Source organism: Temnothorax nylanderi, unplaced genomic scaffold (genome assembly GCF_030848795.1).
Source record: "Temnothorax nylanderi isolate EJ_2023f unplaced genomic scaffold, tnyl_v1.0 TNYL_tig0388_pilon, whole genome shotgun sequence".
Lineage (NCBI taxonomy): Eukaryota > Metazoa > Arthropoda > Insecta > Hymenoptera > Formicidae > Temnothorax > Temnothorax nylanderi.
Window position 1 is genome coordinate 76,850 of NW_027249450.1, and position 72,089 is coordinate 148,938.

Consider the following 72,089-nt stretch of genomic DNA (forward strand, 5'->3'; position numbering starts at 1 on the left):
AAAGTAAGAATACGTGTCGGATGTGTCAAAAATCTCATCACACATTGCTTTACGAGAATCCTAGCACGTCTCCCTCTGAGACAAGCACTCCAAAAAATTCTGAGCCAAAACCCGTGGAATCAACTCAAGTCACGTCTCATTTGCTTTCGAAATCAAAATCAGTCAAATCTGGCATTTTGTTGGCGACTGCGTGGATACGTGTGAGTTCATCGGACGGGCGTTACACTACGTTTCGCGCTATGCTCGACCAGGGTTCCGCCATCACGCTCGTTACGGAGCGTCTAGCCCAGCGTTTGCGATTGAGAAAACAAAGCGTTTCGGTTGCGATCTCTGGTATCGGTGTTGCGGCGATTACCGCTCAGCACGCCGTGCATGTCAACGTCGCGTCACACAATGGAAGGGGTTTCTCGTACTCCACGTCCGCGCTTGTAATGGCTTGTATTAAGGTCACTCACGACCTATGTGCCTCCAAGGACAACCGACATTCACACTCTTGAGTATTTACATGGATTGGAGCTTGCAGATCAGTCACCTTCTAGCTCTGATGAGATCGACATACTGATTGGTGCCGACTTGTATGGTTTGGTCCTGTTGGGCGGTATTCGACGTCGCTCTTCCAATGAGCCCGTCGCGCAAAGCACCATTTTCGGTTGGATTTTATCTGGAGTTATCTCTGATCATTCCCCCGTCTCTTCTCCGATCATTACGGTACATCATTGCTGTTCGTCTGCCGAGTTAGCCACGCAACTGCGGCAATTCTGGGAGATCAAGGAAGTTCCGACTTTCACTCACCTCACTGACGAGGAATGCCGCACAGTGGGGCCAAAGCGTCCAAAACTTGGCCAAAAGTAAGAAAATTGAAACCGTAAACAAAACATGTTATGTACATACAATTAATAGAAAACATATCCATATGTACGTTTCTGATACATATTTGTCATTTTTACTGTTGCTGTCATTGTTATTAATTATCAAAGCTTAACCTTTAAGCGAACCGTTTATACCTTTATGTAAGATACGTTGTCACTTCGTATTATAATATGTCTCAAAATTGGAAGTTTTCCAAGTCATTCCAGCATGAAAATGATATCTTCAGGTATTTTAATTATATATTTATATAAATAGTTAAGTTTTATTTGTTATTTTTATAACAAATAGTAAATTGTTTTAGTTTGATGTAAACTTCTTACTAGAATATTCTAGTAACTAGAATATCAGAGACTTTTTAATATTTATTATTGTTCCCGGCATCTCCTGGCTATAAATTTTTTTTTGTTATTTAATACATTTTTTTGCCTATAATATCGTGAAAGAAAATATCGCGTTTTCGTGTGCTTTTTAAAATTATTTAATATTTTATAAGAGTCCAACCGAAATCGAAACCGAAACTTTCATGGAAATCCTAGAAAAGCTATATGTACAGCTATATGTATAAAATAATAATTACACACATTATTACAATCATACTATTACAATAATACTAGGTGCGCAACTAAGTTTCCGGGTTTCACACATAGATGGCACCAATAATACATGTACTCGACTTACATGTCTGAAGTTGTCTGAAGTTATAGCTTGGACATCTGTTAACAATAACCAGTCGTTATATAAACACATATCGCAACGCAAAAATATTTTTTCTAACAACGGAGATGTCGAGTTTTGTGCCAAATAAACAGCATTTGCGGGAAGCTTTGCTTTTCTGCTTTAACTTGAAAAAAAATGCAGCTGAAGCACGTCGTTTGCTTGAGGAGGCCTACGGCGAACATGCACTATCGAAAACTACCTGTGAAGATTGGTTTAAACGCTTCAGAAGTGGCGATTTCGACACTGAGGACAAGGAGCGCTTTGGTGGGACCAGAAAGGAATCGTGTACTATGAGCTGCTGAAACCGGGCGAAACTGTCAATGGGCATCGCTCCCGACAACAACTGATCAATTTAAACCATACATTGCTCGAAAAACGGCCAGAATGGGACACGAGACACGAACGAGTGATATTGCAGCACGACAACGCTCCGTGCCATCGCAGTTCAATCGTCCAGGACACCATCAAAACGCTGAAATGGGATCTGCTACCGCACCCGCCGTATTCGCCAGACCTGGCGCCTTCCGATTATCACTTGTTCCGGTCGATGGCGCATGGCTTGGCTGGGCTACACTTGACCAATTTCGAAGAAGTGCAAAATTGGTTGGATGAATGGTTTCGGTCCAAAGACGCGTCGTTTTATTGTCGCGGTATTCATGTATTGCCAGAGAGATGGCGAAAATGTATAGCTAGCGAGGGACGATACTTTGAATAAACCATTTTTTGTATTTCTCTTGAAATTTTCCATTTTTTATTGATCAAAAAAACCCGGAAACTTAGTTGCGCACCTAATATAAAAAAGGTTATTTTATTTTTACCATCCATATATGTTGATATTAATTTTACTGTAGTAATATCTGAAATTATTAAAATTTATTCACAGCAGAACTACAAGGTTAAATATAAGTATAAACACAAGGTTATTATAACTAAGGTTATTATAACTTACTACTATTACAGTAGTAAGTATATAGTAATAATTATAAAAATAGAGTTCCTAATCATAATTATTTTTTCGACTTACGAGCGACTAAAAAATGGCCGCGTTCAGCAGACACAACTGTTGAGTTCGTCTTATCAACACTCTACGTTGATTGGTTGGTTCTAAAAGTAAGAGCCAATCACGTTCGACTGCTACTGAGCGGCTTGGTCTGCTGAACGCGCCCAATGAATCGAGAGAATCAAAGGTAGCGCGACAGTATATGCCGAAGAAAGATATCGCGCTCGGACAATTGAGGGAATATATACGCAAATGGGACGTCGAATAACGAATCTCTACGATTAAAATATTTAAGGCTCCTGTTCACTCACTGCAGCCATCTTGGATTGATGACGTCAGAAGCGAGAAAATCATGAAAATATATCATGAAAATTCTTGCGATTTACACTAAAATAAAAATGCTTTTTAATAAAATACCATCTGTAAACGATAAAATAGATTTGTAAAATACACCGAAAATTCCCCCAATTATATGAGTAATTTACATTTGTCGAAGTGAATGTTGCCTAATCAAGAACGAAAACAAGCCGTTTGACAGCTGCCGAATTGAAATAAGTATTTGCTTGCACATATTAAATCACAATAAAGTGGATATCTGCGGTATATTTTAACACTATCACAATAATTTTAAATGTAAAAACACTGCACTAAAATGAAGAATAACGCTGTAAATTGCAAGGATAATTTTGCTTCTTGACGTGTCATTTTTCACGTCTTATAGTTCACAGTTTTGCCAAGTCGCCAGGTCGCCACTGTCAACGCGGAGTTGGCTCGCAAGCCAGCAGGAGCCTTAAGAATAATAATTAAGAATAAGAACTATTTGAAGCAAAATACTAAAAGATAAAGATAATTTATATATATATATATATATATATATATATATATGTATATATATATATATATATATATATATATATATATATATATATATATATATAATATATATATATGCCGGATTGGTAATAACTTTAAATTAATATATATTATGTGGTAATAACACGAATGCAATGGATATAATCCTTCCGACATAATGGACATTTGTAATCAACAAACCGTTGCTCGCAATCACTGCAAATACATAGGTGTCCGCACGGCACAAATACATGAGTGGCAGTTGTACTCCAGCACGTACAACACGCACCCCGTTCGTTTGACGCGGACACCGGACCTGACGGAGCAGGATGAAAAGGTAAGTCATTTTGTTCATCGTCGTCGAAACCAAGAGCACCGTAATCATCTTCCGGTATATCAAAAATACATTTATCTGTCAACATAGAAAAAGTTTATTACTAACTAATAATAATATTAATGAAATATGAGTCAAAATGTACATACGCACATACCTTCGTTATTTATTACAATGTCATTTCTCTCACTTATATACAGAATAGAGTCTACTCTTGCGATCAGTTCGTTTGTTCTTGTGAGCATGTCCTCCGATCTTCTACTTTCTTCAATGTTTGCAGTTTCTGAAATAATGATAAATCACAATCAATACACACTAGGCTAGTTATCGTTTCTTGGTCCCATATTAGCGAGCCCCTTGCCAAGGGGTACCTTCGAATTCCCGGTGCAGTCGCCCGTCTCACATCCTTTAGATCACACTCGTAATCAAGTGAACACTGTCAATGATCTTCACAAACAATAAGTTAAGATCCGATGCAAGCCATCCAATATCCTCCAGAGGAACTGCAGAGATATTAATAGTAAAATCCCTTAAATCAGGGCTATAGCCCACAATTACGATATCATATGTTTGCAGGAAACGTTACTTGCGTCCGATAAGCCCTTAAATATTAAGGGCTTCAGTTTCATTGGTTCGGATGCGGATGCTGCCGGCTCTAGAGGGGTGTGCACCCTCATCCGTGACAATTACCCCTTTACCATTTGCGATCTCTCACATTTCATTCACGCGTCAGTAGAACTAGTTGCGATTGCGGTACCATTCCTGAATCAGGAGCTTTTTATATGTAATATATATCGCCACACTGGCCAGGATACCCCTGTTTCCTTTTATGAGGATCTTTTTAACTTTGCGAAACAATATAAACATATCTTACTCGTTGGCGACTTTAACGCTCACCACCCGGATTGGCACGATAAAAAGACAGATAATGCAGGAGATCTAATTGCCACCGCTGTTGCTGATTTCGACCTAGTTATTCTCAATGACGACGCCCCCACTTACTTCAACTTTTCTACCAATGTCAACTCCGTCATAGATTTAACAATAGCCTCATCTAATCTAGCAACTATATGTCTCTGTGAAAAAGATGGCGACTTAAAAGGAAGCGACCACCTTCCAATTACTACTCGTATCAACAGCCCGTTGACACCTAAACTGAAATTCTCCTACAAACTTAGATTCAGGGGGGACAAACTTCTCTCTTGAAAGAGGAGGAGACACTTTCGCAGCGCCACCTGGCTCTGTCCCTCCGGAAACAGAGAACTAAAATAGGTCACGTGACGAGAGTGGGGAGTAGATGCCATATTCAAATTGGGTGTGCGAGTTTCAGCAACGCAGCCGAGCGCTTCGGCTGGCTTCGGCCAGCTTCGAGCGTCAGCGGTAGAAGAGGATAGACAGATCTACTGTCTTCTTCTTCTCTCTCGAACTATGGCTATTAGCTATGCGATTTCGGATCTCGTGAATGCCGAGTTGACGAGGCGACCAGGCAACGCGTGACATGATATCGGCGCGCGACATTAATTATCCATGTATTTTCCTACATATTAATAAATCTAAAAAAATATTTAATAAAAAATTATTATATACATTTGTTTATGTTAATACAAAATTAAAATTTGAATTAAAATATAAAAATCCACTCTTGGCCAATATGTATGCTTTTTTATTTAACAAGAATCTATTTAACAATTTCTATTTAATTTTAGCGCAATAATATTGCACTAAAAAAATTATAATTTATACTATTCTTCTTTCTGTCATTGAATTTATTTGCCATTAAATGTATAACGTACATATTGTTTCTCAACGGAAACTGCAAAAAAGTGGTGGTCTCTTCCATCAGGAGGAAAATGTATATATATATATATATGCATGTATATACACACACAGCAAGTTCCTTTACACATTTATATTCTACAAGCGATCGAGATATGTCTATTATGAACAAAATTTGTTACGTTTTTAATTTTTAAGCGTGATATTCATTACGGATAATATTTATTGCACGCTTATGCTTTTTAAGCGTAATATCTACTACGGGAAAGATTTGCTGTTATAAAAATATATAAAAAAATCTTATTAATCTAATAATAAAGTATTATAATAGGATATATTTATAATTAAACAACTAGCAATATACATATAGATACATCTTTATTAATCAATCAGGTAATCTGTAATGTCACATATTCGGCGATTTTGGAAACATTCCTCGATCCATTTACATTTGACAATTTTTATACATATTTGCTCACGTGCATTCACGTTTCTCACAATAGTGATTGTCTCATCGCTTGTGTCTTCTACAAACGCATGCGTAACGGTATTATCTATTTGGTCTTTAACTGTACCTGACATGAAACGGAATTTGGGGCGGCAGTGTGGTCTAGTGGTAGAGCGCCAGACTCCGTAATCTGAGGAACCAGGTTCGAGTCCACTAGACCCATGGAATGTTTTTCCGAAAGCTGCGCCCCCTCCGTGCAAGATTGAGGCCCTTGTGCGGAGCAAACTGGGCTCCGTCTTTCGGAAGAGACGTTAAGCCGTTGGTCCAAAGTTTTTCATAGTTTTCTGCAATTTTGTGTCTGGTAATGTCTCGACTGCATAATAATTCTCACGGTAAAAAATTGTCTGACAAAGTCCAGTCGGATTAATTGGTGACACGTTTAAACCAGTCCAAAGTTACAACATCGTATTTTTTTACTGTTTCATTAATTGACTCTGATCTACAACTGATGCAAAATTTATTGCACAAAATAAACAATCAACTCTTGGGACACTGATTTATTAAATTATATATACAGAATTAGAACAATACTACCTAAATTCACTTAAAATTAGTTTACATGAATTCGAGATCATATTACTTCATTTTTATTTCTAACAACTTGTACATATATTCAAATATAATTAGTAGCTTACAAAATATATAACTTGTATACATATAAGAAATATAATTGCAACATATTTTCCCGTCCCACTTAACACAGACTGCGGACTGTCGGATATAAAAATGTCAAGTATCCGGTGTGGTTAAAAAATATGTTGCAAAGCACATACATGCTTCACCCAACTTGCAACATATATAACACACATCATTCACACATTACAATTAAATACAATGACCATTGCAATACATAATATAAACACAGAATAAAAAAAATATAAGTATAATAAAAAAATCGCACACATTCTATTAGGCATACAAAATTTTGCATACATACAATCACACTTTTACAATCACACTGCTTTTTCACATACAACTACACTTCTTCTTAGATGCAACATGTTCTGCTTTCGCTAGAATTTTGCATCTTTCCTTCGATCTCATCTCCGCCCCAAATCCACCACACTGCCTGAAGGCATACCTTCCTAACAGGAAAATATGACATCTTCAGGTAGATGATTGATCGAAGTAGAAGGACCTACCTAATTGATTTTTTAACTACTCATACATGCATTTACAATTTTAAAAAAATCGCACACATTGTAGGCATTTTAGGCACGCATTGTAGGCATTACAAAATTTTGAATACACACAATCACACTGCTTCTTCACATACAACTACACTTCTTCTCAGATGCAACATGTTCTGCTTTCGCTAAAATTTTGCATCTTTCCTTCGATCTCATCTCCGCCCCAAATCCACCACACATACATAAATATGACATCTTCAGGTAGTTGATTGATCGAAGTAGAAGAACCTACCTAACTGATTTTTTAACTACTCATACATGCATTTACAATTTAACATTCATAAAACAAAATTATTTACGTCTTTTTTTAATAGAATTTTTATAATCCTGTAAATTTTTTTTTCTTTTGTTTACATTATTTTTATACGATTCACGTATTCGTTTCATATCACACACGTCATTTATGACATCGCGCTCTAACATTTCTATATTATTATTATTAATATTAATAATTGCATTCTTATGATTACACCACGATACAATATTATTAATCGCAATTATACGCACTACAATTTTATACATATTGGCATGATGTTCTATGCATTCATGCCAATCCATATTAGCGTTCCAATTTTCTAAAAAATCTAACAGTACTTTTAAAACGTTACGACGATGAGCTCTAGTTTTTAACAATTTATTTGTAACGCTTGTAATTTGTCTTATGAAAAATAAAAATGAATTATTTCTTAAACTATTTTCGCAATTTGTACAAGAATTAACTTCTTTAAGAACTAACTTAACAATTTCACTTTGGGAATCTACAGAAGATGCTACAATTACTTCATCGGCAACATTTTTATCCGTAATTAATTCAGATGCTTCATCGTCATTACACATAATATTAGGCATGTCATTATGTTCTAAATAATTTTCAAACGTACATAACAAATTAAAATTATCATTTGTAACTTCACAATTACCGCGACGCATTGAAATACATTGCATATTATTTACAAGTAAAGTAAAAAACGATTCTTGAAATTGACGAGGTGTGAGATTAATCAAGAGACACGGTAGTGTCTCGCGCCAAGTACACGCGGAGCGAGACCGACCGTGACTCTTTTACGCGACGCGACGAGTTGCGAGTACTCGAGATGTTGAGATCTCGATAACGAGTGAACGGATCAAGTTCTAAGTAGGCTTAATCGATAGCTTGGGGTCGAATTAGGGGGGGGGTTTTCTTATAATATTTCCGCTACGTGCCCTACGAGCGGAGATATTGCGACGCAAAGTCCAAATGTGAAAATTTATTTTTAAGATACTTCTTCTACGTCGACCGTCTTTCATGCCATGGCATCATTTCATTGGCTGGAATCGCGTCCTTTTCACTTTTTCGACACTGGCGGTGCCACTTGTATCGCTAGTTTCTCGATGTATACGTGTGTGTAAACTGCGCGCAGTGCAGACCAGTGCAGACAGTGCGTTTAGCACGCTGTCACCTGTCACAGTTAGTTATAACCTATAACACGGTATAGTGTCCCACGTCAAGTACGCGCGGAGCAAGACCGACCGTGACTCTTTACGCGACGCGACGATTAATATTTTTTTTGATTCAAGGTAATTGTTTTATTTACATGTAATTATCCTATTATTATACGACGCGAAGCGAAACCGCACCGTGACTCTTTTACGCGACTAAGTGCATGTGACAGGAATTATAATAGTTTACAACTCTTGATAAGTCAAGGAATAATAGTTTACGTTTACGTGAGTATTACTTCTGTAGTAACTTATACGAACGATATCATCGTAGTTACTATAAAATCTCCCGTTTATGCGGAAGAATTATCGTATCGTTCGTAAGTTACTACAGAATTAAGTAACGTTCGCGTAAACGTAGTATAGGTTAGATTACCGATTTCTTACAAAATTTTACATAAAACGCGAGATTCACTTATGGGAGCTTTCCAGCAAGCGACACAAGTCGACACAGGTATCGTTTTGTCTTTGTTACTCATTGCCAAAAAAGAAAGATAGAACGACGTTTGTGTCGGCTTGTGTCACTTGCTGGAAAGCTCCCTATGTATGTATGCAAGTTTAACGCCTATTGAGTTAATATGAAATAATTTTCCTAAATGTAATAAAAATAACACGATGTTATATATGCGGTTTGCCGTGAATATATATATATATATATATATATATATATATATATGGGACGATCCACGTCACTTTTACCCCCCATCTGTCCAAAATTGGTATGGACGGATTTTAATGACCAAGGGCGGAAAATGTTTGTCTTGAAAAGAGCTTTCGAAAGGCGTGTGGCATATATGCGCAATTCAACATGGCGTCATAGTTATGGCTGTTTAAAGGGATAAATTCAAAATTTCAGATCCAACATGGGCAGATAAAACGGTGAAAAGTAACTAAATTCATGTGAAACTCAGTATTTGGGAAATTTTGGGGTCGCCGATTAGGAATCTGAACGTAAAATTGTGAAATTCAAAATGGCGGATCCAATATTGCGGATGCAAATATGAGAAACGGACGAAAATTCCAGTAAATGACCTGAAAACTCTTACTGGAAGGTTTTTTGGGTCGCTGAACACGAATTTGTAGCTAATTTGTTAAAAAACAACAGACAAACCGTGTTAATTGAAATTCTACTCTTACCCAAATTACTTTTAGTCCATCCAGCATTTCCTCAAGCTCTTTTTCATAACACTTCTTGTTATTAAGGCTCCTGGTCCCTAAGCCGAGAATTCTGCGTTGACGGTGGCGACGTACCGTCGCGGCAGAAATAAGGACTCTCTCCAATGGAGAATTCTGTCCTTTGTGACATGTTGACAACCTATTTTGCGTTGCGTTATATTTCTTTATTATTCGCTCTGTACTTGTGCTATAACGTTTAACGTATTCGTGAAACTCGTGAAATATAACGTATGGTAAGATTTGCAAGAAATACATATGCTGAAGGAACGTTCTCCACTCCTTTCGATAGTCACGAAAATAAAGCACCCCGAAGCGTGAGAGTCCAGGGGAACTCACGAAAATAAAGCACCCCGAAGCGTGAGAGACAAGAAGAACTCACTAAAATAAAGCACTCCAAAGGAGATGAATTTCTACCACGTCCACGCCGTCATCTCTGGGTAACGCTAAGAGTAGAATTTCAATTAACACGGTTTGTCTGTTGTTTTTTAACAAATTAGCTACAATTTCGTGATCAGCGACCCAAAAAACCTTCCAGTAAGAGTTTTCAAATCATTTACTGGAATTTTCGTCCGTTTCTCATATTTGCATCCGCAATATTGGATCCGCCATTTTGAATTTCACAATTTTACGTTCAGATTCGTAATCAGCGACCCCAAAATTTCCCAAATACTGAGTTTCACATGAATTTAGTTACTTTTCACCGTTTTATCTGCCCATGTTGGATCTGAAATTTTGAATTTATCCCTTTAAGCAGCCATAACTATGACGCCATGTTGAATTGCGCATATATGCCACACGCCTTTTGAAAGCTCTTTTCAAGACAAACATTTTCCGCCCTTGGTCATTAAAATCCGTCCATACCAATTTTGGACAGATGGGGAGTAAAAGTGACGTGGATCGTCCCATATATATAATATATATATATATATATACATGTGATTTCTGCCCAGTGCTCTGAATGTTATGTGATTTTTGCCCAGTGCTCTGAATGTCATCTAGTCATACATATCATGCTTTGATACAAGGAACGTGAAAAAGAGCAGGAAAAGAAAAGAACAAACAGAAGAGACAGATTCAAGCTTTGTCTTTTAATCTGGACGAAGAAAATGCCGAAAAATCCCCGCAGTCAGAAAATGAGCAATCTGATGGCCTCGCGATTAAGAAGATTAAGAAAAATCCAGATGTAGATACAATTTTCTTGCCAGATAGGGAAAGGGAGGAGGAGGAAAATAAACTTAAGGAAGAATTGAGGCAAGAATGGGCTGGAAAGCAGAACGCGTTGAAGGAAGAAGAAATTGAGATCACATTCAGTTATTGGGATGGATCTGGCTATCGTCGGAGTGTTATAATGAAGAAAGGTGAATGTCTCAGTGATTTAGAGAATTTTTAAGTTATTAAAATACTTCAGTGTCACTTTTGGAGTAACATTGGCGTGATATATAATGTTCTACTGCATAAATTAAATTTTCACATACAGGTAATTCTATCTATCAGCTTCTTCAGAGATGTTTAGAAGTTCTGAAGCGTGAATTCAACGAGCTTAAAACAGTAATGGTAGATCAGTTAATGTATGTCAAGGAGGATCTTTCTTATATTACCGCACCATTATACGTTTTACGATTTTATTGTAACTAAGGTAAAGATACTAAGTGATAAAACTTATGAAGCAATATCACAATGTTGGCATGTTATTTTAATGTATGTAATATTGCGATTAGGCACGAGGAAAAAGCGAACCTCTGTTCACATTTGACGTTCACGATGATATTTGTGTTATGCACGATGCTTCTGTCGAAACCGAGGAATCACATGCCGGAAAAATTTTACTTAGGTATTTATCATTAAAAGAATACTTTGTATAATTCTCTTTTATGTTATTTCTCATTAGATCATGGTACGAGAGGAACAAACACATTTTTCCAGCGAGTAGATGGGAACTTTTTGATCCAACGAAAAGTTATGACAAGTATACAGTGTCGGGTAAAAATAGGAAGAAAGATAAAATCTGATAAACTTAGATTCAACGAATTGTCCAATTTCGTTTAAAGGATTCAGATTCAAATTCATTCAGTTATGTGATAATATTTAATTCATTTACTCGATTATGTAACTCTACTAAATTACAGTCCTTTGAATCTGAATCCTTTAAACGAAATTGGACAATTCGTTGAATCTAAGTTTATCAGATTTTATCTTTCTTCCTATTTTTATCCGACACTGTATACTTGTCATAACTTTTCGTTGGATCAAAAGGTTCCCATCTACTCGAGGGAAAAATGTGTTTGTTCCTCTCGCACCATGATCTAATGAGAAATAACATAAAAGAGAATTATACAAAGTATTCTTTTAATGATAAATACCTAAGTAAAATTTTTCCGGCATGTTATTCCTCGGTTTCGACAGAAGCATCGTGCATAACACGAATATCATCGTGAACGTCAAATGTGAACAGAGGCCCGCTCTTTCCTCGTGCTTATAGATATCCATTAACAGGTGGTACTTATGGTCGGCAGTCCAGACTCCGGAAAATCGCATTTTGCAAAGAATTATCTGAAGGAATACGGATACGTCAACAAAGACACTTTAGGCAGCTGGCAGAAGTGCATTGCTGCAGTCCAACAATACTTGAATCAAGGAAAAAGTATAGTTATAGACAATACCAATCCTGATCCAGCTTCGAGAAAGAGAGATATTGAGATAGCCAAGAAGCGCAATGTCTCGGTCAGATGTTTCGTCATGACGACAAGTATAGAACACGCGAAACGTAATAATAAGGTAATCGGAAATTAACATTAACCGTCATCGTGTGAAAGAATCGTATGAAGTAATGTTTCCGAAAATTCTAATCGATTTATTATTATATTACAGTTTCGCGAGTTGACTGATCCAAGCCACATTTCAATCAACGAGATTATTATCAACTCCTACGTGTAAGTAGATTTTAGATATATACATTTCTACACTCAAAATTATTTATCTTTGGATATGTAATTATACTTTGATGTTACTCTTTTGCAGGTAAATGGTCGACAGAAGCTTACAATGTGGTACAAAATTGTTCCTCAAAGGGAGTTGCTGCCCAAACTCAAATTGAAGGTCGCATTCAAACTAATATTTATGCAAATATTTATTTTATGATACAAAATTATGAGGTAAGTAGTTATTATTATCCAATCTTCGAGAATCTCTTTGCAGATGCGCAAATTAATTGAAATTAATTGATTTTTAAAGCTAATTTCCCTTACTGAAGAACTGGTAATGAACGGACATGCTGAACAAGTAGGCATGGGACCAGATGAATGAAGCCAGAAACACTTGAATCCATCTGTACATAAGAGTTGTCAAGAAACTCTACAATTTTCACGCATAATCCGCGATTCTTAGTCAGTATGGACTAGAGTTTAATACAATCGCTATTGATGATCCCCTTTAATCGCGTCAAAATTGATTATTTCGCTTTTTGACTTCGTTCTTTACTCATGTTGTAAAATAGTTTTCCGATTGTGTAGAATATTTTTATTTAGAAAGAAATTTATAAAGATTGTTATATTGATCGTAGAGTAGAGGAAACAATAAAACTTAACATTTTACAAAGTAGTGTCACATTTAAACTAGAACATTGTATCGAATAACTCAGACGAATTAGGAAATTTGTTTCTACGTGACTCATGTCTATTTCTGATTGGGGACGATTCGAGAACTCATTGAAATAATTTAATTTCTTTTCACGTTTAAATTTAGGTCACCGTAGATTAAACTTGTTACCTTAGAAGTTATTGTTAAATGGCGCATTTTATTTAATATTCCGCACTTCACTGTTGTGGCATAAAATTATTTTATGTTTCAAAAGAGGGAGACTAAGCTTTCGGATTAATCCAGATGTACGCATATATACTGTATATATTTGATTCATTGTTTACTTAGATATCTATGATTCTTGCGCGATATGCTAATACATTTTTTTCTATGCAAGATTTCAATGCAGTAGAAACTAGTTAACTGGGAAAAAGAGTTTATAAATGACTCGTAACTCGTGCAATTGCACTCAACTGGAAACGTTTGGCAGTTATGAAATGTTAATATTTAATATTGTTGTTAAGCATAATATAGAAATATTTTTCTAGGAAATGTATACAAGTAAGGTTACAATCATTAAATCGCTCACAGTGCTCACGTACATAACTTTGTCGCGCGCTGCGATTAACTCAATTTATTATAATTTATTATAATTTTTTAACAAAGCGAAAATATAGCGCAATGAACATCGTTACGTAATAATCATTCGTAATTCATTTTCGTGTATATAATATGTAGCTGACCGCAATCTTTGACTCTATTCAAATTTTGTACAACACTTCATTTAGCATTGTATTAATCATTAAGTAGCTTTGAGTACATTTAGTAGCTTTTGTATATTTGTCATTTTAATCCTTGAAGTTATTAAGACTTGCATGAATTTTTACCGCAAGTTCTCTTACATCTTTTATACGCCTTCTGTAAAATATATAAAAATATATCATAACTGAATTAACTCGCATATCTTGGTCTGTCTTTTTTTTCTCCATTGCTTAACTTCTATTCGCCTCCCGACTTGACGTATGCGCTACTATACTCGTCCAAGACGTTATTCGCGACATTTACAAGCTCTCTGTCTTTCTCTTCAATCGCTCTAAAAAAAATGTGTCGTCTTGAAGTGATTGATCTCCCTAAAGGATTTAAAAGTTACGCTTTGCGAAGACATAAGATATACGTTAGCTGGAAAATCGATTCACAGCGGGATTAGAAAAAGACGGAATGTTATGCGGTTGGTTCTTCAACAGTATAACGGCTAGGTTTCGCGACTAGGTTAATCCACTTGCATATCGGTCATTGCAATCTCGCTCTTGTACATACTTGACTCATCGTCATGAGACTAGCTCCATTGTTCGCGAAGATATTTTTCTCTCTTCTGCTACCCTAAGGCGCGCGCGCGCGCGCGCGCGTGTGTGTGTGTGTGTGTGTGTGTGTGTGTGTGTGTGTGTGTGTGTGTGTGTGTGTGTGTGTGTGTGTGTGTGTGTGTGTGTGTGTGTGTGTGTGTCAAACGTTTTACCTATTATTAACAACTTCAGACACATTACATTTTTATTTTTAAGTAGTAATTTTTTTCTGTGGTATACATATGTATAGCATTAACAAGGTGTACAACTAAAAAGGTTACAGATTATTATTTAAAAAAAACTAAGCAAAATATTAAATTGTTGTTTTCTTTAGAAATAATAGTCCGTAACACCTTTAGCTTCACACCTTGTACATACTATTTATAAGATTATAAGATATATTGTTTATATAAGATTAAGATGCGTAACACTACAAAAAGGCGTGATATCCGTACAAAATTACCTTTTTTAAAAAAAAGGTAAAAAAGGCGCCAAGTACACGCATAGTAGTGTATATGTATTATGTTGGTACCTCGAAAAAAACAAAGTGGTAGTATAATACCTCCAAATAGCTTTACCCTGTACATACTGTTTATAAAATGCGTAATACTACAAAAAGGCGTGATATCCATACAAAATTACCTTTCTTAAAAAAAAGGTAAAGAAAGGCGCCAAGTACACGTATAGTAGTGTATATGTTGTTACCTTGAAAAAAAAGAAAGTGGTAGTATTATACCTCGAAAAAACCTAAGTAACAAGTGGTAGACGTACTCTTTGTATCTCGAAAAATCTCGAAAAAATCTAAGCAGTAGTATCTTTATTTCCAAAAAATTACAACCCAAGTGATACACATCACAAAATTATGTTACCTTATCAAAGAAGAGTCGCGCTTCAAGTGATCTATTACAATTACAAAAAAGAAATGATATCTCTTTAAATTACAGCGCCAATTACAGAGAGAACATATATATTGCCTCAAAAAATAATTGTTGCACTACTTTGAAAAATCTTTACATGGTGTCAATTAGAAAAAGAATGTATGATAACAATTTTATAAGATTAAAAAATTTTATTTAAATTTAACAAGGGAATACAAGATATTTAAATACAAAGTTTACATGTGTATTTTTTAGTGGTCATAAAGAATTACAGAGGAACAGTACAAAATAAAAATATTTTATTAAAACATTTAATCCAACGAGGGAATACAAGGTATTTAAATACAAAGTTTATATATGTATTTTTCAATAGAATAAAAGATTTAATCACAAAGAATTACAGAGATAGTACAAAATAAAAATATTTTATTAAAATACATAAATTTTTCTTGTAAAAAAACTTGGCGCTGCTAGACCTGGAAATTTTAAATAAATAAATAAACTTATCCTATACTTAATTATAAGCCGCATTATTCGCCGTCGTCACGCACACCCATATCACTCGCTCGCACATACACACCACGCTGATAATTATTTTGTTACTCCCGTCGCATTCTTCTATGAATTATTTTTATTTATTGTTATACTTATTTATTTAAAATTTCGAGGTCTAGCAGCGCCAAGTTTTTTTACAAGAAAAATTTATGTATTTTAATAAAATATTTTTATTTTGTACTATCTCTGTAATTCTTTGTGATTAAATCTTTTATTCTATTGAAAAATACATATATAAACTTTGTATTTAAATACCTTGTATTCCCTCGTTGGATTAAATATTTTAATAAAATATTTTTATTTTGTACTGTTCCTCTGTAATTCTTTATGACCACTAAAAAATACACATGTAAACTTTGTATTTAAATATCTTGTATTCCCTTGTTAAATTTAAATAAAAATTTTTAATCTTATAAAATTGTTATCATACATTCTTTTTCTAATTGACACCATGTAAAGATTTTTCAAAGTAGTGCAACAATTATTTTTTGAGGCAATATATATGTTCTCTCTGTAATTGGCGCTGTAATTTAAAGAGATATCATTTCTTTTTTGTAATTGTAATAGATCACTTGAAGCGCGACTCTTCTTTGATAAGGTAACATAATTTTGTGATGTGTATCACTTGGGTTGTAATTTTTTGGAAATAAAGATACTACTGCTTAGATTTTTTCGAGATTTTTCGAGATACAAAGAGTACGTCTACCACTTGTTACTTAGGTTTTTTCGAGGTATAATACTACCACTTTCTTTTTTTTCGAGGTAACAACATATACACTACTATACGTGTACTTGGCGCCTTTCTTTACCTTTTTTTTAAGTATTACGTACAGCATGACTACAAATTTGGCCAAAAAAATTTTCTAATGGATCCTGATTACAAAATCTATTATTTAATTTTTCAAAATCATATTTTTCACTTAAAATTTTCCACAGTTTTTGAAATCCGTCAATTGTAAACAACCAATTTTTTAAAGTTGGTACCGATTTATTTACTGTACGCGAAATTTTATCAACGAATGCTGTTTTACGCAATATAATTTTCGCATTTACCCAAAATTGATGATGGTTGCTGTCCTTAGTTACACAACAACGCAAATCGTTGCTGTTTTCTCTTTTGTCGTCTCCATTCACGCTGTCAAAAAGATCGTTGAAGAAATTTACTGCTGTCGCTGTTGCTATTTCTTCTTTTTCTCCTATTTGAATTTCTTCATTGTTTATAGATACAGTGCCTACATAAATATAAACATATATATTAATAAATACCTAAATTAACACACAAATAAAAACCTAATACATTTATAAACTAATAAATAATACATTAATAAAAAAATATAAACGTTTACAATAATCTCCATTCAAATATTTGTATGTGTGTACATGTTAACCAAGTTAAAATAAAAAAATAAAACAAATTATACAAATATGATAGATATTTTTTTTATAGTTACACAATTTTTTTATACTACTTTTTGTGCAAAGAAAAAAACTAAAATTACAGTTCTTAAAGATTTATTCTTTTCTTATTACGTAAGTACTTACATTTCAATGTTGTGAATGTTTGAATAGCTCTGGCCATCGTTCCACTCATTGCTTGGACTGCATTTTTTACACGCATTTTACTTATTTTTTCTTCTACCATATGCTCCGCTGTAATTTTCTTTAAAAGTGGTCGAATTGTATTGATCTTTTTATCAATGATCCAAGCTGTTTTTAATATATCCCACGATGCAAATTGGTCTTCTTCTCCCGGAGCATTGGAAACCTGTAATAAATCTTTCGATAGCCAATTATTTCGAATACCTTTGATCAGATGTGGAGGATCATATAGATGTATTATTTCCTGGTTTCCAACTTCGTATGTTTGATCTATAAAACAAGACAAATTAAAATAAATTCATGCACGCGCACATACATTTTCATCTTATTTCTCATTTATATATTTACTTTGTGCTCTATTTTCCAAAGTCCTTTTCTTTGTTGTTTGCAATAACAGCTCTTTAATTGCAGCTACATTAGAGGAACCTTGATCGCACACTGTTGCAACTATGTGGAAGCCTGTTTTTGTAATTTCTGATACTACTTCTTTAATGCATCTAATTAACTGAGCGGTATTAGTCTGTTTATCACAAAAATTAAATAAAAGTGGCATCTTCCAGTCAAAATGTAATCCGCGTAACATAAAAACTAAAGCATGATCCGCGACTTTTCCCGTTCGATTGTTGCCCCAATCCTCAAGACCACAAATGACATCCTTCCGAATGTCATAAGTGCACTTAGGTTGGATAGATACCTCATCCCACATCAGAATACATATTTTTTCTTTCATTGACATTTTTTGAGCTACACTCTCTAAATGTCTCAAAATAAATAGGTTTAATCCAGGATATACAGGTATTTTGTGCAACACCGATTGTAACGTTTGTATCGAAGGAATTTGTTTAAATAATGATCTTAAAGTATTATATGCATGCTTCCCCATAGTCTTGTACAGTGTTAATGCGAAGGCTTTCTGTTCTACAGTATAACGTTGTCCCTGCAGAATATAAAATGGTATTATAATCAAATGTACAATATTATATAATAGCAATTACAAAAATTAACATGTAATAAATATTTGAAAGTAACATATTTTGTTTATTAAACGGTAATTTTTATCCATATATAAATTATTATATACTTTCGTGCGTATTTCTTTTACAGAATATCTATTTAATAGAAATTGCTATAATTTTAACCTCATTTTCTGTATTACGATCAATTAAAAACTACTAATTACTTTGCTACACAAGACACGCACACGCGCGCGTGTGTGTATTATATATATATATATATATATATATAGATAGATAGAAATGTTACTTTATTACCCCAAGGGGTCTGAAAGGGCGTTTTGTATGGACGTACCCAACCCTGTATGTACAGCAATCTCTACTCGCGCACGTGTTCGCTCGATCGCGTGAAACTACGTCGAGTGTTCTCGAACCGTCGCTTTTCTCGTGTGTGTGGATCGTAATGATCTAAATAAGCGCAATAGGATTTCCCGTATCACGCACTCACTGTCTCTATGAATGTATAAATCATGCTACTGACGCTAGCGGATAACGGGATAAGACCGCCTTTTTCGATTAGTATGACGCAACCGTGATACGTGTTAACGTCTCGAAAGTTCGCGACGGACTGTCCTGGAGGAACGGGTCGAGTTCTCCCACCTTAGACTCACGCATGCGCTGAGTCCTCATTTTAAGCGCGCAGCCATCGTACTGGCTGTTCGTACCTCGGGGTGTAGATGGTACGATTCCATCTGCACTTCACACGCCGAGTCGCTCTTGTGACTCGGCACCTTTTCAGAGATGCTACACTAAAGTGCAACGGCGTGCATTGGCTTTCGCACCCGCGTGAACCAAACACGTCGCTGCACGCAAACTTCGCGCAAGCGAACCAAAAGTCACTCGATTTGCACCGAGTGACTCTCAACGTCACATCAGACGAATCCTATGAAACCAGGTAAGTATACAGGTAATTTTACCCATTTTTAATTCTCCTCTTTCTTTTCAGGTACCCAGGATCACTATGGAATCGTCTCATCTAATCACCGGAGTCGGTGTAATAAAGGTAAGTATAAAATGTAAGTATATCGCGGCTTAATATTACCGCACGCATAATCATATAATAATGAATTCTTAAATCGACAGGGAATAATGTAATAATGTCAAAAACATGAATATAATATCAAATTGGCTGAATGCCGCCTAAAAGTGTAGAAAGTTCACAAAAGTGTAAGAAAGTGTAACTGAATACAATGAAAATCAATGCACAATGCAATGTTAAATAAATCTTTGCCTGGAATAGCTCCATTTGGCCGTTCTCTCTTCCGTGAGATGTAACTGTAAATAATATTGTTGCGCTCGACCGCGCGTTCGCTGCACTCACACACTCTCACTCGCGAACGCGGCGCGCGATCCCGTTGCCGGGAATAAAGACTCTCTCAAATAGAAAGGAACTCGTTTAATGGGTATTAGCGAATACAACGAAGGGCTCGTGAACACGTCTGTTCGACACGAAGGCCCAGCGAAGAATCTCACAGACGGCATATATAAACAAACAACGCAACAGCTCGTCGTCAAGGCTCGACGTCACGCAGCGCTTCGCGACTGCTTTTCGGGCCTCTACCGGGCGTCTCGGCACGGGCGCAACAATATATATGAAATTCAATGAATTTAAGGAATCTGCACCTAAAGTGCTCAAAGTGTATCAAAAGTGTGATTGCCGTCGCTGGCTCGTCTCGGACGCTTATTCTAAGACGTCGAGTGTAGAAAGTGTAGAAGGTGTTGCACCTTTCGGTGGCTTCGTCTCGCACGCTGAAATCTCACATGCAAGTGTAGAAAGTGTCAAAAGTGTATACAAAAGTGTAGAGCCTTCGCTGGCTCGTCTCGCACGCTGAATCCTACGATACAGGTGTAGAAAGTGTTAAAGGTGTAATGAAAAGGTGTAATCGTTCAACATGCTTCTAAGTGTTGTAAATTAATATATCGAACTGTTCTTTGACCATATGGGTCGTTTTCTGTAAAAAAACTCTATAAATTAACAATGTTAGATGTAATAAGTGCTTAAAGTGTGCACCACGTGCACCGAATCGGCTGAAGGCCTTTTATTTATTATTTTATATTAGAAATCTAAATGAAATGTCATGAAATGACTGAAAATAAGTTAATTGGGAATTGTTACTCGTGTGAGAGTTATCTCTGTGTGTTTTGATCGGCTCGATGCCTGTGTGAGTGTAACTAGTGCCGTTAAATGTAACGAAAGTGTATATTTGTCTTAAGCGCTTTAAAATATGTGAACCTTTATAAGTATTATTATTTATCTTAAACTTATATGTAATCGTTGTAGAATATGCTCAGGAATTTCTCCCGCTCGTTATTAATGTAATTGAGATAAAATATAATGTTATATAACTTAGACCGTCACTCGCGGATCGGTCGCGGATCTACTCCCGCTCCTAATATCAATATGTAAAGTGTGAATAGTGCGAAAAGTGTAAGTATTATATCCGTGACTGGGAAACTTGTGAATAACAGAAAAAATATGATGCATGAGACAATAATGTATTCTTTAAACTTCATGGTGAATGCTTTACGGTAAACAATATGGTTCTGACTCTATTTTATAGAAATATATCAATAACAGTATGCTTATTACTGCAATGGTAAATAGAATAAAAATGAATGTTAATATAATTATTTTGAATTTATCTGAGTCCATTTCAATGAATGTAATTATGTAATTTACGTGCTTGTCACTTTGACAATTATCTGGGATTTGAGGAATCTTTACAGGTAAGTATATTGTATGTATGTATTTAGTGTAAATGTCTTTTACAAACTCAATCTTATATATATATAGACTAGGTGTTGGCTCGTAGCCTTACTCGTACACTTATAATAAAACAACTCTGTTTTGAAATAATAAAAGTTCTGCACTTCGCGTGTTCCTATCTCTTTAAAACTTGTTAATCAAAAATAAAAACCTGACTGTTCGTCAGTGTGCGCTCAGCGCTAGCAAATCTCTATTCGTTATTGTTCAGGCGCGATCTCGACGAGATCGCCTGTGATGCCGGGTCGCTCAGACTTGAGCTCGGAGCGAGTGTATCTCGGAGGATCCCGTGGATGGTCGGGGGGGCAAAGAAAATAAGGCGAGTGTAACGACACAAACTTTAATGCTCGGTGTACCAGCACAAGAAAGAGAGAGCGATGATGACCTTTCCTTCCTGCAGTCCTGGCGAACTCTTTGCGCTTCGTTGTTGTTGCTGGCGTTGAAAGGGGTCTTGCACCGCTTAGGCTGCGCGTCGTCGATCGCACTCTCTGTCACACTCACAAGTCAGTTGAGATCGAAACGTTCGACTCTCCTTCCCGATTACAATTGATTCGGATAGAGAAGTCAGCGAGCGAATGAGTAACGGAGCGAGCGAGGTATGAACTGTCTTCTCGGTCTCGTTACGAGCTACTGACTCACCAGATGCGATCGCGAGGTATCGTCGTGTATATTCGGGGTTATTTATTTGCTCGTGTTGTTGCTCTCTCGCTCGCTGGATGTGCACGCAGCGAGCGCGTGATCTTGAAACGCTCGAGTTTACGCTTGAAATTCGAATATGCGTGAGATACGATCATATTTGGACTACAACAAGATTAAGGCAAATGCCTTTCAGCGGTCTGAACTTTCTAAGAACAATTCTTCAATTTCGAACATACCGCCCGCCTCGAAACTGTGGTTTCGAAGAGGAAGAAGCGCGAGCGAGTATACGATATGTCCTGACAACGTAACTTGAATTGAATATACAATAAGAAAATACATAATTCCGCCCGCCGTGACGGCGTGAAAAACACAGTAAGTTTAGTTGCTAGTCGGGGGGTCGTCGACAGGGAGTACACAAATCTGCGCGATAGGCCGGCGATATTCGGAGGCGGCCGTTTTTATAGTGACGACGCGAGTAAGGCCGTCAGAGCCGGGGTGACAGCGAGTCACGCGGCCGAGCTCCCATTTGCAGGGGGGAAGGGTCGGATTACGCAAAAGGACGAGTTGACCGTCTTGAATTGGCGGCCGTACTTTTCGCCACTTTGACCGCTGTTGCAACGTGTTTAAATAATCGGTGTGCCACAGTTTCCAAAACCGCTCGGTGACGTGACGCACCAATTGCCATCGTGAAAGGCGACTCTCAGAGAGGTGCAGGAGCGAGGGTTCGGGATTGACGGTCAAGGCGGAGCCGATCAGGAAATGACCGGGTGTTAAGCATTCGTAATCGTCCAGCGAGTCCGAAAGTGGCGTGAGCGGTCGCGAATTCAAGCAAGCCTCTATTCGGCACAGCAGAGTAGAAAGTTCCTCGAAGGTTAACATGTGTTTGCCTAGAACGCGACGTAGATGAAGTTTAACGCTTCGCACGCCGGCTTCCCACAATCCGCCGAATGCGGAGCGGCCGGGGGTATGAAGTGCCAGGCGACGTTGTCCGAGGCGGTTGCGTTCAAAAAATTAGGATCGCGTAACGCTGAGCGATACGCGGAGGTCATTTCACGGTCGGCTCCGACGAAAGTCGTGCCGTTGTCGGAGTACATAGATTGAGGAAGTCCGCGGCGAGCGCAAAACCGAGAATACGCGTTTAAAAAGGCGGGGGTGGAGTAATCGGAGACTAATTCTAAATGTATCGCTTTCGTCGATAAGCACACAAAGAGCGCGATGTAAGCCTTGCGCGAGGTCATCCCCCGACCGGCGGAGGCGCGAACGTGCACCGGGCCCGCGTAATCAAGTCCGCAATGCAGAAAGCATCGAAGAGTGGGTGAGACGCGGAGTTCGGGAAGGTCTCCCATAATTTGAGTGGGGATCGCGGCGCGTTCGCGAGCGCAGACGATGCATTTATGGATTACGGACTTTACGAGGTTTCGGCCATGTATTATCCAAAAGTCTCGGCGCAAGATATTTAAAGTTAGCTGAGGTCCGGCGTGCAGGGCCCGCGAATGAGCCTGACGCACAATAAGCATGACTAAGGGATGGGAAGCGAGGAGTATCGGGTGACGAAACGAGAACGGAAAGGGAGATTTAGTTAGGCGTCCCCCTACGCGCAGAATGCCGTCTTGGTCCAAAAAAGGTCGAAGAGCTAGTAGCGAGCTGCTGGAAGCGACAGTTTGGTTTTTCGAGAGGGCATGAATTTCCGGAAGGAACAACTCGTTTTGTATGCGTTTAAACCAAAAGGTTTTGGCGACGCTGCAATCGGTGGTGGACAGAGCGGAGCTTCGCGGCGCGGGGTTATTAGGCAGCGGCGTAGCGCGAGAGCGAGGTGCTCGACACAGGTGAATGAATTTTAAAATGTAAGCGGTAACGCGAATTAGTTTCGGCCACGAGGAGTAGCGCGAGGCGAGATCAAGGTCCGGTTCCGGATTGACGCATTGCAGGGCTGTAACCTTTTCCTCAAGGGGAGCGTCCGGGGGCAAAGTAGTTTCAGTTAGTGGCCATTTTTCATCGTCGGAGGTCAGCCAAGTGGGCCCGCGCCACCATAGGTCGTGACCCAGTATCTCATCGCCGAATATTCCGCGCGAGCCGCAATCGGCTGGATTGTCCTCCGTGGGCACGTGGCGCCATTCCGCGTGCGGCAGCAAGGATTGAATTTCCGCGACGCGGTTCGCTATGAAAGTTTTCCAGCGCGAAGGATGCTGCTTAAGCCAGGCGAGTACGATCTTCGCGTCTGTCCAACAATGATACGGTAGGCGAGCGAGATCGAGGGATTCGCGAACGAAGTGTATGAGCCGCGCGAGGAGCAATGCGGCGGAGAGCTCGAGTCGGGGAACGCTCAGTGGCTTGAGAGGCGCGACTTTTGACTTTCCGGCGAGCAGAGTGATCGTTATCTCACCGGACGAGGAGACAACTTTGAGATAAACGACCGCAGCGTACGCGACGTTCGAGGCGTCCGCGAACCCGTGAATCTCGGCTCGGAGGTTGTCCGCGCGAAGACCGGTCCAGCGAGGAATTTGTAGCGTGCTGAGATGAGATAGTCGAGAATACAGTTCCCGCCATTTCGCGAGGAGGGTTTCCGGAATAGCGTCGTCCCATTCGACTCGCGCGCGCCAGAGCTGTTGCATAAATATCTTTGCCGTTATTGTTACTGGAGTGACCCAGCCGAGAGGGTCGTAAAGCTTGGCGACCGCGGATAAAATGGCTCGTTTGCTATGCGGGGTGACATCCGATAGTGATACTCGGAATTCGAACGTGTCGGTGGCCGGGTTCCACCCTATGCCGAGGATTTTTATCTGTTCGTCTTGTGCGAGTTGTTTGTGGCAGGCGAGGCCGTGATCGGTGGCGTCGAGATCCGATAGAAGGGAGGGGGTGTTGCTCGCCCATTTCCTTAACTCGAAGCCGCCGCGTCGCAACAACGACACGAGCTGATCACGCGCTTGCCGTATGCGAAAGATATCGTCGGCACCGAATAACGCGTCGTCGACATAAATACTGTCGCGAAGAATGAGGACCGCGAGGGGAAAGTTCTGACCTTCGTCGAGGATAAGTTGTTCCAAAACGCGTAGGGCTAGATAGGGCGCGCATATCATTCCGTAGGTTACCGTAAGCAATATGAACAAAATTAACGGCTCGAGGCATGAACGATTCCAAATGATGCGCTGATAATTCACGTCGCGAGAATCGATACGAATTTGGCGATACATTTTCGCGATATCAGCCGAGTAGACGTAGCGGTGTTTGCGCCATCGCATAATAATCGATGTAATTTCGCGCTGCAGTTTCGGACCGACATGGAGGTGGTCGTTCAAGGAAGTTCCGTTGGAGGTGACTGACGAAGCGTTGAATACCACACGGAGATGGGTGGTGGAGCTGCTCTCGCGGATCACGCCGTGATGCGGAATATACACGTGTTGCTCGGTTTGATCCGAAGGAGCGGCCGCGGGTTTCATATGTCCCAGTCGCTCGTATTCTTCCAAGAACTCGCGATATTCCTTTTCGAACGCGGGTTTATCCCGGAACCGGCGCGTCAGGGCCTTTAGCATTTGTTCGGCGCGGGGCCTGGATTCGCCGATCGAGATCGGAGGGCCTTTCTTAAAGGGGAGACGAACAACGTATCGGCCGTCGGGGTCGCGGTAATGAGTGGCGCGAAAATGCTCTTCGCAGAGAACGTCTTCGGGCGCGGGAGTCGGTTTTTGCGGAAGCTCTTCGACTTCCCAGAACCGGCGGAGTTCCGCCTCCAATGTCGGGGAATTGAACAGGTGATGAGCGGAAATACTCGGGAGGGCGCGATTGACCGACGAGGACGCACCGATCGGTCCCGAAATTATCCAGCCCAAGACGGAGTTCTGAGCAAGGGGCAGCCCGGGATTTCCCTTTCGAACACCGTCGAGAATTATGTCGCTGTAAAGATCTGCTCCGATTATAATGTCGATGGGGCAAAGACTGGTAGGATCTTCGTCTGCCCACGGTAGGTCGGACAAATGCGATAGGGAAGAGAGATCCACGTTCCGCTTGGGAGTGTAAGAGGTCAAGGATTTTAATATGAGCGCGGTGGTTGACAACGACGGAACGAGAGATCGGCGTGGGGAAACGAAAACACGGGTAATGTGAGTCGGGTAATCGGAAGAATCCGAGTCGACATGCAGCGCCGAGTGATGTTTCTGATGACATGCGCGACAAGAGTATTTGCTTGGACAAGCTTGGACTGAGTGCTTTGCGCTTAGGCAGTTGAAACAGCGTTTGTGCTGCTTGACGAGTTTGCGACGTTGACTCGGATTCTTTTCGCTGAATATCGGACAACTGTTAATGAAATGTTGCGCGGAACATAACGGACATTTCGCCTTTGAGTTCGCGGAAGCGGTAGCGCTGTGAATGCGCGAGGCGGTGGCGGCTTTCGGAGCGGCTTTAGCTGACGGCGAGGGAGAAAAGTTCTCGAGAGCGCGAGTGCGCGAGTCTAAGAAACGACGGAAGTCATCGTATGAAGGCGGGTCATCCTTGTCTCCTTCCTTTAAGTTCCACGCCTTGCGGGTGACCGGGTCGAGCTTCTGCGCGACGATGTAAACTAACATGTCGTTCCAAAGTTCGGTCGGCGTTTAAGATTTTCGAGTGAAGCTATCGCGATATTGACTTTGTCATGTAAGGCGCGTAATTCGGAAGCGGACTCGCGCGAGAGAACGGACAAATTGAGGAGAGAGGAGAGATGCGCGTTGAGAGAACGTCGCTTGTTCTCGTAGCGCATAGTCAGCGTTTGCCACGCGATTTCGAAATTGTCGGCGGTGACTGCGATGTTCGCGATGCATTCGGAAGCGCGGCCTTTCAAACACGAAGACAAGAAGTGCATGCGCGAAAAGTCGTCGAGCTCTTTGTTCTTACGGATAAGCGCGGTGAATCTATCGCGGAATTGTTCCCATTCATCGTAATTGCCGTCGAAAGGGGGCAATCGAATGGGCGGAAGATGCGAGAGAGAGAAGGCCGAAGTGTCCGTACGCATGGTCGACGCGGCGAAAGAGTGATTGGGACTCACTACCGGTTCCAGCTCTTCGAGGCACTCGGCCATGTAGTCCAGGGCGGTTTCGTAAGCGGCGTTCGTCGTTTCAAAGTGGTTCTCCTTGAAGTAGGGGAGGGTCGCTCGTACGTCTGCGGGGATCGTCCTGGCTAGGGCCGCATGTCCGTGCAGGAACTGGTTCCAAGTCTCCTTAAGTGACGAGATTCGGGAACGGATTTTGGCGGGAGAGAGATTGTTTCTCCCGATCCTTTTGAAGTTCTCCTGAAATCGCTCGATGATTCGCTGGAGCTGCGGCTGTTCACCCAGTTGCTCCGTCATGTCGCACTAGAGTGTCGCCTCTTGAATGTCTTGCCTGTCTCCGCACGCGCGCCGAATCCGGCTCGAAGGACCAATTTGTTCAGGCGCGATCTCGACGAGATCGCCTGTGATGCCGGGTCGCTCAGACTTGAGCTCGGAGCGAGTGTATCTCGGAGGATCCCGTGGATGGTCGGGGGGGCAAAGAAAATAAGGCGAGTGTAACGACACAAACTTTAATGCTCGGTGTACCAGCACAAGAAAGAGAGAGCGATGATGACCTTTCCTTCCTGCAGTCCTGGCGAACTCTTTGCGCTTCGTTGTTGTTGCTGGCGTTGAAAGGGGTCTTGCACCGCTTAGGCTGCGCGTCGTCGATCGCACTCTCTGTCACACTCACAAGTCAGTTGAGATCGAAACGTTCGACTCTCCTTCCCGATTACAATTGATTCGGATAGAGAAGTTAGCGAGCGAATGAGTAACGGAGCGAGCGAGGTATGAACTGTCTTCTCGGTCTCGTTACGAGCTACTGACTCACCAGATGCGATCGCGAGGTATCGTCGTGTATATTCGGGGTTATTTATTTGCTCGTGTTGTTGCTCTCTCGCTCGCTGGATGTGCACGCAGCGAGCGCGTGATCTTGAAACGCTCGAGTTTACGCTTGAAATTCGAATATGCGTGAGATACGATCATATTTGGACTACAACAAGATTAAGGCAAATGCCTTTCAGCGGTCTGAACTTTCTAAGAACAATTCTTCAATTTCGAACAGTTATTAAAACATTCTTAAATCTATCTCTTCTGAGTACATTATATAAAAGGAATTAAAGCTGCGTGTACACCTGCTGGTGCACTTGATCTACACCTTGGACCGGTGTGCTGTTGTCGCTTGATTGCGGCTCTTGCCGCACCTCCTCCTCTGCTTGTAATATTTGGCTCCCCGGGGACGTGCTCACCACGAATGGCGTTTCTCCCGTCGCCCACAGCCTCTGGACCTCCTCGTCGTCTGTCACTGCTCGTCGGTCATGCTCGGCAGCGTCCTGGATCTGCGTCAGGTTCGCCTGAGACCCTTCTGATCGCTCCTCGATCGGCTGATGCACCTGGCTCGGCTGCACCTCCTGCTCCTCCTGCACCTCGCTCGTGTTCTCGGGGTCGTGGGACATAGTCTGCGTCTCCACGAACGATTCCCGGCTTAAATCGGAAACGGGTGTTTTAACATGCGGTTCCACCTGTACGTCAGTTTTATCCGATACTAAATTTGCTGCATCTGCTTCTTGCTCGAACACAACAGGGATATCGAGGATATTTACGCCCATAACCTCTACTGCTTCTTTCATCTCTTCGTTTTGTGCACAATTCATATTTTCACTGCTTGTAGCAACAATAGATGCTTCAAAAGTGGAATTAACATCCACCAATAAGACCGTAACATCAGTGTCATTACATATTTCGTCGTCGTCTTCAATGTCGACGAGCCTGTTCTTTCCCGGAATAGCTTTTTGTAGGACAATTTCTTTTCCCTTCATCATATTAGAAAGGACATGATCTGAAGCACAGGCCTTGTTCAAGGCTCGGCGCAAACACTCGGCGTCGGACAAATGTTTTTCTTTTATAAATTTGATACGTTGTATCGTTCCCCAATTATGCAAAAAACTTTGCGTTCCATGTTCACAACTTCGTTTGAAGTTGAATGTATATCGAAATAGCAAAAAGTATTTGAAACTAAGGAATATGAAATGACTGGAATAAAAAATATATTAATAATAATAAACACGAAAACATATATTACACTAAATTAAGTAAATGAGATCACTGAATTATATAACTGCAAGAACTAAATCAATGAGATCACTGAACTATATTATACTGCAACAACTAAATCAATGCAACCACTTTCGAACTCGTATCACGGTCTTCTTCTTCTGATTTTACCATAGACGTATATAATAGACTAAGCATTTCCATTGGAGATCTTCCGACAAGATCTGAAGGACAGAAGATATGCTTGCAGTGGCGCTTTCCTTTTCTAACATTTAGGTTAGGATACGATTAGAAAAGGAAATCGCCACTGCAAGCATATCTTCTGTCCTTTAAATCTTGCCGGAAGATCTCCAATAGGAATGCTCAGTCTATTATATACGTCTATGGATTTTACGTATCACGTCAACTGGTAACCAGCAGTGATGCAAACTCGAGCCCGCGCACGGCCGCTGGTAACAGTGGACTAGATCTAACAACGATCGTTGCTAAGCAACGATCTTCTTTTTCCACTCTTGTTGTCTCGCTCGCTCGTGATCGTCATATAGGTATCCTTGGGTGCATCCACAAGCACGACCGCTCACTGAGTACTCTTAATCGTCATAACTATTGAGAATGATAGAAGAACGTGAAATTCCTATCGTTTCATGCCCAATGTGTTTTTTTCAGTGTGAGTTAGAAAATCAGTTAATGAAACACGTTGTGCGTTTTCATAAGTATGATTCTGCATTTAGAGTTCAATGTAACCATAATGGTTGTGGCGCAACTTTCCATAAATGAAAATCTTTTAAACAGCATATCCGCAGAAATCATCTAGATAATTTGCAAAATGTAGATAGTGTAGATAATCCAGAAAATCCAGATCCAGATGTAGATAATCCAGAAAATGTGGGTGATGTATTTCATAATAATGCGCAAAAAGAAGGCCCAGATAAAGATGCAGGTAAGTTCCCCATTAAAAAATTGGTTAAGTTGCATCGCGTTCATTCCGTACACACACTATATGTTTGTAGAGATGCAACAAATAGTGATTTTAAATTAAAAAAAAATCATCGATTTGACGGAGATTTGGTAGTACATTACTTAAGTACAGTTCATATGCTAATATCACGCAAACTCTCAAATACCCGAGATATTACTTCTCCATTTTTTGTTTAGTTTTATTTATTATTTTGTAATTAAAAAACAATAAAAACTATAATATTACATTTAAGTAATACGTTAATAGTTTAATTATTATTCAGTTGCTAATAATATATAAATATAAATAAATTTATAAAATTATTAATTATTTTATTAAACTTATTTATTACTGTGGCAGCATGCGCCACCATTGGTGCACGCTCGCGCGGCGCCTGCATTACCGGCAGTTCGCGGCAACGCCGCTAGGCGTCGCATCGCCCGCGCATTCTCTCACGGTCAAAATTCCGCATCGACTAGTATAAAGGGAGACCCCCTACGGGACCGAATCAGATTTTCTTAGGCGCCAGTCGCCTCACATAGAAGCGCCTAGTCGCTCGGTAAATATAGCGTTAATCGCTCATTCTAGCATTAGCTTGCTTTTTGACGGCGCCAGTCGCCTTAACCAGGTCTACACAGCGCTAGCCGCTACCACGGCGCGAGTCGCCTTAGCATCCAATCAGCGCTTGGTCGCTCCTTCGGCGCAAGACGCCTGTCAACTCAAGCGCTAGCCGCTGACACGGCACGAGCCACATTGCCCGCTTGGCACAGCGCGCTCGGTAGCTTTCACGGCGTTCAAACGCCAGCCGACCAATCACAGCGCTCGGTCGCTTTCACGGCGTTCAACACCAGCCGACCAATCATAGCGCTCGGTCGCTTTCAACACCAGCCGACCAATCACGGCGCTCGGTCGCTTTCAACGCTTGACGGCCAATCACAGCGCTTGGACGCTCTCCCGGCGCAAAGACGCCATTACCGGCAGCAGCGCGTGAATGCTCACCGACTCAAGGCGCTAGTCGCCCTCGGCAGTAGCACACGATCGCTTGCTGCCTTCCTCGACGTACAGACACCTCCGGCAATAGCGCATGGACGCTCGCCAACTTCCTAGGCGCACGGACACCTTCGACATCCACGGAAACCAGCCCAAGGAAGGAAGGAAGAAACGCGGTCACGCAGACCAAACGAAGAGGAGGCAAAATCTTTTCCAAGCCAAATGAGATTCAAACACTGACACAATAACACTTGTAATTATGTAAATATATTCTGTTTATACCAGATATATAAATTGTGTCGCCTCTGTTTCTATCCTCCTTTGCGATTCACGATTATTGGGCCAACTCCTACTCACGCACCAATAGATTAAGGTAGAATACCGTATAGAAATAAGTAGTAGCGCCCATAATTACTAAATAAAATTATGATGTATACTTTTTTAGATGGAGGTTGTTATAAAAACAATAAATGGAAAACAATAATTGTTTCTAAAATGATTACATTTTACAAATAATTCTCGCAATTTTTATTTTTTAACATATTAAACAAAAAACATATTTGAGAATACTTACAATGCTATTAAATCGGATATTAAATAGGATGCTATTAAATCCATTCGTTAACATATACTCGTACATATACTAGTTGAGTGCTTCAATTTTTGTTAGAATAATTAAATATGTTTGATTTGCGATTGGATTAACAAAAGGGACAGAAATTTTCTTGAATGTAAATCAAATATGTTTTTTGTTTTTAATATGTTAAAAATAAATGTAAAAATAATTTATTTATCAGAGTGTGTTCACTGTAGAAACAATTACTGTTTTCCATGTTTTTATGACAACTATTATCCAAAAAAATGTACGCCATAAATAATTTTATTTCGTAACAAGTAGATAAGTTTTATGAAATAATAATTAATAATTTTATACATTTATTTGTATTATATATTTTAGTAATTTAATAACAATTAAACTACTAATGTATTATTAAAATGTAATAGTTTTAATTAATTTTTAATTAAAACAAAAAAATAAAATTAAATATAAAAAATGAGGACGTAGTATATCAGATATACTTGAGAGTTGTGTATTATTATGGACATATACTTAAATAACATGCTACATACTTTACCAAACCTTAGCTAAATCAATGTTCTGGTAATCGTGCCGTTTCCTTGAAAGAATATTTGATTTCTACAGCAGCAGAACGTTTGGAATGGTATGCAGCGAAATTCCTGATTCACATTCGTGAGACGTGCAAGATGTCTCATACTGCTCTTGAGCATATTGTTGATGGAATGCAAACTCTGTTCGCCGATTTTTCATCAGCTGTTTTAGTACGTATTTTTTAAATGTCTGATACTAATAAGAATTTTGTTTCCTAAACCAAACAAATCAAAGATGTTAGTTTTTCTATTATTGAATAGTATTCTTGCACTAATAAAGAATTTGTGTTTCAGAAGCAGGTGAGCAAAGAGGCTCACCCAGAAACACATCTCCTTCATTTTGATGTATTACAACAAATACACGAGCAAGCATTTTCCTCATCCTTTCTGTTTTCTACAGTGGAATCCAAATACATGCTGGATAAAATTCTCAAAGAAAAGTTTAATATGGTGATGCCAAAAAAAACTGTAGTTGTGACAGATTTGATGTGGCAGCATAAACGTAAAAATCACGGTGCACCTGATCTTATAGAAAAGGAGATATATGCGTACACAGTGCCATTCTTATCTAATCTTAAAAATTTGCTATGTAATGATGAGGTGAGGTTCTGTGTCGACAACCCTAGATTGAAGGAGAACAATGTGTATAAGACTGTCTTGGATGGCTCCTTCTATCAGAATAATGATTTTTTCCGAAGAAACAGAAATGCTCTTGCAATCATCAAGAGACACGGTAGTGTCTCGCGCCAAGTACACGCGGAGCGAGACCAACCGTGACTCTTTTACGCGACGCGACGGATTGCGAGTACTCGAGATGTTGAGATCTCGATAACGAGTGAACGGATCAAGTTCTAAGTAGGCTTGATCGATAGCTTGGGGTCGACTTGGGGGGGGGGGTATCTCCTATAATATTTTCCGCTACGTGCCCTACGAGCGGAGATATTGGGACGCAAAGTCCAAATGTGAAAAATTTTATTTAAGATACTCCTCCTCCTAACGCTGCGATTATAACATACATATAACAGAGTAATGTCACTTTCACTTTTTCGACACTGGCGGCGCTTTCGCCAGCGCGCTGTCACAGTCAGTTCAGTTAATACGTGTGTGTAAGTGTGTACTGCGCGGCTGCGCGCAGTGCAGATAGTGCGTTCAGTGCGCTGTCACTGACAGTTCAGTTAACCTATCGAGAGACACGGTAGTGTCGGAGCGAGACCGACCGTGACTCTTTACGCGACGCGACAATTAATTCAAGGTAATTGTTTTATATGTAATTACCCTGCTGAAAATGACCGATTAAATCCGATTGGTTCCGTATTAAATTTGGTGAAATTGAATCGGAATAAATGCGTTTTCAATCCGGTTAATCGGATGCCCGATTGGAAGTGAATCGGTTCTAATAACAAATCAATCGGAATCGTTTTTAATTCGGCATTTCCGGATTGATCTGAATCCGCCGTTATCGGTTTCAATCGTATTAATGCCAATCCATTTTAATCGGGTGAATAAAGTGACCACATGAATCGTATTGAATCCGCATCAATCGTAAAATTTTAATACAACACCGGAATCGGATTTAATGCGATATTTCCGGATTCATCTGAATCAGACTGAATCGGTTTCAATCGTATTAATGCCAATCCATTTTAATCGGGTAAATAAAATGACCACATGAATCGTATTGAATCCGCATCAATCGTGAAAGGAGGGGGTGTAAAAGTGGTCGTTTTGTGCCCCGATGGAAAACCTGTGAAACATTTTTTTCCACCTTATTTAAGGTTGAAATAAGAAGGAAATAATGGTCATTTACCCAGGAAACCACGGGAAATATTTTAAAATCTATAATAAATGTGTTTAAAACGTCTGTTAAAGTAACTGTGTTTGAGCGGTTTAATAAAAGGTGAAACGTTTTAAAACAAGCACTACATTTCCATTTAATGAATTTTGCATCATGAAATTGTATATAATATTTTTATTACATTTAAATATATATTTTTTATTACATACATATATATATTTTTTTATACTTTCTGTATATACACATATATGCAGTCACATAACATTCATCTTATTTCTGTTCTGTTTCTTTACTAACTACGTCAACCATTTATGAAAAATATTCAGATATATTTGAAAGATTACGAGATTTAGTGTTCAGAATCTGATTCAGATGAACCATCATAATCATCTTCAAAATAATTATTTAAATAATCTGCCGTGCAAATAAATACATTTACCTGCAGATTATTTAAATAATTATTTTGAAGATGATTATGATGGTTCATCTGAATCAGATTTTGAACACTAAATCTCGTAATCTTTCAAATATATCTGAATATTTTTCATAAATGGTTGACGTAGTTAGTAAAGAAACAGAACAGAAATAAGATGAATGTTATGTGACTGCATATATGTGTATATACAGAAAGTATAAAAAAATATATATATGTATGTAATAAAAAATATATATTTAAATGTAATAAAAATATTATATACAATTTCATGATGCAAAATTCATTAAATGGAAATGTAGTGCTTGTTTTAAAACGTTTCACCTTTTATTAAACCGCTCAAACACAGTTACTTTAACAGACGTTTTAAACACATTTATTATAGATTTTAAAATATTTCCCGTGATTTCCTGGGTAAATGACCATTATTTCCTTCTTATTTCAACCTTAAATAAGGTGGAAAAAAATGTTTCACAGGTTTCCCATCGGGGCACAAAACGGCCACTTTTACACCCCCTCCTTTAATACAACACCGGAATCGGATTTAATGCGATATTTCCGGATTCATCTGAATCTGACTGAATCGGTTTCAATCATATCTGCGCTTAATCCATTTAAATCGGGTAATGAAAGTAGCTATAATGTGAATCGGATTAAATCCGCTTTAAGGGCTTACATCCGAGTAGACCGCAAGAAAAAAAGGTGAAATTCGGGAATTTTTTATCTTGGAAACTATTAATTCGATTCGATCCGGGTTTTTTTTTATTTAAAAGTATCTACATTGAGGCACGTTCACAAATTTTTTTAAGGGAATTTATTCCCTCAGAGCGCTGTTCTCGTGGCCGGCGTTAATGTGTTCCTCGCGGACGGTTCCCAGAATATCTCGAGAACGGCTGGACCGATTTGCTTCAAATTTATACACAATGTTTTGCGATAGTTTTTCTCGTTTCCATCGGGAGATTTTTTTTTACTCAACTAGTTTTTTTTTATCAGACTATAAAGGTCGAAATTTTTTTCGACCCAAATTTTCGACCTTTATAGTCTGATAAAAAAAAACTAGTTGAGTAAAAAAAAATTCTTCCGATGGAAACGAGAAAAACTATCGCAAAACATTGTGTATAAATTTGAAGCAAATTGGTCCAGCCGTTTTCGAGATATTCTGGGAACCGTCCGCGAGGAACACATTAACGCCGGCCACAAGAACAGCGCTCCGAGGGAATAAATTCCCTTAAAAAAATTTGTGAACGTGCCTCAATGTAGATACTTTTAAATAAAAAAACCCGGATCAAATCGAATTAATAGTTTCCAAGATAAAAATTCCCGAATTTCACCTTTTTTTCTTGTGGTCTACTCGAATGTAAGCCCTTAATCATTAAAATTGTATATAACACATAATTTTTACGTAATAGAGTTCTTACTACAGGATTTCCTTTTGGTAAAGTCATGAGTTCTATATTTGCAAAACTGTAAAATGTTTTCATTTAAATAAATACTGCACATTGTAATAAATTTGTAGTACAAAGAATGGAATTATAATAAAGTAGTAAATAATCCTGTTTATATATCCGGAATTCACGGATTCTATCAGTTTGAATCGGTCAGTCAATCCGTTTAAATTATTATAATTTCGTAATTTCGGGGTTCACGAATATGATTTCGATTCAAATCGATAGAAAACGAGTGAAATTACATCCTTGAGTACGAATCCGTTTCAATCGTTTCCAATCGGTATAATCGTTATCATAACGATTCAAACCGATAGGAACCGATTGAAATTACAAATTACATCGTTGAATACTAATCCGTTTCAATCAGTGTAATCGTTATAAAATCATAACGATTTAAATCGATAGAATCCGATTGAAATTACATCCTTGAATACCAATCCGTTTCAATCGTTTTCAGTCGGTGTAATCGTTATAAATCCGTGATTTCCGGATCAAGAATCCAGATTCATGCGGATTCAAAATTTTTAATCGGATTCAATCGGTCATTTTTAGCAGGGTTGTCCTACATTTGTGATACGCACATTCCTGACACTAACAAAATAAGTGCCGCACTCCTTACTTTACGAGCGTCTATTGACACGTTGTTAACGTACGTGCTGTAAGAGAGGAGTTAAAAATCCAAAAGTTGCAAATAAATCTCAACACACGTACTATATACTATATTTGCATAGTAATTGCGTAACGTGAACTATAAATTTCAATGTTGGCAGTGTATATCTCGGAACACGACCAGGAATTCTATAACACAATAGGGTTATAATTTAAGCAAAATAAAACAAAAATAGATATTTTCTTATACGTTTCATGATCGCTTTTTGTAAAATAATTGTAAGTGTAAGAATTTCTAATGGGGCGTTATAAGCGCTATTTGTTCTTGAACAAGAGTATCCCTCGGAATACGCAATGGTACCGACGCAAACGACAAAATGAAGAAAGAATGCTTCAATCTCATTTGGTAAAGTGTTGATAAGGAAGAGTCATCTGCATTTTATTTTTATACAATTCTAATTCTTTGATAAAAATAAAATGCAGATTTTTTTGTTAACCTCTTACATTTTTGCCAATATCTTTAGATTTCTCAGCAAAAGCTGGATATTAACGATGAAACTTTGCAAAGAGAATGGCTTTCACCTCATTTAAATCCTGATGAAGAGCAGGGAGAATGTATAAACTCTAATCAAATCTGCGTACAAGCACCTCATATTGTATCAACAAGGAGCAGTCCAACAGAGGTTTCAACTTCAAACTCATCAACAGTAGTTGTAGAAAATATACCAGCTTTGTAAGTACATCAATCTACCTGCAGACAAGAATCAGATCCGATTAATTGTTTTTCAACTAACAGTTTTCAATCTTTTGCCAGTAACACTGAAGATCCAGACAAAGACAATAGTGATTCCAACTTTAAAAGTACTACCACATTTGGAACTGATGAATCTGAATCTGGAACTGAAAATGAATCTGATCTGGAAGGGGTTGCAGATTATCTCAGAGATGAATCTATTTTGAAAAATGCCGAACCTTGTCTTGCAGAAGACGAAAATTGTTCCTTCTTTCACGACAAATCCATAAGCGAATTATCGAGTTCCGAACAAGAAACTCTCTGCCCATGTACCAAAACTGCTGTCGCGGATGTTATGCTCATGTGTTTAGTGTTAGGACTGAGACATAACTTATCATGGGAGGCTCAGACCGATATTTTAAAAATGTTCAACGCTATTTATGGAGATAATACAATTAAGGTTACAAAGTACAGCTACTTAAATTTGTTAGATAGAGAGAGAGAAAACATATCTTTTCATATTTATTGTCCGGACTGTGAGATCTATCTTGGGAAAAAGGAAAAATTGAAAGAGAATGAGATGTGCACAAGTTGTGGTGCTGATATTGATGTTTCCAACTCATCAAATTTTTTTGTCTCGGTATCCTTAGAGTCTCAACTTCAAAACTTGACGAAAAACAATGATTTTGTCCACGCTGTGATGAATTATAGGTTTAATCGAAACAAAATTAAAGAAAATGCTTTGGAAGATCTGTACGATGGAGATGAGTACAAGAAGCACTTTGAAAAAGGAGGTGTATTGTCTTCACCATACAATTTCTCTTATTCCTTTTTCACTGACGGTGTTCACACAAGTAAATCAAATAACAAGACACTTTGGCCAATTTATCTCACTGTAAATGAATTACCAATCTCAGAACGGAATAAGTATGTCTTACTTGCTGGCTTGTACATAGGGCCCAAAGATCCTAATCAAAATGTTGTTTTGCAACCGTTTATCAACGAAGCTAATAAACTTTCCACAGAAGGATTCAGATGGTTTCACAATGGCAAAGAAACTGTTAGTAAAGTTATTCCACTTTGTTGTATTGCTGATTCAGTTGCAAGATACCAATTGCTTAATTTTCAGTCATTTGCTGCCTACTATGGTTGCACATTCTGTTACCAAAAGTCAGAGCGCACACGGAAGGGACAAAGATTTACAGTTTTAATTCCTCCTGCTGAGGAAAGAACATTAGAGTCTACGAAGGAAGATCTACTTCAAGCATTTCAGAGGAAAGATGAAACAAATAAAAGCAAAAGACAATATAGAGGAGTGAAGGGTTTTTCACAATTAATGTCATTACATTACTTTAATTTTATGGATGGATTTGTAGTTGATTACATGCATAATATTCTACTTGGAGTAGCCAAATTACACACTGAACTTATTCTACAATCTACTCGTAAAAGATTTTGGCACATCTCAGAAAATGCAGGAATGGATCATGTACTGAGTACGATTGATGAACGGCTTTTAATGATACATCCCCCTTCTTCTATAACAAGAACTCCTCGCTCCATTAAAGATATAAGTAGGTGGAAAGCATCCGAGTGGAGAGCATGGTTATTATTTTATTCTGTGCCATGTTTGAAAGGTCTGCTGAAGAAGAAGCATATGAATCATTTTGCAATGTTATCTGCAGCAACTAATATTTTGCTTCAAAAATCAGTGACACGTGAAGAAGTATTTCAAGCTCATAAACTTTTTCTGTGCTATATGTATTTATTCCAAAAGTATTTCGATAAGGAAAATATGGTGTACAACATTCATCTTCTGTCACATATTTGCAAAGGTGTTTTCAACTGGGGCCCATTATGGACTCATAATTCTTTCTTATACGAAAGTCAAAACCGTCATCTTATGCAATTATATCATAGTCCTTCGAATGTTATTTTACAAATCGCGCGCAAGTTTCTCATTTATACGTCAATACCCTATTTGTGTTCAAAGCTCGTTTTGTCGCAAAAGACTATTGAGTTTTCTGAAAGAATTTTAAAAAGAAACTTTATTCGTTTCATACGTTGCGGAGAGGAAATTATACTTTTAGGAAAAGGTGAAAGATGTTTATTATCAACTGAAGAAGAGCAGTTACTTGCGATAAATTATATGTCAACTACAAAATGTTTAGCTTACCAGAGAATGATTTATAAGCGGATAAGATATTCATGTAGTAGATATTGTAACAACAAACTTAATAATGACTCATACGTATTAATTAGCTCTGGAAAAAAGGTTGTTATTAGATTAATCTTAAGGTTTCCAGTTGGTGTCAAATTAATTGTGCAGCAACTTAATATGCACGATGAATCTGTTATTAGAAATGAAAATATAACAATTTTCCATATTCGGAAAATAGATAGCTATGGCGGTTTAAAATGTATCGATGTAAGTCACATAAGAAGTCAGTGCATTTTTATAAGTGTATCATGTACCAACTATGTGTGTGTTATGCCATTCGGCTGTTACGGAGACTAGTTGAGACATCTCACTGTAATGTCTGTTTTGTTTTTCACTCTTTTGCGCTTACTGAAGATTGCTTGAGACTTAATTTAGCAATGACAGTTATGTAATAACACACACGCACAGTAAAAATTATATTTATATCATTTACATGTTAGTTGATAAACTTACGAGAGATATGATGCGCATTGCTTAACATTTAAAATTTGTATCGTGTGTATAAACTTAATTTGTATTAATAAAATGTTTTCCTGCAGTTTTTTTTATTTTTTTAAATGCTCTCTGTAAGTTATGTAAGTAAAATAATAAAATAAGATAATTTTTATAAGATAAATGACTGAAGTAACTAAAATCCTGCTTATTTTTCACTGTTTACTATAAAACAACCTATCAGATTGTCCGCAGTATCGTTAACCAGAAAATTAAGAACTGGATTATTTATTCAGAGATGTGTGCTTATTACTAGTACTTCGATCCCTTCTTACGTTAGAAAAGTGTTTATGGCATATTGAAAACAACATTAATTATGTTTTTCTCAGGATGTTGGAAGTTGTTTCCGGTGTTTCGTAAATTATTTAGAAGTGCTTCTGTCGTAGTATTTGAGAAGTGTTTTATTTGCGTTTGATTTGCCGTTTTTAAAAGAGATCTTTATATTGTGGAGATGTTTATTAGTTGCTTATGAACAGAACGTTTGAGAGATGTTGTGAGACTGTATTGATGCACGCTGAAATAAATGTTACATGACTGTTTTCAAAGAGTTTTTTATGTAGTGTTTAAGTGGCGTTTAATAACATAGTGTCAAACATTTCCATTATAGTTTTCTAAGTATTTATAAAATGTTTTTGTCAGCAGAGAATTAACCAGGTGTTTGCAACGTGCTTCCAAACAGTGTAACCATCAATAAAACACTTCATAAATAGTGTAACCATTGATAAAACTTTTCATAAACAAATATAAACATTATCTCTCACTAACCATTTTCGCCAGGGTACTCCCGTTTAATTGGTTTAGCCTTATTCGCTCAAGATAATTAAGAATCCTTACTCCTAGCGATATTCGCTCAGGACCTCCCATCAATCCGCTGTTCCTCCTTAAGATTATTCTTCCGCCTAGTTGCTTTAGTGATTATCCGCTCGGAATAATCTCTTTTCTCATGCCTTATATTTCCAATAATGCCCTATTAAACGTCAATTAAATCGACGGAATCGACGGAACAAGCTGGTTATGGAATCAGTAAAATCAAACGTCCTAAAACCTTAAATAACCTTAACCTTATTTCAATGGCGGTATCCTTATTTTCCATGCATAAATTCCTGTCTCTCTGTTTTCACCCCGCGAACATCTCTTTATATTTTATTGCAACTTAATTTAATTGCGTCTTAATTTAGTTTCAAATACACATATACACCACACGCACACTTAATTAAATCATTATGTAATTCAATGCCGATCTCGATGTAATAATAGCGGGCAGGATATCCATTTCCAAATAGATCTCCCTTCAAAAATCCTGCCCGATCACCCCCGCACTCTTGTAACACCCGCGATGAATACACACATTCACATACACTCTATCCCTAAATCTATCTTAAATGTTTTCAATCTCCCGTTTAATTTGCCTAGTTCTCATCTATTGTAATATCGACAGTTTACCTAACTTAAATTTATAATAAATGTTTTATTTATGTTAAATAGAAATTTCCATTTATTTATGATCTAAGACCTCACCCACTACTCTCCCACCTCTCGAAATCGCAAGAGGTCCGAACCTAAGTTAAAGGGATTAAATTCCCTGACTTAAAAGAGGACAGACGATCGCACCGCTCACAGAAGGCGTCCCAGCGTCCCTACGGACGTTGACCCTTCCTGAGCCATTGAAAGTGCGTTCGGCTCGCGCTACGCGTTACAAAGCGCGTACCTGCGAGCAACAGAGTAAGTATCTGGTTGCGTCCTTCCTTACCCCTACCCCTCTGGTTAGCCTTTCCTTCGCTTCCCAGTTTTTCTCATTCAAATCCTGGGGTTGGACGTAACAGATGATTAGGTTTGTGGATTTTAGGAAGGGCATACGGTTTAGGTAGTGTTGCGTCACTGGAACGCATTCTGTAATATTCCTGTTTTGAAATGTACTCTTTGTTGAACCATAATTTAAGTAAATTGTTGCAATTGTTTTCAATTTGTTTAGCAGGGTTCTTATTCACAATTGTGTAAGTATTTTCATCTTTTAACATGTCTTCTGTTTTTTGAATGTAATGATCTTTGTTCATAGCAACTGTGATATTGCCTTTTTCTGCACGTGTAAAAATAATGTCAGGATTGTTTTTGCAAAATCTTTGGGTTATTTTGTACATAGTTAGAAGCTTAATGTTAATGTTGTTTGTGGTTGGTTTAGAAAATAGATAATTATGTAATTGTGGGATGACTGCATTTCTTATTCGTGGAAGATTGTCAATATTGTGACGTTTCGTGTTCCCTTCTATATCCTTAATAAACTCATGTATGTTCTTCTTTCTGTTTAAACTATTCGGGAGGCAGAAATTGTTTCCACATTGTAACAATTTAGTGACATCCTGAGAGATATCAATGTTAGAGAGATTGACAAACCATTTATCATTGGTTTGTTCCAAAGGGTCAATTGCTTTATCTATGAATTCACATGGTTCAATAAAAGTTTCTATAACCGTGTTATCTGGATTATTAGCTGGCTTGTTACGGACGTATTGCACTTGGTTAGGGGTATTATTGTTAACAATCGAAAAAATTCTGATTGCTTTTGAAGATTTTATTTGATTTAATTTTTTTTTAACTACAAGCCTATTGAACTTTTTATTGTTGGAATTTTTTAATCTATGTTGTAAATTTACAAAAGGATCATTATAATGAGCAACAATGTCATTTCAAATGTATGTAGGCAATATATTGGATAATCTGTTGGAAAGGAAACACATTTTTTTGTGTAAATAATCAACCAATCTGTGTAAATAAAAAATCTCGACTTTTTTAAAATATTGCTTTTTAACTTATCTAGTGAGCTCTCCACTTTCTTCTTTGATCTTGAGTGAAACAGGCTAATTGTGTTCTTATAATTGTTGTCTAAGTGCGACGGTATTAAAAAAAATGTTTGCACAGTTTTAAAAATTGTAATTTGGATGTGGATCTAATGATTCTGTAATTCGCATCAATCCACTGCTTCATTAGTGTGGAAACGTTAAAACGATGACTTTCATTATAACCCATTGTAGGCCAAGGTATATATAAAATAATAAATAAAGAAACAAGCTCGTATGTATATAACAAAGAGATAAAGGTTACCGGCCAATAACGAGCAACAAGGATGTCAAAATTTAAAAATGTATATTATTAACAATGTTAAAATGGGACGTTTCGGCAACACCGTGCCTTCATCAGCCTAATTAATTACATTAAATAAACATTGTTAACAATATACATAAAATAACATAAAATATACATAAAATAACAATTACATAAAATAACATTGTTAATTATATACATTTTTAAATTTTGACATCCTTGTTGCTCGTTATTGGCCGGTAATCTTTATCTCTTTGTTATATATATATATATATGTGTGTGTGTGTGTGAGTGCGTGCGTGCGTGCGTGCGTGCGTGCGTGCGTGTCAATTAAAGCATCAAAGAAAGAGTTCGGTTTAATGATTTTGAGAATATATATATGTATATAACTGATGATGTTTAAGCTTATAGACATAAAAACCATTTATCTCTCTGTTGGGTGAGATTTTTTTTCGCTTTCTTTTGCTATGAAGAATTTGACGAGGGATATCCTCTGTTGAATCAGGTTCTAAATATCTTTTATATTTCCGTGGAGGAAAATTTTCTATTACACGTAAACACATAAATTTAACGTTCACTCAACTCAAAGTAGTACAATTTATGCAATCACAGTTGAATCACTATGCTTCTATAGAACAAACTGTCACAACGATACAACGTGTTTACTCGATAATAACCTCAACTGGAAGTCTTATCTCTCGAGAGCAGCCACGACCGCGATTTAGCTGTTACCGACTCCCATAGGTAACGTCTACAATTTTGTGGTTCTCTTAATCCGTACTAATGCCGCTCTCGCCTCTTCAGACTTCTCTCTGGCCAAGGTGCGCGCGCATTCAACGGAAAACGTGCAATGCAATACGTAAACGCGACGAACGCGTAAGTGCATGTTCGCGTAAACGATTGTTGGAATAAGTAGATAGCAACAGTTATTTGAAATTTGAACAAAATAGCTTCAACAAAAAGCCAAAAATGTAGGTATTTTGAGCATGTTTTAACACACATGGTACATTTTATGAAATAATTCTCATTATACTTTGCAAGGTTATGTTCTTAGGTTTGGTTTCAAAACGTCCTTTTTGAGGAAAATTCTACTCAAAATATATAGTTATATGTAACGTATCCTATATCATATCGAGTAAAATTTTCCTTTTGAGGACGTTTTGAAACGTTACCTTAAAGGTTTATCCAGATAAACTTGCATAGGTGCAAATGGATTAGTCTATTTCCTTATGCAGATGTATATGGACCAATCCATTTCTTTATATGCTTATGCACATATGCAAGTTTGTCTGGAGTGACCTTAAGCGGGAAGCACACACTCTTGCATAAATAATTTCTATTGCCGCAATGGAAATAAAAAACTCTGATTGGTTCATTGCCTTATGCGTTGTGCATTATGCCTTTATGCAAGAGTGTGTGCTTCCCGCTTTAGAATCGACGTGTTACAAAATGCATGTTTTCTCACTGATTCATTCAATATTGTTTCAAATAATTTCATTTATATTACAAACAATAACATTATGTTTGCATATATATATATATATATATATATATATATATGCCACAAACCCAAAAATATCGGACTGTGCGTACAGTAGATATTTACCAATTTTATATTGATAATTATAATTAAAAAACTGATACGTATAAAAAAAGACTGATAAATTAATACTGTCTGATGGAAAAAAACAAACTTGTCAAGTTTTAAAGTTAGGAGGTAAAAGTACGTACATATTCGATCGAGAGTAATATTGTCTATTCAAAATCATTCTAACTTTGTATGTTCTCACTTTCATCTTATAGATACAAAAGCAGCACTCAAGATGAAATTATGTGAAAAAAGAGTTCGAGTTCCAAAATTAACAACGTCTATAGTTCATGACAACGATGAATCTTTACTCAGTCAGGAAAAGGAAAATAAAATCAGCAATATTGTTAAAAGAAGAAAGGTAAAATATTACGTCATCATTATACAATAGAACAATACAATAGAAGTTTGTATGTAATTGGATAAGCTTTATGTAGTCAACCAAACATATTTTTCATATCGTTACTTTTTGCTTCCTCAAAGAGGAAGCTTTGTTTTCGTGAAAAAACATTTTTTTATAACTGTTTACAAATATGTTTACAATGTTACAATGTTCCGTAAATCTTGAGATATCGGGCTCGATTTTTTTTAAATGTAGGGTAATAAAGGAAGCTTGATATTGAATTTGATGATGATCGGTAAAGAGGTTCTTTTTAAAAAAATTGTTGAAAAATTTGTGAGGAATGTCCGTGGTAGCTCTAACTTTCGCAAATTTTGAGATATCGGGCTATTTATAATTCTATTATATTCTTCAGTCTTTTTTACTCCTATTTAATATATAATTCTTTAAGATTTGATTGTTTAGATCTTGAGTTACAGACAAGTTTCTAAATTTGAAAATTCAAGGAATTCCTACATACAGAAGTTCTTTAAAACCGGGTCTAATCAATCAAATCTTAAAGAATTATATTGGATGATTGCATAAGTTCGTGCCCGATTTTCATAGTTGGCATTAAGTTATTGCGTGGCTAAGTTCAGATGGTTTCGTTTGGTAATTGTTGCCTGCATTGAATAGGTGACAGTGTATTGTTTCACTTTAACGTCAGGAATTGTTCAGATAAGTCCATTTGTGCATAAGAGAAATTATTAAATATGGAGAATAAAAAGGTGCATTTGCGGCATGTAATGCTATACGAATTTCGAAAAGGCGTGAGTGTTGGGACTGCACAAAAAAACATTCAGAGCGTTTATTTGGACCGTGCTTCTGCTCTCCGGACAGTCAAAAAGTGGTTTGGCAGATTTCGAAATGGTGATTTTAATATGGAAAATCAAGCGGTTGAATTATCGATGTTCAGCCTCTCAGCAATATCTTCAGTTGTGATCCTTGGGTTTTCTTCCACTAAGGCACACACAATGTCGTCATCAATGACAGAAGGCCGTCCAGAGCGGGGTTGATCTTCCATATCAAAATCACCATTTCGAAATCTGCCAAACCACTTTTTGACTGTCCGGAGAGCAGAAGCACGGTCCAAATAAACGCTCTGAATGTTTTTTTGTGCAGTCCCAACACTCACGCCTTTTCGAAATTCGTATAGCATTACATGCCGCAAATGCACCTTTTCATTCTCCATATTTAATAATTTCTCTTATGCACAAATGGACTTATCTGAACAATTCCCGACGCTAAAGTGAAACAATACACTGTCACCTATTCAGTGCAGGCAACAATTATTAAACGAAACCATCTGAACTTAGCCACGCAATAACTTAATGCCAACTATGAAAATCGGGCACGAACTGCAATCATCTAATATATTAAATAGGAGTAGAAAAGACTGAAGAATATAATAGAATTAGAAATAGCCCAATATCTCAAAATTTGCGAAAGTTAGAGCTACCACGAACATTTCTCACAAAATGAATCCTGAAGAGATAAAGAGATTCTTTATTTATAAAATTTTAAATGAAGAAAAGCTGATTAGGCTTTCGTAAATTTTCTATGAAAATTATATAAAAATAAAAAATAATATGCAAATTAGGTATTTGCACATTGCTTCCTTATCATATTTAAGTGTGCAAATTAGAAATTTGCACATTGCTTTCAATTCGCTCATAAAGCTTCCTCTATGAGGAAGCCAAACTAGTAAATACTGATAATTTGCGTCAAATAAAATACAAGCTTCTTCATAAGAGGAGCTTTGTGACCGAATTAAAAGCAATGTGCCTAATTTGCACACTTAAAAATGATGAGGAAGCAATGTGCAAATACCTAATTTTTTCTAAATGTTTTTATCTTTGATTAAAATGACATACTAACACTACTGTTAATATTCGTAATATGCAAGTATTTATAGATATATTGATTTTTATCATTAATAACATTTTTTATGTGTATAAAATTTTTGATATTTCGAGTAGTGTTCGAGATACATTGAGAAAAGCGAAACTTTGAACTCCCTGAAATACAAGCAAAATTCGGTATTATTTATGTGTAAACATAATTTCATTTATCGATTAATTATTATATATGTATATGTGATTTTGTAGCCATTTTTATCCCAAAAATTACGATCGTTAATACTTGTACGAAAACAAAGGATGAAGCAATGTCGCAGCACTTAAATAACGTGCAAGAAAGCAATCGTATCCCATTATTGGAATTAGATACAATAAATATAAATCCTATCAATTTTAATTCCGATACGGAAACTGATTCATCAGATGCAAATAAATCTTTGCACAAAAATACAGACGAAAATAATCTGTCAAAAAGTCCAATATTATCTAGACCATATCTAAGGAAGAGACTGAAACAATCTCGACTTGCATTTTATCCAATCAAGAATTCAAATATTTCAAAGCAGCTTAACATGCGATGTAAAGCTGACAGAGCAAAGTTAAAACTGTTAAAAGGCTGGGATTGCTGGGAATGCAGAGAAGTAATGCAATATTAACAATATTGTTACATATATAAGATATGAATAAATAAAAATATATATATAAATCAGGGTCGGGTAGTGTAACAAATTAAAAAGTTAAAAATTAAATAATAAAGTTAAAAAGTTAATAACTTTTTACTTAACTTAGTTAATTTAAAATAATTTAATTTTTTTTAACTAGTTATTTTAAAACACATAAACTTTAACTTATTAAGTTTTTTCCTAACAAGGAAACCCACGGAGGTGTCCCACTCCGATCTTGATGAGCTTTATAGATGTTGTTGTGTAAACAAAAATAAGAAATACGTCTTTTTTTATACGTACCCATACGCATGTTTAGAGAGTGAACACCCCTTCGGAAAAAATCGATTTTTCTCTTTCGGGCCGAATATCACCGAAACTATAAGAGATAGAAAAGTTTTCAAAAATGTAAATTAAATGGCTTCAAAAGTACTTTGAAATAATAACAAAATATTTTTTTTATTTTTTAACATACCCCCGCCATCAATACATTTTTTCAAAATTTTAAAATTTTTTGATCACCAAATAAAAGGTTGTTTTTTTACGAATTCAACCATGTATGAGAAAGTAATTTTACGATAAACCATTTTTGAGAAATAATTATAAACGCCTCTGTACACACTTTATCCGTGTCCGCCTATGCGCTCGATTATTCATGCAACATGTTCTGTTTGCATCTTCGCGTACTTACACCTAATAAAAGATGACTAATACATTTGGAGGACATTCTACGTAATCATGGAAGTTTTTATCGTGTTCTAGAGTCTAGACGTAACAACTGAATCATAGATAAGATTAATTGTAAATAATGTAAATTAAATCATGCACGACGCATATCAAATGTGTATGTTTCTAATTTGAGACATCACAAGGTGACTTATATATCGTAGTAATAATAAATATTATATATTATTATATCGAATTATACAGGGTGGGGAAAAAATCTGGAACCGGTGAAATATCTCAAAAACAAGATATTTTAGGAAAAAACGTTTTATAAATAAGTTGTAGGGCTTCAACAAATGCATCAAACGGTGGTACTTATTTGACCTTGAGCGTAAGTATGGAGGAGCTTTCAAGTTCAACTTTAAAATTTTAAACGGAAACCCCACTTTTTATTTAATATTCTTATAGCTGACATCGAGAGCTTTTCAAAACACTATCAATAAACTTCTTTCGGTTGAGTACTTTTCAAAAAATAAGTTGATAAAGTTCAAGTACCGCCGGCATTAGCATTAGCCAAGGTGTACCGCGTGGAGGTTGCACGGTCGGATTTACACCTCATTGTGTGTGTGTGTGTGTGTATGCGTGCGTGCGTGCGTGCGTGCGTGTGTGTGTGTCAGCAGGGATAAGGACCCTACGGCTCGTCACTCCCGTAGTAGATAGATAGATAGATAAGTTTATTGTATATCCCCGTAGGGTTTACAAGGCGTTTTTGTTAGGAACGTACCCAAACCTCTTACAAAAACTCCCCTTCGCGCCCTGGCCATATGCGACCTTACAATTCATTTCCCTTCCCTTGCGACCTTACATTTCATTTCCCCTTCCTTCGTCTTCCATCCGGCCATCTCCTTCCGCCTTCCTTGCTTCAGCCACCTCTTTGCTTCCCTCCTTTCTGCCACTGCTCTTCCCCTTTCCTTCCGTCTCTCTCCCTCCTCTCGCCGCCTTCCCTCCTTATTCCACCTTCGCTTTGGAAACAAACTGTGTTATATCTTCATCTTATTTCCCTCTCCTCCTCCCCTCCCTTTCCCCTGCCACTTCTTTCTCAATCTCCCTTCCTTTCTCCTTTCCATCTTACCTCCCTCTTACTCTCCTTTCTTCCTATGGTCCTCGTCCTCCTCCATATCCATACCCTCGTTTCCACCGATTTATCCTCATCCATTTTCACCCTTAATCTGCTCCCTTCCTTTCTCCTTGCATCTAATACTCTCCACTTATCCTCTTCACTCCCCATCTTTACTATTATCGTCACCCATTCTCCTCTCTGACCTATCACGCTTACCTCTTTCACCTCCGCCTTTACTTTAATCCTTCCGAAAACAAACAGACTCTCCCCCATCCTTTTCGTAATCTCGTCCTCCTCCGTCCTCTTCCAACTCCTACTTTCCTCCTCTCTCCTTTCTCCTTTCTTTCTCTTCTCTTTCTCTTACCCTCGTCTCCACCGATTTATCCTCGTCCATCTTCACCCTTAATCTACTCCCTTCCTTTCTCCTCCGTCGCTTTCTCTCCTTCTCTTTCTATCACCTGTCAATATGGCCGGCCCCTTCGATCGTTCGATCCATCGATCTGTCGCGACGACTCCCTGCTCCGTTCCGCACCTGCCGCGCCACCATCGACAATCCCTCTGTCTCGCGACAGGTCGATTGATCGCCCGATCGATACTCCATGCTGCCAACTCGCTCAGCTCCCTCGTCATGTAACCTGGGCTGCTACCTCCGTTCCTTCAATCCCGCCCTTCTCCCTAACCTCACTTTCCACGTGCCTCTTCACCAACGTTTCTTGTCTCCTCCAGACCATCTTCCGCTTCACCTCCATTCTCCCGTCTTCCTTTCGCACTCCCCTATCTACTCCCTTCATCCAACACCTTCCTCAATCTCTCCCATCATCTCCTTTCACTCTCCTACGACTTATCCGCCTGTTCCCCCGCCGAGGGCTACGGGGGACCTTACAGATGGATTGGGAGGCGAGGAACAATAGAGTGGTTCCCAAGATCTCCCGATCTGACACCACTTGACTTTTTTTATGGGGTTTCTTAAAAGATCATGTTTATAAAACAAAACCTGCGAGCGTCGAAGAATTGAAGCAGAGAATAACTGACGGAATGGGTTTAATAACCGTTAATTTGTTGAGAAACGTCAGAGATTCTCTTCAATTAAAGCTAGCACACTGTCAAGCGGTAGAAGGGAGGCAATTTGAACATCTGCTATAATCATTACCAAATACGCGCGCGTGCACACACGCACACACACAGCAGAGAGGGTTTGGAGTCAATAAATACTACGGGAGTGACGAGCCGTAGGGTCCTTATCCCTGCTGACACACACACACACACACACACACACACACACACACACACACACACACACACACACACACACGCACGCACGCACGCACGCAATGAGGTGTAAATCCGACCGTGCAACCTCCACGCGGTACACCTTGGCTAATGCTAATGCCGGCGGTACTTGAACTTTATCAACTTATTTTTCGAAAAGTACTCAACCGAAAGAAGTTTATTGATAGTGTTTTGAAAAGCTCTTGATGTCAGCTCATGTCTATAAGAATATTAAATAAAAAGTGGGGTTTCCGTTAAATATTTTAAAGTTGACCTTAAAAGCTCCTCCATACTTACGCTCAAGGTCAAATAAGTACCACCGTTTGATGCATTTGTTGAAGCCCTGCAACTTATGTATAAAACGTTTTTTCCTAAAATGTCTTGTTTTCGAGATATTTCACCGGTTCCAGACTTTTTCCCCACCCTGTATAATTCGATATAATAATATATAATATTTATTATTACTACGATATACTAGGTGCGCAACTAAGTTTCCGGGTTTCACACATAGATGGCACCAATAACACATGTACTCGACTTACATGTCTGAAGTTGTCTGAAGTTATAGCTTGGACATCTGTTAACAATAACCAGTCGTTATATAAACACATATCGCAACGCAAAAATATTTTTTCTAACAACGGAGATGTCGAGTTTTGTGCCAAATAAACAGCATTTGCGGGAAGCTTTGCTTTTCTGCTTTAACTTGAAAAAAATGCAGCTGAAGCACGTCGTTTGCTTGAGGAGGCCTACGGCGAACATGCACCATCGAAAACTACCTGTGAAGATTGGTTTAAACGCTTCAGAAGTGGCGATTTCGACACTGAGGACAAGGAGCGCTCCGGAAGACCAAAAACAATTGAGGATGCCGATCTGCAAGCGTTATTGGATGAAGATGATACGCAAACACAAGATCAACTTGCGGAGGCATTAAACATGACTCACCAAGGTATTTCCAAACGTTTACATGCCATGGGAAAAATTCAAAAGGAAGGAAAATGGCCGCCGCATGAGTTGACTGAGAGACAGATGGAAAATCGAAGAGCCACTTCCGAAATTTTGCTTTTGCGGCATGAAAGAAAGAGTTTTCTTCATCGAATTGTTACTGGCGATGAGAAGTGCATATATTTAGAGAATCCCAAACGCAAAAAATCGTGGCTTTCACCTGGTGAAGAATCAACATCGACGGCACGGCCAAATGCTCTGCGTTTGGTGGGACCAGAAAGGAATCGTGTACTATGAGCTGCTGAAACCGGGCGAAACTGTCAATGGGCATCGCTACCGACAACAACTGATCAATTTAAACCATACATTGCTCGAAAAACGGCCAGGATGGGACACGAAACACGAACGAGTGATATTGCAGCACGACAACGCTCCGTGCCATCGCAGTTCCATCGTCCAGGACACCATCAAAACGCTGAAATGGGATCTGCTACCGCACCCGCCGTATTCGCCAGACCTGGCGCCTTCCGATTATCACTTGTTCCGGTCGATGGCGCATGGCTTGGTTGGGCTACACTTGACCAATTTCGAAGAAGTGCAAAATTGGTTGGATGAATGGTTTCGGACCAAAGACGCGTCGTTTTATTGTCGCGGTATTCATGTATTGCCAGAGAGATGGCGAAAATGTATAGCTAGCGAGGGACGATACTTTGAATAAACCATTTTTTGTATTTCTCTTTAAATTTTCCATTTTTTATTGATCAAAAAAACCCGGAAACTTAGTTGCGCACCTAGTATAAGTCACCTTGTGATGTCTCAAATTAGAAACATATACATTTGATATGCGTCGTGCATGATTTAATTTACATTATTTACAATTAATCTTATCTATGATTCAGTTGTTACGTCTAGACTCTAGAACACGATAAAAACTTCCATGATTACGTAGAATGTCCTCCAAATGTATTAGTCATCTTCTATTAGGTGTAAGTACGCGAAGATGCAAACAGAACGCGTTGCATGAAGAATCGAGCGCATAGGCGGACATGGATAAAGTGTAAAACAACCTAGCTTCCGAAGCGCGGATCTAGCTCGCGGCTGGTCAGGGTTCGGAGTAGGCGCGGAGGAAGACACAAGACTCGGTTAAAATAGACAACGTAACAAAGTTTATTCTATAAAGCGTAAATACACGTACAGAGAGATCGCGGGTGTATCGGAGCTATGTACAGAGATCTCGGAGTTCGCATATGTACAGAGATCGCGGGAGTCGAAGCTATATACAGAGATCGCGGGAGTCGCGGACGCGGATACGGTAACGGCGATACGCAGGGCGCTGTACGCGGAGCGGCGGGCGCGCGGGCTCGCGGAACACGGGGCGCGACCACGGTGGAAGCGCAAGCTCGGCCAGCGGCGGCGGTAATCGCACGTGGCGCGAAGCGGCTAAGATCCTTAGCGGATATGCAGATGACTCTTCATATCCTGGCGCATTGATATACGTAGGCGGGAGGCGGCACCGGGTGGCCAAGAGCCTTGGCGAGTAAGAGAATAGCTCTCTTACCCTGGTTCACTCCGGTGTCGCAGGTTCTCGGATAAAAAATCGAGTCAACCGCCTAGATACGTCACTCGGCAGAGCCAGAGATACCTCTTTAACTCCTGGTTGTTCGAATGTGGGATTGCAGGATCCGTGAGCAGCGGAGAACTGGTCGGGTCGGTTTGCTGGCTCACGGCGGAATCTAATGTTAGCAACAATTGCTCGGTTTATATACCCCCGCGGTGGTGTGTCGGCGTGGCGGGGGTATACGCGACGGCAATCGCGAGCGCCGGGATGGAGCGGCGGAGCGTTCGGGAAAGACGGCGTCCCGGCACCGCTCGGCGCTCCGAGTCGGTTGCCGCGGTAAGTCCGTTCGCGAACTTATACGCGAGATCGTGTTATTAAAAAAGGGCACATCGTGCTTTGTCTCGCCCAGCGGGTGTTCGGCCGGGCGGCTTCCGGCTGATGTTCGCCGGGAATGATGCGGATTCGGTTTCGGGGCGCATCGTTACAAGTGTGTACAGAGGCGTTTATAATTATTTCTCAAAAATGGTTTATTGTAACATAACTTTGTCATACATGGTTAAATTAATAAAAAAACAACCTTTTATTTGGTGATCAAACAATTTAAAAATTTTGAAAAAATGTATTGGTGGCGGGGGTATGTTAAAAAATAAAAGAAATAAAAAAAATATTTTGTTATTATTTCAAAGTACTTTTGAGGCCATTTAATTTACATTTTTGAAAACTTTTCTATCTCTTATAGTTTCGGAGATATTCGGCCCACCCCCCATTTGTCCAAGAAGTAGTGGACAAACTCTTCCCCAAGAACAACGGGGAAGAAGTCCGGTTCCCAGTCCACAGGGAACCGGAGTGGAGGGAAGAATGGGGGGTCAGCGAGGAGGAGCTGTCGAGGGCTCTCCGCAGGGTCAGGAGAGGCAAGGCTCCTGGCCCTGACGGCATACCAGGGAGAGCGTGGACCTTGGCCGCGGGAGAACTGGCCGGCAGGATGCGGAAAGTATACACCGCGTGCCTGCGAGCCGGCCGGTTCCCCAATAAATGGAAGAAGGCCAGCCTGGTGCTCCTGCCGAAGGAGGGCAAACCGGCGGGTGCGCCGTCCTCCTTCCGGCCCGTGTGTTTGCTGGACGAGGCAGGCAAAATATTCGAGAGAATAATAGCCGAACGCCTCGTCCAGCATCTGTCCCGGAAGGGCAAAGGAGGGATCTCGGACGACCAATACGACTTCCGCGACGACCAAACGCGTCCTCTCCCGGACGGAGGCCGAGATAGAGGAGGAGAGAGTAGTGATGGGCGTTTTATTTGATGTCATGAACGCCTTTAACTCTCTCCCCTGGCCTGTAATTGAAGCGGCCTTGCTGGAGTACGGCGTTGAGCCGTACTTGATAGAGGTCGTCCGGGATTATTTCCGGGACAGAGGTCTGACTTACACGGACCGGGACGGAGTCCAGAGGGTTCGGTTGATGGAATGCGGGGTCCCGCAGGGGTCCGTACTAGGGCCCCTGCTTTGGATCATCGGTTATGACCGAGTCCTCAGGACACCTCTCCCCGTGGGGTGCTGGCTCTCGGGTTACGCGGACGACGTGTACCTGGGAGTCAGCGGGGAGAGCTGGCAGGAGTTATACAGGCGTGCCAATGTGGCAGCAGCCTGCGTGATGCGCTCAATAGAGAGACTGGGCCTGAAGGTGGCACCTCAAAAGACCCAGGCGGCGTTATTTTACGACCGCCGTGGGTCAAACAAGAGGAAGCCACCACCGGTAGGGCTCAGTCTCCGAATCGGAGGAACAAAAGTCCCGACCACTCCTCAGTTTAAGTACCTGGGCGTGTGGCTGGATGAAACTAGGAGCTTCGGCGAGCACGTTGCCCGCGTGGGCCCAAGAGGGAAGCTAGTCGCCAACAGTTTGGCGAGATTGTTGCCAAACATTGGCGGGGCCGGTGGGCACGTGCGTCGTCTCTACGTGGCGACGGTTCACTCGGTGCTGCTTTACGCAGCACCGATATGGTGGGAAAAGGTGGGGAAGGCTCCCTACCTAAACAGGCGAATGGCGGCCGTTTAGCGAATTATCGCAAATAGGGCCGCCAGAGCCTATCGGACCGTCTCCCACGTGGGGGCGACTACCCTCGCGGGGATCCCCCCGATACACCTGTTGGCAAAGTCTCACGCGAAGGTGTACGAGGCAGCCAGCAGGATCAGGGAGGCACAGGGGACGATCCCGGCGAGGGCCAAGAGGGAGCTGAAGCTCCAAGCCAGAGAGGCCCTCCTCCAGGAATGGAAGGAGTGGTTAGCGGACCCCCGCCAGGAGTGGGGGAGGAGGGTCTCCGAGGCCATCCAGCCCGTGAGACCGTGCTCATCCGCGTCGCGACGCGTACACGTGGGATCACCACGAGTGGTCTTGCGCCGATTGTCGGACAAAGCGGTCCGTACAATCTGTCGGCTGACATCGCCGACGAAGGAGTCAGAGGTAGCAACAGCGACAGGGACGCCTGACTTCCCCGTGGTCCGAGACATGCCAGACCTCGTGATGCAGGCGGGGTCCGAGGGGACCGGCGACGGGCCCGCGCCCGTGGGGGCAGTCGCGAGCGAGGCCGCGACGCAGGCGGAACCACCCAGGGGCCTGGCGGCCATTAATAGCGCGTTAGACCAGCTGGCGGAGGACTTGGCGCTGGACACGAGCGTGGAGGACGGAAGCCCAGCAGCGTCGGGCAGCTTCCAGAGCCCGACGAGCGGGGAGGACCCCGAGCGCGATGCCGGGGAGAAAGGCCCTAGCGGGGGCAAGTAGATAACCAGATAGCGTTTCGAGGATGGGCGCGCGTAAGGTCGGAGAATTAGATTATAAGTTCAGTTTAAGGTACCGATACGCGGCGGGTGACAAAAAATAAGCCCATCCGGCGCAATTAATTTGTAAGGTTACCACATAAGAGGGCGAGCTTCGGCTTCCGAGCCCGGATTTTAGGACATAAGTTTCCGTCGGTTCAAGTCAGATGAATTTTGTTTTCGGCCTAAGCGCGAATGATTCACCCGCGAGACAGACTGATCGATCAGGGCCAATCGGCGTCCCGATCGGACGCCCCAGTAAGAAAACCGCGGACAGACGAAATCCGCGGGAATAGATAGCCGGTGACCGATGTACGGCACCTGGTACACACGAAAACCGGGTCGGCGTCAAAGTCCGGCCACGCGAAGGTCGAGTTGCGTGACCGCCCGTGATCTCGTTACCCGAGCGTCATCGCCGAGAACAGAGAGCGGATACCGGTTAGGAATGTCGCATAAATGCGTCATCGGGGGTCGGCGTCGACGGCCGACGACACTAGGTATACCCGGACGTCTTCTGCGAGAAGTCGGTCCGGATGCATGTATTGGGGCGCGGGGTAGGACGTGCGCACAGGTCGGCGCCAAGAAAACTCGTAAATTCAGCGAGGTGGAAAACCGCTACCCTGGAGCGAAAAGAGGGGGTCAACCTGAGGGCATGGCCACTGGAAATTTCCACCAACAACATCTGGAACGTTCGGCGGGGGAAAGAGAAAGTTGTTATTGCGCCGCGGCGAACGTTCGAGAAAGTGAAAGCGGCCGTGAAGTCGTGGTGGGGATAGCGGCCGTAAATGGGGAGCCACTGGGAGCAGCGAGACTCGAGGCAGTCTCTCGAGGATCGTCGGCACGGTAACTACATTCTAATAGAAGCACCCGCGATCGCGCTAAGTCCCGCGAGTATAAGTCGAGTGTTTAAACAATCGTTAGCCGTCATCCATAAACAATCGGAAACGCCCGCGAAACGCGTTATTCGTCGCCGATACGAAAGGCGAACGGTACCGAGATACCATAAAGGACTTGCGTGCGTTTGGCGAATTGTGCGACGCCATCTTGTGCGAAATCATTTTGTGAACAACCAAGTGTGTGTAAACCAAAGCCTGCGAATAAAGAAAATAATTATTTGCAACATTAAATGTGGAATTGTCGATTAATTACATCCCACTTACCTGATCAAGCGGATGTCAGCCATCTTGGACAGTCGTTGATCCGGATCGGAGATTATCGTCGGTGATTCATCAGTGAGGGGCGGAGAACGTCCATCCGTGACGAGAATTCAGAAAAGTGCAGTCGTTATTAAGTTAATTTACCAAGTTGCGTATACTTACCTCAGGCGCGGGGCGGTCAGCCATCTTAGCCGGGCGTTAGTCCTGGACATTGATTAATACCTATGATCCATGGGGCGGCGGCACAAACGAGGCATCCGTAGCGAGAACCTGAAGATTAAATAAATTAACCAAGTTGATTTACCAAGATACGCATACTTACCCGTGGCAGCCGATGGTCAGACATCTTGGCCGCGCGTTGATCCTGGTCGGTGGTTAGTACCTATGATCCATGGGGAGACGGCACAGACGCGCCATCCGTTGCGGGAACCTGAAAATTTAATAAATTTTAGAAGTTAGTCAACAAACGTACTGATACTTACCTGATGAGGCGGTGGTCCGCTATCTTTGTCCTGCGTTTATATAGAGCGGCGATTGAAGTCGATGATCCGAGGATTGATGCTGGAAGTCGTCCATCCGTGGCGGGAACCTGAAAATAAAGAAGGATTAATTAGTTTGATGACACATTCGTAAAGCATAGCTAGGAATCACGTATACATACCTTCTCGGTGAACAGAGGTCAAACCGAGTGGCGACCGTTAGACGGACAGATAGCCGCGTGAATCGGGCCCAAACCGTGCCGTACGGTCACACCCGTACTCGAGGAGTGGGTGGAGGGCAATAAAAAGCAAGTTATTGCCTTCCATGCTGTGCAGATAATGACTGGCCATGGATGTTTTAGCAAATATCTGCACAGCATCGGGAAAGAGCGCACCGCGCACTGCCACTACTGTCCGGAGGGGGCGGACACGGCGCAGCACACGCTGGAGTTCTGTCCAGCGTGGGCGGAAGAGCGTCGTGCCCTCCGGGCTGAGATAGGAGAGGACCTCTCCCTGCCGGCCATCGTCGCTGCGATGGCTCGGCCGGGAGAGGAAAGCAGAGAAAAGTGGAGGAAGTTCGTCTCCTTCTGTGACCAGGTGATGTCGCAGAAGGAGGCGGACGAGAGAGTGAGGAGGGGGGAAGCCGCCCCTCCTCAATCGGACAGTGAGAGTGAGTGAGCTCTCCCTGGTTAACAGGGGAGAAGCTCTGGGCTCCTAGATAGGAGCGAAGGATAGGACGACCGTGTGTGGGGGAGGGGTCGTCTCCCTCCGACGGGGGAACGTCACCCTCCACCCAAATCGTGCGGGCCCCCTTTTCCTCCCTTATGGAGGAGAGAGGAGTGTCAGCACAGGGAGGAAGAAGGGCTGAGAGCCCAAGATAGGTCGGGGAGGGAGGTGGCGGCACGGGGGTGGGTCATAACCCGCCCTCCTGCCGCTGCCATTTAGTGCCGAGCAGGTCGGTAGAGGAGGCGGGTCCGCCACCCGGCGTTTCTCCCTCTCTCGTCCGGGGGGCGGGTGAGCGGTTGGGGTTCACCGCTCGCCCGCTGCAAAAGCAACCTCGGAGGGAGGGGTGGCAGATGAGGGTGGTGGCACTCATCCGTCACAGATTAGGATTAACTCGCCTTGGCGAGACGTGCGGGGGGGCCCATGGATGTGATCAGCGCGTTTCCCGGGGCCCCCCTCCATGGCACAGTGTTAGGGTCACTCATGGGAGTTTTAGCCGGTAGGCTGCGCGCTTGCGTAAGTGAGCGCGTAGAATCCGGCACTCCCCTGCCCCACCCCGGGGGTGGGGGGTCTTCCCCTCTTCGGAGGGGCTACTGGACGAAACCCTGGAGGGGCGGAGGCGCTCCCCGAATGACGGGCGCTCCCCGATTGGATCCTTAACTGGATCCATGACTGGTTGCCCGTCAGGACTGGTTGCCTCCGTTATTCCCTCCGTGGGGATTCCAGTAGTAGAAGATTTCTCCCATGTAAAAAAAAAAGATATTCGGCCCGAAAGAGAAAAATCGATTTTTTCTCCCGACTGCTGCCAACCTTCGGTTGGCGAAGACGAGAGAGTATGCGTTTCACTGGGGCCGAACCTTTGTTACCTTAGTTCTCGATAACTACAACATACTATGATATGTGCTTCCGTATATAAGTTTCTTATTGATCAAGCAAGGTTTATAGCTTATAATTATCATTAATCGTTGTGTTAAATAAAAAGCGAAAAAACGATATATTACATTTATACGTTCTCTTATTGGCTATCGACTGAGTTACAGAGGAAATTGATTAACCAATGACATGCATCCGCATGGGGAATTTTAGTGATTTCCAGTTACCTCTATTGAGCTCCGGCAGAACGTACAGCTGTTCTGTTCATCGCTGCACGCTCATTGGATATCGCTCGTCGTGCACGATGTTATCGCGCGCGCTGGTCTGCTCTATTGCTCACATGTCATATTTGGCCGGTAGTTAGAGGTTAAGTTTGTTTATACAGGTTTAATCTTTACAAAATTAAATAAAAATATAATAAATAGTGTGATAAACAGTAATACACTGCCTAATACAAGTTTGTTTATCGAATCATTTCCTTGGAAATACCATGTGGTATCAAGTATCTTATATGTGTGTATACATACAGGGTGTCAAGTAATAAGCGGATCACTGCTCGTGATGCCCGTGATGGGCAGTTAAAGCGGGTAAAACTGAATCGAAAAGTCTTTTACTGTTTTGTAAGTATTTCAATAATTAATAAGAAAATAATTAATAAAGATACGCGAATCAAGATGCGTTCGTGCGATTCGACGAGAAGGAGCAGCCCAATGTTTACGTTGCTAGGCCGCGGCGAGATATTGGGAGGAACGCTATGTTTATAACAAAAATTATTAACTATAAGTAGGTAAGCTATGGGCGCTCTAACCAAGGGGCAATGAGGGGGGTGAGGGGCGGGGGGTATACCGCGGGAGAGGAGGGGGGGTGTACCGCGGGGGGGAACCGCGTTTTCGGGCACCGCGGGGGAGGGGGAGGGGAGGGACCGCGTTTTCGGGCACCGCGGGGGAGGGGGAGGGGGGACCGCGTTTTCGAGCACCGCGGGGGAGGGGGAGAGGGGTACCGCGTTTCCGGCGCCGCGGGGGAAAGGTCCGCGGGGTGAGGGGACCCGCGTTCGCGTTTTCGGGCGCCGCGGGAGAGGGGTCCGCGGGGTGAGGGGACCCGCGTTCGCGTTTTCGCCGCGCCGCGGGGTGAGGGGCGACCGCGTTTTCGCCGCGCCGCGGAGTCCGCGTGCAATGGCCGCGTCGGTCCGCGTGACGTCACACGGCACGCTCCCGCTCGCGTTATCTCCCCCTCGTAGATGTTCTCTCGCGCCCCCGTCCCCCGTTCGCGCGCGTCTTCACGGTCGCGCGCGATCCCTCTCCCCCGTTCGCGCGCGTCTTCTCGTTCTCTTTCCCTCGCGCGTTCTCGCTCGCGTCTTCTCGCTCCCGGCTCCCGGCTCCCGTTCGTGTTCTCGCTCACGATCGCATATCTTTTCTTCGCCGACGATATTTAATCGTTTAGATCTTAATATTTAATTTTTAATATTACATTTAAGTAAACGATAAACGAAGACAGCTTAATGACAGGGAACGGTAAATGAAAAGGAAAAATAATTAAAATTTTTTTAACCATATTATATGCATTTATTTATCATGTAGCGCATTATACACAATAGTATCGGCAGCATATACGCCAACAGTTCGCAATCTATTAGCGAATTTTTATCATAAACTTCATGCAAGCTTCTAACTGCATTACATTTATCGGTAATACAATTTTGGCGTAAAATTGTTACAAATTGTTTAAATTTTTCACTTACGCCGTGAACATTTTGACATAGTTGAAAATATACATTTTCGACGCAATGTTCTAGTTCGAACAGGAAGAGTACGGTTGACGGTTTCATGTACAGGCTGGTGTCGCACGATGTCAACTTTACAATATCTGCGTCACGTATTTTAACGAGTTCCAGATCTCGAAACGCTAGCGATGAAGGCGCCGGTGACTGCACGAGTCGCTGAATATCTGCACGTTTTTCGATGAATGTCACCCACGTTGCATGAGGCAGAATTATCCGATTGCCTCGATTATCGCCAATAAGTATATCCACAGAGGACATAGGTCCCGCGTTGATTCCAACATCCAAAAATTTATACGCTGTCGATGTCAAGGCAAATCTTCTTCCCAAAATACGAGGCGCGTAGCGGGGTTTATCAAAACTGAAAAAATACAATTATGTTTATAAAAGATTTTTTTGCACAAGCATATACGAAAATTAGCGGTACTTACTCATTGTGCTGTTTCTAGCACGTTTCATCCTGAATCGGAACGTAGTAGTTCGCACCGTAAGTGTACATCGTAACTGGAGGCTGTTTGCGACGTACTCGAACCGTATCAAACTCTTGACTGCGCTCTAGAATCCTCGTAGACTATTTATACGTACAAAAATGCGAATCTTGCAAATAGCGCCAATGTACGGCTGCTGCTGCATGGTGACCACCACCACATATATGTTAAATGAGATATCTTTGTCAAGAACATTCGTGATGAGATCACCTCATCGGGCATCAAATATGATTTATTTTCAAGAGCATACGTGTCTCGCAATGATTTCATCGAACACGTGCAAAACTGCAAATTTTGCAATTTCGCATAAGTCAATTGCGCGATATTGTTTTCAAGAACATGTCGCGACGTGTCTGGCGATGATTTTATCGAACACGTGCAAAACTGCAAATTCTGCAATTTTACATAAGTCAATGGGGCGTTATTGTTTTCAAGAACATACATGTCTCGCGATGATTTCATCGAACACGTGCAAAACTGCAAATTTTGCAAATAGCGCCGATGTACGGCTGCTGCATTGATACAGATCAAATCACCGAAAGTCAATGGCGCGATATCGTTTTCATGAACATACGTGTCTCGCAATGATTTCATCGCACACGTGCAAAACTGCAAATTTTGCATTTTTTCGGAAGGCGCAAATGTACGGATACAGAGATGAAATTAGATATGATAAAAACAAACGATGCATCATTAGTAGAATATAGGAGGACGAATCTGGGGGATACGCTCAGCAGTTGAGGACTGGAAGTCGCGAGTACAACAAATTGTGGTAGAAAGAGGAACATGGAGCAAGAGTTGTTGGACCAATCCACCCTTTTAAATTCGAGGGAAGACTTTGCCGCGTGGGAGCAACGATGCGACGAGTTTATCGAATCGTTGGAAGAACAAAGCCGAATTAAACGGCCACGATTATCGATCGGTCTCAAACAGTCGTTGGTCGCCTGTATCGCACGACTCGAAGGTCTGAAAGACTCGGTACGTCAACGTTTTGTGCATGTGGGTGCAGGATACAGTGCGAGTGAGACAAGACTCAGATGGCGCGAGATAGATACGGCTTTTGAAAGTCGTATACTGACCGGTGTGGTAATAAATTCCAAACACATCGACCCTCATCAATTTCTCAAAGATGCGAGAGACATTGTACTCATTCATGTGCGGAACGTCATGCAACGACATGACAATGTAAAAATAAACACAATGTTTGATGGTGAATTTGTTGCGGGTGACAAACGCGCAAATAAAAGTATCGCAACGAGAAACTATGAACTCTTTCGTGAGTCCGATCTGTGTGAGTGGTACAAGCGACACGTCATCGAGCCTACCCTAGCATCGCTGGAGGAATTCCAGGAACGTGATAGCGGATGGGCGTTGTCGCGTATACTTAATTTGACTGTTAACGTAAACAAATATAATCCATTGCACGCGGGGTGTTTTGTGGAAATACCGCAAGAAATTAAATTGAAGAGAGCGGTGATAAACGTGCGATCAATGGACAATGCATGTTTCGCATGGTCAGTGGTGGCTGCTCTGCATCCAGCCCAAAGACATGCAGATCTGGAATCGTCGTATCCTCATTACACGTCGGTGCTAAATCTTACAGACATTAAATTTCCAATGACGTTGGATCAAATTAAACGGTTTGAAAATCACAACGATATATCAATCAACGTCTTCAGCATCGAGAAAAAAAACAAGGAACTTGCGATCTTGCCAATACGGGTTACTGGTCGAAAGATGGACAGACATGTAAATCTGCTGTACGTGCAGGACGACAACGTAGGACATTTTGCATGGATCAAGAATCTGTCCCGCCTCGTGAGCTCGCAACTGAGCACGCACCATGGTCGGAAATACTTTTGCGATCGGTAAGTATACATCCTAATAAATAATAATTTTTACGTAAAAAAATATATTTTAAAAAAAATTCTTTATTTACAGATGCTTGCACTACTTCGGCTCCAGCGAGAAATTGGAAGCCCACACCGTCGACTGTCAGGAGATGAACGACTGCGCGATCAAGTTACCGAGCGATAACGACAAGTGGTTGGCTTTCAAGAATCACGGCAGGAAGGAACGAGTTCCGTTTATCGTATACGCCGACCTTGAATGTACCCTGGAGAAGATGGAAGCGGATCCGGAAACGTCCAGGTACACATATCAACATCATCGCGTGTTTAGCATAGGGTACTACGTGCGCTGCTCATACGACGACTCGCTATCAATGTATCGGTTTCGTCGCGATAAGGATTGCGTCGCGTGGTTCGCCGAGGAGCTAAGACGTTTAGCTCACGACGTAAAGACAATCTTGTCCACTAATATACCCATGGCGAATTTCACGCGAGACGAGTGGGAAAAGTTCAACAGCGCAACGCACTGTCACGTGTGCGAAAAACCGTTCGAGCCAGACGACGTGCGAGTACGCGATCATTGTCATCTGACCGGTCAGTACAGAGGTCCCGCGCACTCAAACTGTAATCTGAACTACAAAGATTCGCATTGCATTCCCATAGTTTTTCATAATTTATCTGGCTACGACGCGCATTTTATTATAACTGAAATAGCAACAGCGTACGAAGGACATGTAGACTTGCTCCCAATCACAAAAGAGAAATACATTTCATTTACGAAAAACGTTAAAAGCACCGAAGATAAAGATAAGAAAACTTGCGTCAAATTGCGATTTATCGATTCGTACAAGTTTCTCACCGCTAGTCTCGACAAATTGGCATCTTATCTAAGCAAGGATAAACTGCGAATATTGCAACGCGAATTTTGTAAAATATCCGCAGAAAATTTTGATATGCTGACACGAAAAGGCGTATTTCCGTATGAGTACATTGACTGCGTCGAAAAGTTGGAGGACTCGTGTTTACCGCCGCGCGACTCGTTTTATAGTTCATTGACAGGTGACACCGTATCCGAGAGCGATTACGCGCACGCCGTCAACGTCTGGCAGCGGTTCTCCATTGGAACGCTCGGTGACTACAGCGATTTATATCTCAAAACCGATGTCTTGCTGTTGGCCGATATCTTTGAAAATTTTCGCGATAGCTGCGTCGCGAGTTATGGACTCGATCCGGCGTATTATTATACTCTACCAGGTTTTACGTGGGATGCTATGTTGAAGCATACACGTATCAATTTCGAATTGCTCACTGACATTGACATGGTCATGTTTATCGAACGCGGCATACGCGGCGGTTTGAGTCAATGTTCAAACAGATACGCGCTGGCCAACAACAAGTACATGCAGTCGTACGATCCATCGAAACCGTCGTCATATCTGATGTATTTTGACGTAAACAACTTATACGGCTGGGCAATGTGTCAACCATTGCCTTACGCAGATTTTCAATGGGTCGACGACGTAACCGATTTTAATGTTATGGATGTTGCGGTGGATTCCACGATAGGCTACATTCTCGAAGTCGACTTGGAGTATCCGCAACATCTTCACGACGCGCACACTGACCTACCATTCTGTCCGACGCGCGATAAACCACCCGGTAAGCGACAGGACAAGCTCCTCGCAACATTATACGATAAGAAACGTTATGTCATACATTATCGCAACCTGCAGCAGTGCACTCGTCACGGTCTCCGTGTAGCAAAGATTCACCGCATATTGAAATTCGCGCAATCTCCATGGCTTCGCGATTATATAAAACTTAATACGAAATTTAGAACATTGGCCAAGAATGATTTCGAGAAAAATTTATACAAATTGATGAATAATGCTGTGTTTGGCAAAACCATGGAGAATGTGCGCAATCACGTTGACGTGCGACTCGTGACTCATTGGGAGGGTAGATACGGCGCGGAGGCATTGATCGCGAAACCAAATTTTCATAGCCGAAGCGTCTTTTCGGAGAATTTAGCAGCAATAGAAATGCGAAAACTCGAGGTGAAGTTCGACAAACCAATCTACGTGGGTATGTGCATCCTCGATATATCCAAGACATGTTTGTACGAATTTCATCACGAGTACATGTTACCGTTGTATCGCGACAAGTGTAAAGTCACGTACACCGATACTGACAGTCTCATTTATCACATCGAGTGCGAAGATGTGTATGACACCATGAAGCGCCACATTATTAGATTTGATACTAGCGATTACGCGGTCGATAATGCGTACGGTATCCCACTCGCCAATAAAAAAGTTCCGGGCTTAATGAAAGACGAAAATAACGGTGCGATAATGACCGAATTCGTCGGGCTTAGAGCAAAGATGTATGCCTTGCGAGTAGACGGTAAGAAAGATACGAAAAAAGCTAAAGGTGTTAAGAGTAACGTCGTAGCCAGGTCGATAACGTTCGACGATTACACGCGGTGTCTGCGCGATGAAATTGAAATAACGCGACAGCAAACCTGCATAAGATCCAAACAGCACGAGGTATACACCGTGTCCGAAACGAAAATAGCTCTAAGCCCGTACGATGATAAACGATACATTATACCCGGTTCTACCGAGACGCTGCCATGGGGGCATTATAAAATATCATTGTAAAATACAATTGTAAATACATTTAGATATGTATGAAAATAAATGACTCATTTGTATGTATAATATGTTTTTATATTGTAATAAATTTTTACAATACATTATTCTTGTGTATCCATGAATTGTGTGAATTATCAAATCCTAACCACTTTACATAAACCTCATCCCCCCTTTTGCGCAAAACTTTTTCAACGAGATACACGTCGGGATTGGCAACGCGATGTAACTCGTATTCGTAGAAGCCGCCGGCGACGGGTTTTCCGCAGGAATCTTCCAACAGGTACGTCACGGGATTAGTTTTCTGCACTTTGATGATTCTAAACACCTCCGTGGTCCAATTTGGCGTGTATCCTTCTCGAAGATTGTCTTGAATTTACTCACGCGTACCGAGTCGCCCACTTTGAATCGCGCGGGAGCAGCGATCTTTACGTGGCTGTACACCGTTGTTAGGAGCTTGTCGGCGATCGCGGGGGTAACATCGATGGGTCGCATGCCGATAGTTCGATGCTTTCGCGCGTTGTAATCCGATACGAAACCCGGCAGCGAGCCGATCCATTTGTAATTTCCGTTGAGCGTAAACATTTTCCACATATCGTTCTTGAGCGTGCGATTGAATCGTTCGACGACCGATGCCTTCATTACGGAATAGGTCGAATAGTGATTGATATTATGTTTCTTCAAGAGTTTCTGCACGTTTGCGTTGTAAAATTCTTTGCCCTTGTCAGTCTGCAGATTTTTCGGACATCTTCCGCCGTCTCGAATTATTTTCGCTATCGCCGTAGTAACCTCGGTTCCGCTCTTGGCCTTGAGCGGTACGGCCCATGCGTGCTTGCTCAGCACGTCGATAACGGTGAGTATGTAGTAGTAGCCTCTGTTGAATCGCGTGTATGGACGCATCTCGACCACATCCGCCTGCCACAGGTCATCGTATCCGCGCACTATGACGCGTCTTCGCGAAAAATTTCTTCTCGCAGGAGCGTGTAGTTCTTCCACCAGCCTCCGTTTCTCAATTGATTGCTTCTTACTAGCCATGACGCTGACGCGCAACTGACGCAGCGACCAGATGTACGTTCTTATCTATTCGCGATGATTCGCAATTACATCTTGAATCATCTTTTGAAGTTCGTTTAGGGTAATTTGCACGTTATTCTGGAATGCGGCCATCTTTCTCTCGATTTCATCCTGCTGATCTTTCAAAATTTGCACGCTCTGCTGCACGTAACGTTTATTGGCTGCATCGCCATCATCTACAGGCGGCGCTATCCGTCGAATCTTGCGCGATTTCGCGTCAAAGTCGGTGGCGACCATGCAAAGAGCGTTATCGCGCACGTAATTTCTGATTAATCCGCTCCATTGATAGTACGGTTCCGCACCGCCTCTTCCGAGCGATATACCAAACTTGTTGATCGGCATTTCGATGTTGATTGAACGACTCGCCGACGCGCGGTTTAATTTATAATAAGTCCAGCCTCGCGAAGTTCCTCGATAATCGACAGGATCTCGTTATCGTGACCGGTGTGACCCGCTAGGCGCGAAGCTTCGAGCAATCGGAGACGATCTACAAGCTCGTTGGGATCGTCCCAATGAACATAGTCGATCTTGTTGTCGTTTAATGTCATGGCACGCGGTATACCTTTTCCAGCTTTTTTACCCGAAATCGACGATGCAATTATATGGTCGATCTTGCTGCCGTTTAATGTCATGGCACGCGGTATACCTTTTCCAGCTTTTTTACCCGAAATCAACGGTGCGATTATTTGTGTGTACTTGTATCCCCTGTTGCCATTTATTCGAGCGTGAGCATCATAATTGCGCTTATGAGCACTCGTCGTCAACAGAATGCTCTTGTATGTTTGCATATCGTCCACCGTGTAGATATCGTCATTGGGAAATTTCTTAAAGATCAACTCGTAAAGACCGCGTGTGCCAGCGTATCGTATGCCGTCGATAATTATGTTGTCCGCGTTGTTCACGTCAAAACGTTTATTACCGAGCATCATTCCATCGTTGCTGAAATAAACGCCGTATACGGTGTCTATACCGCTTTCTTGATCGCCGCTCAGAACTGCCCCGACGTACTTTTGGCCCAATAGACCAAAGTGATCTCGCAACGTTTCTCGACCCTCAGATGTTTGCAACTGCTGTCGAACGGACGTCACGAGTGAGTCATCCGTGGTTTCGAAAACATCTTCGTTTGCGAGTGATTCGAGTATTGTGGGTTGCACGGAAGGCGCAGAGGTTATCGGTGGTTCATTCAATGGACCTGTCGATCGTTTCGATTTATGCGGTTGTAAAATTTTGGTTATTTCGCTCAAATTAGATGGCACATTTATCGATCGTTTCAACGTAACCGGAGTTGAAGCCATTACAGAGTCGTTAAACGAGGCGTTTGGTCGTTTTCGTTTGAACTTTGGCTCTTCGTCTTCCCACACCGTTTCATTCTCAATCTTTGACACGTCAGATTCTTTGCCAACGGTGTTTTCGGCAATCTGCCTTAGAGGCTCGATGATGGGCTTAAAGTGTCTCTCCAACGCGATATCTTCCTCCATTTTACCGGTTTTCAAGGCGTGATACTTTTTGCGAATCGAATCGCTCGTTTTCGCTATTTGATTTGCTATCCTCTCGCGCTCTCTAATCTCCTCGCCGCTGTCCATGTCGCGATAACGTTGTTCAATTGGCGCGTCGACAACAACTAACCACGTCTATCACCACGAATCCATATTTTTGTTGCCAACATGTATGACACAATTTACTGAAATCATCGTATGACATATCTGTGTTTACGTGATCGTTGAATATGTGTTTCAGATTGGTACCATCCTGTTTAAACAGAATCAATAAATTCGCGTTGTCGCGTATAAGATGCTTTGGTATCTTTGCATACGTCTGACAAAGATAGAAGGAGTCAACGTTCGCGTGCCGGCCCATTGCAAAGTATTCTCTTATCGTATCCTGCTTGTCGCATGCACGTCATCAAAGATAAAAATAGAATTCGGGAGCGCATCGCTCGGTGGAATGACGTCACTGTTATTCGAGAACGTAAAGTAGCCAATTTCTTCTATCGGTGTTAGTATATTCTCCAAATATCGGTATTTCGACTGTTGCAACAATTTCGAGTACACATACACGTTCTCGAAACGTACACCGTGCGGACTTTCCAGCAAGCTTATCAAGACGTTTGTCTTGCCGCAATTCGACGGACCGCAGATGATACCACGTATAGAAATCGGTAGCATGTCTCCATGTTTGCGTACCTCTTTCGTTAACTGTATCCTATCGTCAAAGTTTGTCACTTTGATCGTCCGCGATTGTCGTACGAACCGCATTTTACCTTCCCTCCACAACGAATGAAAAACAGTATCGAGAAAGCTGGCCTATTTATAGAGGCGCGTAGAGCTGAGATGCTCAGTCTTTAAAATGTTTTTGCTCGTGTCGGATAACAGCGATATTTACAATTTAACCGCCGAGCAGTTAAAGTATATACCAAAGGTCATTCTACTACGGCAGTTTTATAATCATATAGATTATTTGTGGGATAAGCTTCCCGAACATATCAAGGCAGATTCGGAGGTTCAGCAATACCGTCGCTGTTTAATACATTATAATTTGCCGTGTCAGCAAACGCACATCGACGGTCCGCCGCCGTTGATAAAAAACTGCGGCGAATGTCGCCGAAGATAGGTCGAGGTCTGTTGAATCGCGCGATAAACGCGCTTCCGATCGAATTACACATTCCCGGCTATCAATTTTGCGGTCCGGGAACTCATTTAGAAACACGATTGGCAAGAGGTGATCGGGGTATTAATCCATTGGACGCAGCGTGTCGCGAGCACGACATAGCCTACTCGCGTAGCAGCGATCTCGCAGAACGACACGTGGCAGACAATATACTTGCCGCGAAAGCGCGAAAACGTGTCACCGCGAACGATTCGACTCTCGGAGAGAGAGCTGCAGCTACAACCGTCTGGGCGGCCATGAAGGCTAAAACGAAACTCGGTATGGGTTTGAAAACGAAGAAAAAGAAGAAGAACAAGCGAATACTTCCGATAGCGAAACGCGGCTGTATCCTACCGATCCTGCCGTTATTAGGGGTTCTTGGTTCGTTGGTCGGCGGAGCGGCGGGAGTCGCAAAGGCCGTGAACGATAACAAAGCCGCGCGGCGTCAGCTGGAAGAGATGCAACGTCACAATCGCGCCATGGAAGGTCACGGACTTTATCTCGCTCCATACAAACGCGGACGGGGAGTCTCAAGAAAAAAAAACATCGAAGAGACGCTAAAAATTCCCCAGGGCGTAACTACCAACGTACAACTGCAACAATTGGCAAAACGTATGCGCATTCCATATTTTCGAGGTATTTTCATGCGCGACTCGTTACCGATCGGCGGTGTACGTCGAAACGAGAGCGGTATCGTGAATTTGGATAATACTGAGGGACCGGGTACTCACTGGGTGGCGTACGCGAAGAGGGAAGATCGTGCCATATATTTCGACAGTTTTGGCAATCTTCGACCACCGAGAGAATTGGCGCAGTATCTAAAGAACAATGTAATAGAGTACAATCGCACGCCATATCAGCGATACGATCAGAGCAATTGTGGACAACTGTGTCTGCGTTTTCTACAGTCGGCTGACAATCAATTTAAAGACCGGCTTTACGCTGTTTAATCTCAGTATTCATTCAAACATGTCACTGACATTTACGCTCACCGGCAAGAGCAGCATCCTCGCGGTAAGCTACTTTCCCGCCGTGGATTTGAGCGATGGCGATTACGAGCTCGGTCTGACAGATTTTGAAACCTATCACACGATACCGAATGTAAATTCGTCGAACAATAAATTCTACTATGACGACGACAAGGAGATTACCATACCCGAAGGATCGTACGAACTGCGTGATATAGACATGTATCTGAAACGCGCTCTTTTATGGGATCAATCCAATAATGTCTCGATAAACGAAGATGAATCGCACCCATTGATTATTATTCGGGCTAATAACAATACGATGAAGAGCGAGATCAAGTGCGCTTATCGGATAAATTTCGCCAAACCGAACAACATTGGATCGCTGCTGGGATTTTCAGCGAATCGCGTGCTGGAGTCGCGACAATGGCACGAATCGGATCTTCCGATAAATATCATCAACGTAAACATCATTCGCATAGAGTGTAACGTGACCGCGGGTGCGTACAGCAACGACAAGTACGTGCACACGATACACGAGTTTTCACCGAGTGTGCCTCCAGAATATAAGATATCGGAAACGCCGGCACAGATCATTTACCTTCCGATCATCGTACGGAGCATTTCGGACTTGACGCTTCGCGTCGTGGATCAGGACGGCCGATTGATTGATTTTCGTGGAGAGGAGATCACCGTTAGACTGCATGTACGAAGACGACAGCGATAACGTGAGATGCTCGTACTGAACGAAGCTGAGCAGGTGCAACAGACGAGAAACAAAATTAGAGAGACAATCCGATCGCCAAAGAAGAAACTCACGGCGTTGAACGTTGAATTTCTGAAATCATTGGGTTTCGTCGTACGAAATGGCTAATATCTTAAACATTGGAGGTGAACCGATCTTTGACGACAGCGTCGTCAAGATTGAGACACACACGTACAATCCGTACGCCAACACAACGTTTGGACATAACGATGAGATAAGAATACCCATACAACAACAGGATTTATACACGTTGCCGTGCGAGAGCTTTCTCTACGTTGAAGGAAGATTGACGATAAAGAAAAGGAATGACGAGTCTCAGGCAACGCTTGCGAATAATTGTGCAGCGTTCATGTTCGATGAGATTCGATACGAGCTCAACGGTGTGGAGATTGATCGCAACAGAAACGTTGGAATAACCAGTACCATCAAGAACTATGTATCGCTATCGTATAATGATTCTCAACTCATGCGGAATGCTGGATGGGACGTTTCATCGAGCATACCGGAAGGATACTTCAACTTT

The 72,089-nt window shown here is 41.1% G+C and overlaps 3 protein-coding genes across 3 annotated transcripts; 2 read left to right on the forward strand and 1 right to left on the reverse strand.

Moving 5' to 3' along the window:
- The first annotated feature begins 11,091 nt into the window (after positions 1 to 11,091).
- Positions 11,092 to 13,764, forward strand: LOC139782115 (uncharacterized protein F21D5.5-like). Its single transcript, XM_071721066.1, has 6 exons — positions 11,092 to 11,260; positions 11,380 to 11,538; positions 12,396 to 12,677; positions 12,771 to 12,832; positions 12,921 to 13,054; positions 13,134 to 13,764. The coding sequence occupies exons 2-5, from the start codon at positions 11,473 to 11,475 to the stop codon at positions 12,922 to 12,924; spliced, it is 414 nt and encodes a 137-aa protein (XP_071577167.1). The 5' UTR covers positions 11,092 to 11,260; positions 11,380 to 11,472; the 3' UTR covers positions 12,925 to 13,054; positions 13,134 to 13,764.
- Positions 13,765 to 21,241: 7,477 nt separating this feature from the next.
- Positions 21,242 to 27,577, reverse strand: LOC139782111 (uncharacterized). Its single transcript, XM_071721062.1, has 3 exons — positions 27,278 to 27,577; positions 24,204 to 26,798; positions 21,242 to 21,253 (listed from the first exon to the last, which is right to left on the reverse strand). Exons 1-3 carry the CDS (start codon positions 27,575 to 27,577, stop codon positions 21,242 to 21,244), a joined length of 2,907 nt encoding a protein of 968 aa, XP_071577163.1.
- A 34,769-nt stretch (positions 27,578 to 62,346) lies between these two features.
- On the forward strand, positions 62,347 to 63,493 carry LOC139782104 (uncharacterized). Its single transcript, XM_071721057.1, has one exon. The coding sequence runs from the start codon at positions 62,395 to 62,397 to the stop codon at positions 63,478 to 63,480; it is 1,086 nt and encodes a 361-aa protein (XP_071577158.1). The 5' UTR covers positions 62,347 to 62,394; the 3' UTR covers positions 63,481 to 63,493.
- Positions 63,494 to 72,089: the final 8,596 nt, after the last annotated feature.

What these genes read in the sequence shown, in the direction of transcription:
- LOC139782115 (XM_071721066.1), top strand. Translation starts at nt 11,473, where the DNA reads ATGTCAAGGAGGATCTTTCTTATATTACCGCACCATTATACGTTTTAC. An exon ending in ACGATTTTATTGTAACTAAG is followed by an intron (nt 11,539 to 12,395) that starts GTAAAGATACTA and finishes ATCCATTAACAG; the next exon opens with GTGGTACTTATGGTCGGCAG. An exon ending in ACGCGAAACGTAATAATAAG is followed by an intron (nt 12,678 to 12,770) that starts GTAATCGGAAAT and finishes ATTATATTACAG; the next exon opens with TTTCGCGAGTTGACTGATCC.
- LOC139782111 (XM_071721062.1), bottom strand. Translation starts at nt 27,577, where the DNA reads ATGACGGAGCAACTGGGTGAACAGCCGCAGCTCCAGCGAATCATCGAG. An exon ending in TCGAAGAGCTGGAACCGGTA is followed by an intron (nt 26,799 to 27,277) that starts GTGAGTCCCAAT and finishes ATCGTCGCGCAG; the next exon opens with AAGCTCGACCCGGTCACCCG.
- LOC139782104 (XM_071721057.1), top strand. Translation starts at nt 62,395, where the DNA reads ATGGAGCAAGAGTTGTTGGACCAATCCACCCTTTTAAATTCGAGGGAA.